Source organism: Peromyscus maniculatus, chromosome 6, assembly GCF_049852395.1.
Source record: "Peromyscus maniculatus bairdii isolate BWxNUB_F1_BW_parent chromosome 6, HU_Pman_BW_mat_3.1, whole genome shotgun sequence".
Taxonomy (NCBI): Eukaryota; Metazoa; Chordata; class Mammalia; order Rodentia; family Cricetidae; genus Peromyscus; species Peromyscus maniculatus.
Window position 1 is genome coordinate 60,302,323 of NC_134857.1, and position 72,089 is coordinate 60,374,411.

The following is a 72,089-nucleotide window of genomic DNA, read 5'->3' on the forward strand; positions in this document are numbered from 1 at the left end:
TCTTATTTTGTAATTTTCTACTTACTGTTTCCTACACTGGGAAATAGGTGGTGGTGGGGCACCCGAAATGATTCTGTCTGTCTCCTTTTTGAAGCTCTTCTAAGTTTTTCTAAATGGACAACCTGAGTCCCAACAACAGACCCTGTCCAGAGGAGTTAGCAGTCTTGCACTGTGCTGCTGTAGCAGCAAGCATGCCTCAGCCAGCTCCTCTGGAGAGGCTGCAGCTGCCTGGTCATTCCTTTCATGGCCAGAAAGTGTGTTTTCACCTTCAAAACATCTGGCTTTGCAATAACTTTGCATGCAAATGATGGACATGTGGCATGCTGATGATGCAAATTTGAGAGCCTTAAAGGAAAGTTTATATTACTTGAGTCTCTTAAATTAAAAAAAGCTTCAAAACCATGACTCAATTGCCTGCCAGCCTAAATTGGCTCAAGGGTGAAATCAGGCTTTGCCTTTTCCTAGGGCTAGAGGAGTGGTTCTCAACCTTCCTAATGCTGCAGCCTGACCCTTTAATACCGCTCCTCATGCTGCAGTGAGCCCCCCTCCCCAACCATAGAATTATTTCCGTTGCTACTTCATACTGTAGCTTTGCTAGTATGAATTGTAGTGTGAATATTTTTGGAGACAGAGGTCTGTCAAAGGGCTTGAGACCCACAGGTTGAGAACTGCTGAGCTGGAAGGATGGGTTTCAGTTTAAAAAAAAAAAAAAACCTCAAAACTACCATGCTATTGTTACTGACTTAAATATTGCTCTTTACTTTTCCTTTATTCTCAGTGACTACTCTCGATATGCAAATTATAGTAAAGATTAAAGTGACTGGGTGTTTTCAGGAGGGAAAAAAAACCCAGAAGGTTTATGGAAGTTGTGAGGATCCGAGAAAGTGGTTTAAGGCATGGGAAAAATGAGACTTAAAATGATACATACTGTGTTAAGACTTCAAAGTTCAAAGTTTAATGTCAATCAGCGGAGTTATGATAAGTTGTTAATCTAGGCTTGACAGGTAGAAGCACTGGCTACTAATGCTTTTAAAAAATAAAATTATTATAGTCATAGGCTTAAAAAAATAAATTTCCTTTGGCTGTTTTCTAAATATAGACTTAAAAAATGCCTCGTGCTGAAAACACCTCTGTCCAATCTCCGTCTATCCAGTCCTCTGTCCAAGAGGAACGAGTGTTTGTGCTTCTACCCCAGAACCATCCTTTGGGTCCTCCAGCTCTTCTTCCCACTTGTTCTCTTTCCTGTCAGGACATTTCTCTTACTACAGATGAATGTTCATGCTTCTATCACATTGATAACATTCAGGCCTAATTTTTGCTACAGTCAAAGGTATGAGTCCACTTGAGCTGTCTGTAGACTTATTAACTGCTTTCTCTATAATAAGAATGTCAGTGCAGACTACAAACAGTGGTCCTGCTAACATATCGAAAACTTCGGCCTCTTTTTGTCAACTTAAAATTAATTCATGTAAGGTTTAGGGAGTTGTGACTTGGATCCATCTGTCACCGCTCAAATGGGCTCCAGATCCCTTGCCTGAGAAAGGCCTGGAGATTTCAGGCATATGCCTGTGAAAAAGATCCTCCCAAACCCTTAACTGTACTTTCTGCCCAGAGTCTATATCTGTCCCAGTAGATTTCCACTCAGCTGACAGACACCATGCAAGGAAAAACTTCAGCCCCTGCAGTTACTCATCTCCCTAGCCCCAGGTGGACCTGCAAAACTGGTCAACCCTCAGCTTGCTGACAGCCCAAAAGCTTCCTCCAGGAGAGAATTAGTGAAATAACCCGGCTATGGTCAGTAAACCCGATGCTTCTGATGGAATTTCCTAAGGACTCCTACCATCATCTGCTTACTTGAGCCTCTGCTGTGGACCAGCATTCCAGATTTCCCTCTTCTCAAGCCCCCAGTCAACAGGAAATAGCCAGAGAACTAGCATTCACCCCTTATCATCAACAAAAGGCTGGAATGTTAGGACCAAAGTGGTCCCCAAACTGGCAGTGCTGATGACAGGGTCCTAAGCAGAAGGACTTTGGCCGGATAAACAGAATTATGATTGGGTATCTTTTTACTGGGAACCTCCCTTAAATCACAGGAACCTCTTTTAATCTGCCCCAAAGGTCAGATATTTTGAGCAAGGGCATCTGGTTCCTGGTCAATCCAAACAGCGTTCCTACCCTGTTGACTGTCACATAAAATATACTTTCTTTCCCACCATTTTGTTCTTCTCTCTCTGCACCCTCCCTTGCTCCAGAGATAGCCTTGGCAGTTTGATCCCCAGCACACTTTTCTTTCTATCCAGGGAACAGCCCAGTTTGGGGTTTTCCTGCACCCTAGATTACAATATCAATGTAAGAAGAAACCAAGAGAACCAGTCAATAGCTCTTCATTGAATATAAAGTGTGCACAATGACCTGTGAAAGATTCTATAGTTAAAAACTAAAATAAACATGAATAAATAATCCAATTGGTGTTCTCATAAGATAAAGATATATCCTAGCAGATTTGGCCAAACCATGCTTCTACCACAACAATAATTCTTGGTATGTGACCACCTCCCCAGAGCTCCTGCCACCAAAACTTCCTGGCCATAACAGACTTAACTGAGCTCTGGAACTGAGGCAAAGGAGGACCTTCTTTCCCAAGGTTGCTGTCTTCAAGTGTTTTTCTTACGACCATGAGACAAAAAATGCATAAATTGTGCAGCAGCTTTTCATGTCAAGTTGGTTTATATCCCTTGCAATCAAAAGAGACATCGCTAAGAGGTGAGCTGTGCCAAAGTGAAGCTAAGCAGAAGTTACCAGCTGGCCCGCATCACCAATGCTCTTGCCTCTGCAGATGCCCGAAGTAGAATACAGTAGAAAAGTCCAATGATTGGCTATTGACTTATTTAGTGGTTCACTTAAAGCTCTGTTTATCCCGCCTGTCTGCCAAGCATGACTTCACTTGCTACCTGGAACAGAATGACCTGGAGGAATAGCTGAAACATGGGTTGTTTCCCTTAACAACCCGCTGACTGCTACTTCTGCTTCTATAAAATCCTGCTTGCTTGCCCACCCTACCTTGTGGCTTTAGAGTATAAAATGAGAATGCAAACTGGACCCAGCATTGAAACCTTTCAGGAGATGTCCTGGCTTCAGTCCACCAGTGACATCTCCTCTCTTCCATTCTCATTGAATGCTTATTCCAGAAAGATTCCTGAAACATACTCAAGAGCCTGCATCTGCCCCTTTGGAAAGGTGGGCCAGTCCTGTGTCACTCAATTTTATATAATTCAAGTTCCCATAAAGCATGAACTCTACAGTCTGATGGGTTTGAACAGAGAGACTGTTAGTTTATTGGTGCATTCCATACGTGTGTGTGTGTGTGTGTGTGTGTGTGTGTGTGTGTGTGTGTTTAAGTTCAAGATAAGATGAGGGAATTGGATCAGAGGATGGCCCCAGGGAAGGCTCCACATGGTAACTTATCACAAATCCCCAAGCTACTTATTTTAAGGAAAATCAAAACAGAACAAAAACAAAACAGAATGTTTAGAGCAAATTCCCCTTTCAACAGGAGACTGATTTTTCTGATTTCATAGTTTTTCTATCTCAAGAAGGGTCTCATACTGCTTGCCACACAGCGTTAACTGATCATCCTTGGGCGAAGAATGAGAATTAGGTGGGACAGCAGGGGGACACCTGGTGATGCAGTGGGGCCTGCTGTTTGCTGTAGAGGAGCAAAGAGGTGTGGACATGTGAGTAGAGTCAGAGCAGAATGACAACCAGATAAAGAGTGAGGAGTTATATGCTTTCTCCTTGAGCCATGTCGTTTCCTCGGCAGCAGAGGGGGGAGGTCTGTTGTCTCTGAAGAAATAAGACAAGATGAAAAGAGACAACTCAATGGGGCGGGAACACGTAGTCACACTAGAAAATGATTCTGGAAGAGATGACCAAAACTAAAACTGAATTTCTAACCTCAGACTCTCCCATAACAATATTTGAGCAAATTCAGACCTCGGAAAAAGAACCTGCTTCAGAACATGGAACTTATGGATGTCCACCATGTGACACTTATTTAGATATCTGAAAGCACCAATAAAAAAACAAAACACAGCAAATAATGGCAGATAAAGGTGTGTGGAGGCCCACAAAGTTTTCCTAGTGAGATCTGAGCTTGCTTTATTCAGCAGAGCTGCATTAGAGGATTGCTTGACCACGTGCGTGGGTATTAGGTGATTGGAAGGGTCTGCACTTGGCTGTGCTAGGGGGAGGTCTTTGCTTCACCCCTTGGCATTCCTATAAATAGCCCTTTAGAAGAGACACAAGGGGCCGGTGGATAATGACCCAGGCCCTCCTGAGGCTATCCTGTAGACAAATTTCTAAACAGTCTTATTAAATAAGAAACACAAAGCCAAATACAGGGGCAATAGCCGAAGAGATAAGAGAAATAGTGAATAGCCACCAACAAAACCTTAGCTTACCACCACGTTGTAGGTTCCCAAGGGTATTTCTGGAGGGTTTCTCTCCAGGTTCCACCAAGCCCCGCAGTCCCACAATCCATGTATAAAATAATCACTCAGATGCTTATATTACTTATAAACTGTATGGCTGTGGCAGGCTTCTTGTTAATTGTTCTTATATCTTAAATTAACCCATTTCTATAAATCTATACCTTGCCACATGGCTGGTGGCTTACCGGCATCTTTACATGCTGCTTGCCCTGGCAGTGGCTGCAGTGTCTCTCCCTCCTTCTTCCTGTTTCCCCAATTCTCCTCTCTCCTTGTCCCACCTATACTTCCTGTCTGGTCACTGGCCATCAGTGTTTTATTTATATAGAATGATATAGTTACAACTTAGTATATATAATATCTTAGATAGAACATATTAAGTATTAGATTCAGGTTCTTTAGGATAGGACACCTTTTGGAATGATCTTTATAACATGCCATTTACCTATGCTCTATACTTCTCTGGATTTTAGTATGTGTTTCTTGCTTGATATTGTTTGCATTGGTTGTAGTTCCATCTTATCTAGGTCATTATCCCTCATTATTCCTAGACAATATTTGATAACCATTCCTTTGTATATAGTCTTGTACTAGTTTAGAACCTTCTTATTTAGACAAAAAAGGGGAGATGTAGTGGGTAGCCATTCCAGCTTGGATCTGGAAGTTCCAACCCCCATTGAAACTCTGGCAACTGTCATGCCTACGAGGCGGGGCCAAGGGAGGCGTCTGGAGACCTGAGACCTGAATGGGCGAGTGCTCTCTCTGTTCCTGGACCCTAGACGGTGGAGGTTGACTGAGCAGAGCTCCAGAGAACACCGCTGGACTGCGATACACGTTCCCCAGACCCCCCGCAATCTACCTATTCCTTCATTTGTAAGTCACCCACTAAATAAATCTTCCTTTTAACTACGTGGAGTGGCCTTAATAATTTCACCAATACAAGGGAGAGCTTCTTCCTGTCTAAACTGCACTTTTATTGCCTTCCTGTTCTGCCTTCTCATTGGCTCTAAGCCCAGCCACAATTCTTCCTCATCACTGCCTGTCTATACAGATCTCCAGGTCTCTATGGTTAGTACTGGGATTAAAAGCTCGTGTCATCACACTTGGCTGTGTCCTTGACCACACAGAGACTCTGCCTGCCATGCGATTGGATTAAAGGCGTGTGTTACCACCTCCTGACTTCTGTTTATGGCTCGCTATGTGACCTCTGATCTCCAGGCAAACTTTATTAACACACAAATAAAATCACATTTCAGCACAATTAAAATATCACCACACTATCCTGTGTTTCTGTTTCTCTCCCCTCTGTTCTTCTATCTAAATCTCTTATCCCTCTCTCCTCAAGAGCACCCTGTCATAAAAAAATGAGAGCTGGTCTCCCACAAAGGTGGAAGAGTAAAATGGTTGTTTCCAGAAAACAAGAAAATGTGACAATTCTTAGTCTTAGGAATCACGTCTAAGTGAAAGGAACGAATCTTTTGAAAACAGGAACCGATTCCAAGCTTGAGTGAGAGAAAGTGCAAGGTGCATTGTCTCACACAGCATAGGCGTGTGTAAAGACTGACAGAAGCACTGAGGAGCTCCTGCTGGCCGCACTGCAGAAACTCACTCCCAAGTCCATAGAAAACGAGGGGGCAGAAAAGTTATTCTGTAGAAGAATAAAGGGTAACGATATATAATTAATGACATAATCATATAAACTCCCTTTTGCCACTATTGATGTAATTAATTGTTTATTTGAGCCAAGTCCCCAGTGAGTGCTAAGGTCATTAGGTGAAAGTTGTTGAACTGTATCGCGGTTAAGACAATAAAAACCACTGTAAATCTGATGGAAAGGGCCTTAATCCCATCATCAAACTTGGCACTGCCAACAATGGGGCCAACCAGGATTCCGTGGTGTTCGATGCATGGTAACCATCAAACAAAATAAAAAATAAACATTTGCCGGTGAACACAGATTACACTGTAGACCAAGGGATTATTCTTACAAATTGTAGGTCTACATTCCGGAACTCCCTAGAATCAATTATTGAGAGATATAAATATGAAGAAAGTTCCAGAAAAGGAAGAAGAGGGACTGAACTCGAGGAAAGTATGGTTGATATGTGCTCACAGGTGCAAAGATCCCTGCACGTGACACATACCAGTTACTCTTGTCACATTGGGAAATCATGGAAAAATCATTTGGGCAAGAAAATATAAGGCAATGTTAGCAGGGATGAAATTTATTTAATTTTTTCCTTTTTTTTTAATTAAGAGATTTTCTATTCATTTTACATACCAATCACAGATTCCCCTGTCCTCCCTCCTCCTGTCCCCCCAGCCTTCCCCCACAACCCACCCTGCATTCCCACCTCCTCCAAGGCAAGGTCTCCCCTGGGGAGTCAGCAGAGCCTGGTACATTCACTTGAGGCAGGTCCAAGCCCCTCCTCCCTGCACCAAGGCTGTGCAAAGTGTCTTACCATAGACACTAGGCTCCAAAAAGCCGGCTCATGCACTAAGGACAGATCCCAGTCCCACTGCCTAGGGGCCCCCTATACAGTTCAAGCTCAACAACTGTCTTGTTTATCCAGAGGGCCTAGTCCAGTACCATGGGGGCTCCTCAGCTCAGAAAATTGGGAATCAATCTTCCTTAAGACCCAACTAGCTATACCACTCTTGTGTATATACCCAAGGAATGCTTAATCATACCATAAGGACACATGCTTAACTATGTTCATAGCAGCATTGTTTGTAATAGCTAGAATTTGGAAACAACCTAGATGTCCTTCTACTGAAGAATGGATAAAGAAAATGTGGTACATATACCCAATGGAGTACTACTCACCAGAGAAAAACAATGACATCATGAAATTTTCAGGCAGATTGATGCAACTAGAAAATATCATCCTGAGTGAGGTAACTCAGACCCAGAAGGACAAACATGGTATGTACTCACTCATAAGTGGATACTAGATATAAAGCAAAGGATAACCAGACTGCAACACACAGCTCCAGGGAGGCTAGTTAGTAAGAAGGACCCTAGGAAGGGCTGCATGGATTGCCCAGTGATGGAGAAATGGATGAGGTCTACATGAACAAACTAGGCGTGAGTGGGGTAATGGAGGGCAAGGGCAAGGGACGGGGGATGAGAGCTTAGAAGAGTGGGAGGTTTGAGCTGGAATGGGAACAGAGTGGGAGAGCAAGGAAAGAGACATCATGATAAATGAAGACACCATGGGAATAGGGAGAAACAGAGTGTTAGGGAGGCTCCCAGGAATCCACAAGGATGACTCCACCATAGACTACTGGCAATAGTTGAGAGGGTGCCTGAGCTGACCTACTCTGGTGATTGGATGGCTGAATACCCTGTCATCATAGAACCCTCATCCAGTGACTGATGGAAGCAGATGCAGAGATCCATAGCCACGTCCCAGGTGGAGCTCCAGGAGTCCGATCAATAAGAGAGAAGAGGGATTCCATGAGCAAGGGATATCAAGACCATGATTGGAAAAAGTACAGAGACAACTAGCCAAACTAGTGGAAACACATGAACTGTGGACCAATAGCTGAGAGATGAAATTTAATTCAACTTTTCATAGAATGTTTTGAGGGCATCAATCAAAACATTAAATGTGTACCTACTTCATGATGTCTAGCAATGTATTGTAAACATTCACATCAAGTATGTAAGATAAACACACAGAGTATTAATGATGTCCTTTAATTTCAGCAGCGAGACACTGGAAACAGTCTCTAAGACTGAATGAGGAAATAGAAAGTGAGCAATGGGGAGAGGATGAAAAGTGGTGCCCAATTTTCAGTTGGTATCTTCGCCATTGTTTTGCAGACAAATTTGTTTGTTGAAATAACAAGTGAATATAATTTAATAAAGTTGATGTCTATTCCAGATAGAACTGATAGATGCCATAGAATCTTTCAGAAAGGGGGCAGACTCTCATCCTCCTGAAAGGTTTTCTTCTTTTGAGCCCCAACCCATACGTAGAACAGTTTTTGTTGGTGTGCTCTTGTAGACAAGGAATTTGCCCAGGAATGGGGCACTATGTCCCTGATGGGCTTCTTAACATCTGTTCTAGAAAGCTGGCTTGGATGAACGGAGTTAGGGAGCTAAACAATAGGGCCAGGGAAGCCTGCACACAACCTGAAGAAATTACATTTTCTTCTTGGGCTTTGTAGTCATGAAACATCTTTTGAGGCAGAAAAATTCATCTCATTCAGTATTAAAGTGACTCCTAGGTGACTGCACATCTACAATTTTTGCAACAGCCATTGAAAAGGGATACATTTAGAAGAACTAGTGTGGCGTGTGTTGTTGTCTGCTGCCTACAGAAAGTCCTTCAGGTATACAAGTATCCAATATTATACTTCTCTGTGTTTCCCATCTTCCTGTCAAGATGCACACAGACCTATCAGAACGTAGTGTGAGATTGATTTTTATGTTCCCTCACCTCATACTTAGGAAATACGCTCCTTTCTTATGTTGAATTGAACAGATTTATTGCCAAGATGGCATATATGGAATATTACTTTAAGTCTCAGAAGCACTAGAGAATAAAGTGACCTAAATGCGGGGTAGGATTCTAAGGCTGCAAATGAGGCAATTCTGCACAGCATCTTGGCTTATGATTTGAGATTTCAGACATATCCAACTTCCTGTCTCCAGTAGAATTTGTGTTGTGATTTTCCACTAGGTGTTTCAGAACTGAAATAAACATAGTCTCATGCCCGAACATCACCTTTCCCCAGTATAATTCCATACCCAGGAGAAAGGGTCAGCCAACATACCTTCCTAACCCGGTCTGCCAGGGAGAGTTGTCTGTAAGATTCCACATTCACTGGACATGTAGTTACAGCAAGTGCTTGACTTAATGAGTCCACTGGGAAAACATTTCAGCCTCTTATTGGAAAAAGGCCTTCAAAAATAACAGGGCAAATAGTTCCAGGTCTCTGTGACCTGGAGCGTCTAATTAAGCTAAAGAATTACTAGTGCATCTTTGAGAAAACCGAGGCCATGTAGCCTGATGAGTCAGTGAGGATGCTTTGTCAGGCGGTCAGAGAACAGTGTGGCTTAGCTGTGTCCCTGGTGTTGGTGGCAGTCACTGTGGAAATTCTTGTGTCCTGGATACTCTAGGACAAGGGCACACTCTGCACTTAAATACTTCTAAATCAAACTTATTTGTGATGTCTTCACCCTTTAGGAAACTAAATGATGAAGTCCAAATATCAAGAAAAGGATTATGAAAGCAATCACTGAGAGACATATGCCACGTGGAGAGTTTGAGGAATAGAGAAGATATAAATGGTACACTAGTGACTTAAACGTCTGTATGCTCTTGGTACAGTCATTTAGAGGTGAGATACGTGAAGGAGAGTAGGCGGAGGAGGGAGGGGGCGGGCCGAGGGGTGTTCAGTTTGTGAGAGGATCCCAAATTATCAATCAAACATACACTGTCCTCTGGTGGTCAAGTGTGAAACTGCACTGTCCAGGTGATTAATAATGGTTAAAAACTAAAAGCAACCAGGTACCTCACATGAGGGGGAATAAGTCACTTTAACCATTTGATTGAATGTTCCGCTGTCATTAAAGCTGAATGGCTCATCTGAGAGACTTCCCAGTTTTATACACGGTTCCATCTTTGGCAGTGGTTGCAAATGGCACTGCATCAGGCTGAGACCCATGCTGTCCCTCTGAGGATTGGAACATCTTGTCAGCAGATGATGCCCATTTTATCCTCAAGAAAGCGACCCACACAGCAGTTAGTGAGTAGTCAGTTACAGTTAAATAGGAAACCTTGACTTAGGCTGACTTCACTTTGAACTTGCATCAAGGCCCAAGGATTCTTATTTTTTTTAAAGATCGATTTAGTTACGGATTTTATGTATATGGGCGCTTTGTCTGCATGTATGTCTGCACACCAGAAGAGGGCGCTGAGCTGCAGGAGACTAGAGGTACAGACAGTTGTGAGCCACCATGTGGGTGCTGGGACTTGAACTCAGGACCTCTGGAAGAGCAGCCAGTGCTGAGTTGTCTCTGCAGCTCCCCAGGGACATCTTGTAGTTTACACAAAGGAATGATGCTCAGCCTTGTAAATACTGGACTTTTTCTCCTCTCTGCTTAATGGTTTTCAAGATCAAATCCTTCATTGCACGTGCTGGTGCCTTTTCCTTTGTTTTAAATAAGTATCCCATCATGGTTCATAAGCATGTCAGAAATGACTTATCTTTTCTCTTGTTTATGGTCATGAACGTGTGTCCAGTCCTCAGCTGCACACTTCTTATGGTTGCACGCATTCTCTTGTGGGAGTTTGTTCTCTCTTTCTACCACGTGAGTCTGCAGAATCAGACTCAGCCTTGGCATGCTGGCAGGCTTGGCAGCGAGCACCTTACTTGCCCTCTCCATCTTGCTGACCCCCTTTTGACTAAAGAGGATTGAAGTTTGCCATTCTAATAGATTTCAGACACTGTATTAATGGGGCGTAAGCTATTGTGATCAGACTGTTACACCGTGAAAATTTCAACCCTCTTGCTTTCTTAATGACTTATTGATTATATACCTTAGTGAGGGGGAATTACAAGAAATGTTTGGTGAAATCAGGATGCTCACGTCCCCAGGCAGGGCTAGGAAGAGTCTGAAGACCTCTAGAAGCCTGTGATGCTGGAGGTGGAGCAGTTCCCTTATCTGCAACCCAGTGCTGATGTAGAGGAGGATGGCAAATGCATTCACACATTTGCAATACTTGAAAGCGTGGGAGGCGGGGTCTGGGTGGAGTGTGAGCTCGGGTGGAGCAGGAAGGCCCGCAGGAACACAGGAACAGACACAGGAAAGTGTGCATTCTGAGTGTGGCGTGTTGTTAAATAGGAGGTTTTTCTAGTGCTTCTGACAAAGGGCTATAAGTGCCCATGCATTAGTTTACAAAGAGATGTGCTGGAGCATGTAGTGAGAGTGCAAATGGGCTGACCTGTTCACACCTGCCCTCAGTCACTGTAGGGTCTGTGAGTGTGCAAAGTAACATTGCATATGACTCACTTATCCAGGATGGGTTTTTTTCTTTGTCCACATTCGCTTATTTCCAATCCAAAGACTCAACTCTATGCTCTATGTCCAAGGGAGTCCCGTGTCCTCCAGCTCCAGTTTTTTTCAGTCTTTGACATATGGAGGTAAAATTTACAAAGGGAAAAAAATACATGATTGTGTCATAAAATAAAAAAGTGTCATAAATAATAACCAAACGTTAAGTACGTTCACATGATTGCATAATACAAACAGCTTTTCACTCCCTCCAGGATGACATGTGATCTCCCTCTCTGCTCTAAAAACAATCTCTATGAGACTGAAACAGCATTTTAAAAAATATTTTATGTAAATATCCACATGGGTCTCTGATCAGTAGCAATTTTCTTTGAGGGTATAATGCTATACACGCAGTTGTACAACTTACTTTTTTCAGTTCAATGACTTTTAGCACTGAAAGATGTGCTAAAAGTATAAATTCATACTAAATGACATTAAAGAGGAATAAAGATGGATTAGTAGCTCAAAGGAAATTCTATTTCGCTAACCCCAAGATTCCTTATTTTATGTTCTACAGGTCCCCAGATCTGAAGATCAGCTTTTTGGGCGGCTCCTTTCACTTTATGCAGTTTCCTCTCTGGACACGAGATGGCAGGAGCTCTTTGGTATAGACATAGTGGTCACTTCCACTAAGGTGCAATGAAGAGCAGGACTAGAAAAGCTCAAAGCAGCAGCATCCTGCTGTTCTAGACAAGGGAAAGAGAATCCTCACCTCTAAGGGGGAGTGAACAAAATGGAGATTCCACAATTGCTCCTTTAGGTTTACTGGAAGGGAGCAGAGACAGAAACCAACCAACCAACACCAAACCTACACCAGGGTGAACATACAGAAGCCAGGGCCGAGAACATCGGAGGTCCTTCCCGACTAGGCTGCATACGATATGTGAAGCTGCAAGAAACGGGTGCTATGCCCATGATTAGGAAGAGTCCTCTGGCTCTGGCCAGTGCTGTCTGAGCTTTCTCCTCAGCTCACCAGCCCCCTCCAAAGGGAGTGAGTGCTTCCCTTTCCTGATGACCACACATCCCTGTTCCAAAAGACACAGAACCTGGCAGATGCCAGCGGGCGCCTGAGGACTCAGATCTGCCCCTATAACACAACCCACGGACAATAAATTGTTTGGTAACCATTTTGGAAATGCTTCTTCCCCCCACAATCCTTTTGTTAACTTTGCAGGCATTGCTTGGTGGTGGAGTCAGGACCCTGCTGCAGTAGAATATTATTTTAAGGTGTGTTACTTTTGTTTATGTTGCATTTGTCCAGAGCCACATAACTCAGACGGAGCATTGATGAGCTTTAAGCCAAGGAGGTTGCAGGCTGCTCTTCTGTTTCTCTTGCACAGCAAAGTACTGCGATATTAGGAGGGAATGGGTAAGAGGCACAGCCCAGCATGGTTACTGTCTTAAGGGTGCAGACACCATGGTGATGAGCAGTCAGCTTGTGGGACTGGTTGTTTCCTCAAAGAATCAAATCAATACATGTGCTATGTTCTTTTGTCTCCTGGACATCAGTTAAAATAGGATCAAAACAGAACGCTTCCAATTAAAATGATTTTAAGTAACTGTATTTTAGAAACAAAAATACAGCTGTGCAGTCCAACAAGTATGCTCCCTTTTATTGAACCACATAAACTAAAACCTTTATTTTTAGCAACTCTCAAATGTTCTCCAAATCTGGAACCATGCGTACACACATGTGCTTGTAAATGTATACATTTATATCACACACATATACCATGATGATGGTGTCTTGCTCTCAGGGGAAGGATTTTTATCTGGAATAATTATCAAAATATTTTGAGCTAAGTAGGGCAGGCAATGTTCAGAGCTGAGCAATATTAAAGCAAAATAAAATTTTGGCTAAAAACAATGAGCTGGCCTTTTAAACATTCAGTTAGCAACTGTGACATTTACTTTCTCTAGCTAAGGAGGCCGTTATCTTTGAACTTGAATTCCATTAAGGTGAGTATTTATTTCTACTCCTCTTCATTAGTAGGTTATAAATTTGGGTGGTAATTTCCTTTGTACAAACTCCATCCTGTTTTCTGGATTATAACACTAAGTAGACACAGAAGAAACCAGTACCCCCAGACAGCATGACCCAAGAAGGCAGCATGTCTTCAGCTACCCAGCACAGCCCTGCTGTCGCGAACAGCCCGTGGGAAGGGCTTTTCACAGTCTCTCTTCATTCTCGTGTGTGGGGAGTAAACAGTCATGTATCCATTCCCAGAGTGGCAGAGATTCATTGCTAGACAGACAGTTCAGCAGCCGGCAGTAGTCCCGGTGCGGGAGTGGTGTTCTTCTAGCGACTGCTGCCATCTGCTGGTCTCGCTGGGAATACTTAGGTTTTAGAAAAAGCGGTGCACAGGGCCCCAGTCAAGATGATGCAGAAGGCAAGCATCATCAGTAAGTAGTTTCGGAGACCCTGAGTAATAAGAAAAGAATGGATGCGTTGAATAAAACTGAAATCAAATTTAAATTTACAATATGTATATTTTAAAAAGACTGTCATGGACCTTTACTGACTCATCTGCTCTGGCTACCAGTGTGCTGGCCCAACTCTGACACTGTCTCTCATTCTCTCTCTCCTCTCTCTCTCTCAGTCTCTCTCTCTCTCTCTCTCTCTCTCTCTCTCTCTCTCTCTCTCTCTCTCTCTCTCTCTCCCTGCTCCCTGTCCCCCTCCCTTCCTATTCCTTTCTGTCCTTTCCTAGCGATCAACAATTCTCCTAGGAAAACCAGAGTTCATCCACTGAGTAACACATGTGAGCACCCTCAGTGCCTGCCCTGAGAGAAAGTGAGGGCTTTTAACGGACAACCACCAAGTTGTTTGTGCATGTGTTCCTGGACTCTGCATAGAGCTGGTTTGGTGAGTAGAGTTGGGCCTCTTACCCTGAAGTGTTGTAGCCCAAGAAAATGGGGAGCAGCAAGTGGAGATGCCCGGAGGGGAGAATTCATGTGCAAAGGCCCTTGTTATTAGGAAGCAGGGCTGTTTCCAGGGCAGTTTCAGTAAGGCTGGGGCAAGGACAGACAAGAGCAGGGTGGTGAGGATGTGGTTGAATGGCCAGCGGAGAGTTTGGGAGTCCATGGGCTTTACTGTGCTTTGGGATCCCACTTTTCCTGGCAATGAGAAGACATTAAAGGAACAGGAAGCTATACATGCTGAAAATATTAGATTTGCATTCTGGAAAGTCTACACTCTATTAGAGGATGGGAAACAGATTGGAGGAGTCAGAATGAATGTAAGGAGACCAAGGAGGTAACCCTGGTCCGTGAGAAAGATGATGGAATGCAGATGGAGTGGTAGAGATGGATCTTAAGAATCAGAAAGAGAGGTGTAAGGAGCGAGGATTAACTTGTCCTCCTATGATGGGCACTAGTGTAAAAGATGGAAGACATGGACAAGCTCATCCCGATGCAGCTCAGTATTTAAAATGTTTTAAAAATTTAGACTTTCTGGACAATGAGACAGGTCTGGTCCTGGCAGCACCGATTTACTTCAGAGAGGAGGATGGGCATCGAAGATACTCCATATGCAGTTTATCTTCTTCTTGGCAAAAATAGCCATTTGGGCAAGAAACTGGTCTTGCCTGGACTGCTTAAAAAATGTATCGACTGGACATGCAGGACCCATAGGAAGGTGACCACTGAACTTTGCTTGGTGAAATGGTCCTTCAGGTTCCTGCTTTGCAGAGGAAACTGCCAGACATTCTACAGGACACAGAGAAAAATGACCGAGAGACTCTAGGCCTGTGGGCTGAAGACAGATGCTCCAACTTTGCAAAGGAACATTAGGTGACTGTCCAGGCTGCCAGCTGTCTCTGTCTACCCTGCAAGACTCCCAAAAGTTGCTTACATCCTTTTCCTGTTTCTCAGGTAATAGTATATCCTTCTGGGGTCTTTGATGTATTTGAAGACTAGAGTTATAATTTCCTCAGTTATGAAAAAAGATAAGTTAGATATAAAACCTTAGACTCACAAATATAAGATAGACAGGATATCTTCTTTAATATAGTAACTGTAATTCTTGCTTGATAATTTTGTTATGTAATTTTACTATGTTAAAGTTAAAGCCTTCCTTTTTGAAAAAAAAGAAAAAGGGCAAGTGCTGTGGATGACTGATTGATAAATAAAACACTGATTGGCCAGTAGCCAGGCAGGGAGTATAGGCGGGACTAACAGAGAGGAGAAGTGAGAGAACAGGAGGGCAGAGAAGGAGACGCTGCTGCCAGCCGCCGCCATGACAAGTGAGATGTAAAAATACTGGTAAGCCACAAGCCATGTGGCAACTTATAGATTAATAGAAATGGGTTAATTTAAGATATAAGAACAGTTAGCAAGAAGCCTGCCATGGCCATACAGTTTGTAATCAATATAAATCTCTGTGTGTTTACTTGGTTGGGTCTGAGCGGCCGTGGGACTGGACAGTGAGAGAGATTTGTCCTGACTGTGGGCCAGGCAGAAAAACTCTAGCTACACTCAGTCATCTTTTGAGCCACAAATAAAATATTTCCCTGAGGTAAACAGAAATATTTCATTTCCATAAGATCTATTTTTAGGGGTACACATAGATCGATTTCAATATCTCCTTCCTGAGATTAAACCTGCAAATACCGGGAAACAACAATCTTCTCTCCCTGAGCATCTTATCCTGGTCAATATCTTAGCACCTTCAGCCATTTTTCACATACAGTGGTTTCTAGCACCCTCTTTGTCTTGACTGTTCCTTCTGAATGATGGCCAGTGGGTGTCCACCTCTCTGTACAGATAGACGCTGTATGCTGTAAGGCAAGATCTGAACATTCTAAAGAAAAACCGGAATAATGTCTCATGCACTTTAGATACATAGTCATTTAGTGGTCTTGGTCACCTAGGCTGGCCTGAGGAGCTAGAGAGTCCCAGGGACCCTCCTTTGATTGCCTTTCCAGTGCTGGGATTAGAAGTGGACACCACCACACCTGGACTTTTATTTTTGTCTGGATTCTGGGATCGAGCCTGGGTCTTCATGCTTCAAGTTAAGCATTTTACCAACAGAACTAGTCTCCCTTGCCAGGTTTTAGATCATCTAATAGGGAAATCATAGAATGCTACTGTGGGCCCTTAGAAGTGACAACGATTTAATTCTAGTCATGTAGTGGACACACAGGGATTCTGAGAGCACCGTGGTGGTGGGGGAGATACGGACGTAGGAACACAACCTGCTCCGTATCTGCAGGGAAAGTGCAGGTGACCTTCCTCTAACCATAACGCTGACTCCTGGGCTTGGCCAGGCATATGGCCTAAAGTTATGAGGGCACAGACTTGGAGGAAGACTGGAAATGGGGTGCTGTGTCTCTGGAGAGAGTCGACTGACTTATTATGGGAAGTGAGTTTGTGAAGGCTGGGTGCTGCTCGTGGGTGACCCTCAGAGCTGAGAGCTGCATTTCTGAGCACCTCCCCCAGGAATGCCTGGCCATGAAATCCATGGAACACATATGAAAACCCGGCCATGGATCACATAGGGAGACCTGTTTGAGGTTGGAAAGATGCGAAGTTGGAGGAATGGCTTCATCTTCCCTGCCCTTTGGCCAGATCTACTTCGAGGGAAGACTAGGAAAGAGTACCCTCGTGTGGCTACCCCATGAGTCAGAGTCCAGCAGAAAAGGGCAAATAAACAATTGTCCAGGACACTGGCTCTCCTAACCTTAACACAGCAAGACCCACTGCAAACTGAATTCTCCTGGTCTCATTCGCCGTCTTTCCCTGACACTTCCTTAGGGGTACTGGACTTCAGTTCTGATAAATTCAGAGAGCAGAAGTAAATTTGTGCAGTGAACCCAGACGCAGCAGCAACAGTACCCAGAATGGAGAGGTGTGGGCACTGCTAAGATAGCCGTGCTTTCAAACTTATAGCTCTTATCAAGATTAATCACACTTGGGGATGGAGAGGTGGCTCAGTGGTTAAGAGGTCTTGCTGCTCTTCCAGAGGACTCGAGTTCAGTTCCCAGCGCCCACACGGGGCAGCTTACCACTGCCTGGACTCTAGCTCCAGGGGATCCAGCACCCTCTTATGGCCTCTGCAAGTACCTGCACTCACATGCACACATACATACATACACACACACACACACACACACACACACACACACACACACACACGCGCGCGCATAAATAAATTGAAAAAGTAAATTAAAAACTGTTTCTAAAGAAGAGTAATGATCCTTACCATGTAATTCAAAGACCAAAATTATACATACATACTCTTTGAAATTTAATAAAGAATCAGGCTAGAGTACATTAATTAATTTGCCTTTGATCAGAGCTTTGTAAGTTTGGTTTAGACTAGGTAAGCTGTCTGACTTGCTGGGAGCCTCAGTACTAGATACTGATTTTAATTCTCTATATGTGAAGTTTGGCACCCCAGAGCTGCCAGATGGGGTCAGCTTCTGTAACACACACACACACACACACACACACACACACACACACACACACACTCTCCCATGTTTGTGAATCTCACACTAACAATTTAAGTCTCCTAAAATCTTTGTCTTAGTGTTCAGAAGTCATCAACCTTAACTGAGCTACTCGTACTAGTTCCGAATAGGCACTCTGTAACTATGTTTAAACAATGGATATATTCAAAGGCTCTCGAGATGTACTTGGTGAATTAGAAAAGAAGCTGTGAGTTGATGCAGTTAAGTTCAGAAACTGAGGCTTCAGTTATAAGTGCCGTGTGCCCAACTGTTAGAGCCCCATGTTATCTCACAGCAGAAGAATGATGTTGTCAGGGTGTCCATTTAAATTTAAGAATCTACCCAAAGTTCCCGGTTTCCTAGAGGAGACCTACATTTGAGGATAGCGATCATTTCCTTATCCTTATCCTTACCTGTATTTCCTTGAAAATGAAGATACCCCACAGTGCAGCGATAAGTCCAGGACCCTTAAATAAAAGAAGTTTAATTTTATTAGCTATTTTTATATAACTGTACCCTAGAAAAATGTAGTAAGCTACAGGCAATGTAAAATATTTTCAGGGGGAAAGAACTATATTCTAAACCTTAACTCCACACTGATCCAAAACTCATTAAACATCATTAAATAATATCATTAAATAAGAAAGATTTTTTTTGCTGTTTTTGTCTCCATGGTCATGATTGCTATTATTTTGATCATACTATAATATTTTATGGCACTGAATGCTTTTTTTTTGATGTGACATATTTATGACAAACTATTTTACCCAGGCCTAGTGGTGGGAGTCTGTAGTAATGGATACTCAGGAAACTATGGCAGGAAGATTGGAAATTGAAGGCCTGCCTGCCAGGGCTAAAGACCGAGTTCAAAGTCAGCCTGGCTATCTTAGCAAAGCTGTCTTAAAAAATAGAGTAAAATTTGAAGGGGGGCTCTAAAGTGGTACAGTGCCTCCTTCATATGTGGGAAATTCTGGGTTTAAACCTAAATATAACACACACACACACACACACACACACACACACAAATCCCAAACAAAAAAACCCTTTCTTGTTTTCAAGAACAAAAAATCCCAAGCAAACAAAGACAGAAAAGAAACAAATAACCTTCCTCTTTTTAAATAAGCAAAGAGCTTATTTTTCTCCTGACTTACTTATTAGGCACACATAAGGGGATTGATAAACTAAAGTATACAAATACACTTTAAGTTTTCTCAGCATTAGGTACATGCTCTGATCTCCTAACTTTGCCTGGTAGACAGTGGAAAGATGGCAGTACCAGGTCCCCACGCAAACCAAGCAACTTTGTCTAACGCTAAACACAAATAAACACTGAAGGTAGCGATATAGAAAAATCAAACCATGTAAGCAAGCAACGGGAGTCACTGGAGGCAAGGACAAGAATGAAAAGATACAGAAAATAGGAAATGAGAAGAGACAAGAGAAAAGGCATCTTTCTATCATTGGAAATGTGAAGCTGTTGAGATCTGGCGTTCATGTTTTTCACCAGCAAGGGAAACGGTGGGTGAGTTGGCTTAGCTGTGATTTTGGTGAAAAAGATGTTACGAGACCAGAATTTTAATGACTCCTCTTCAAGCCCTGCAGGGACTCTGGAAGAGCTTCAGTAAACAGCTCCACAGTGTTCTCTCTCCCAGGACTGCTCTCACCCTCGACAGGGCTGGCCCAACAAAGTTTGATTCCGCTGCCGCCAGCGTGTGCGGGAAGCAGTAAAAATGCTTTGCTCTGCTTTTGTCCGTCTCTGAGAAGTCAGCCTCAAAGGGGCCAGAGAAATAGGTCAAAGGCACTGCCTTACATCAGTGATGTGAAGTGCTCATCCTCAGAATCCAAATCAAATGGGGAGCACGTGCTTTGAAGCAGTGGGAGGAAACAGAAGAGGGATGGCATACTGATACCTACGTTAGTTACACTGGTTACTCAGGAATCTTCATCCTCTTAATTCTGAAGGCCCATTTCCCTCCAGAAAGGCAGGACCACAGGACCACAGGTGCCACTGACCTCTCTAGCTTCCCACCTGATGATTTTCTAATTATCCCTTCAGGCATGTGCCGAGCAGTGCGTGAGGATGTTTGTGGCTTCAGGAGGTGACACTGTGCTCAGGTAATTACTGCACACCCCAGGCAAAGGCGAGCCCAAGAGAAAAGCACATTTGACAGCAGGTGAAACCCCTTGGGACGCTGGAGCTGTGGAACTGTGGGTTTTCCTTTTGGGAAATAAATCAGGTTACATCTAAGTCAGCCTTTGAAGGTGGGTTTGGTACTGTCTTAGAAGCCAGACCTAAGGTGCTTAGCATGATGCTTGGCACATAGGTACTCAATCAAATATAGATGATAATAATAATAATAACAATAATAATAATAATAATAATAATAATGAAACCGAGCCTTCTGGATGAATTGGTTAGTTTTAGAATTGCCAGAGAAGGAGGGGAACAGAGAGTGAGTGGGTCCTGAGCAGGGAAATGGGGTCCCTCTTCTCCCTCGCCATTTTCCTTTTACAAGGACTTTGGATCTGATAAAAAAATGTATTGAGACTAGCACAGTTAGGCATTTCTTTTTTATGCCAACATACAGTTTCACTTTCAGCGAGGAAAATAGCTTAGATTATTTGAATTTAGTTGTGTTAGAAAGTTATCTGGTGAATATAGAACGATCAAAAGCACACTGTGGGAGCCAGGCTTTGTGATTGCTAACATTTTGGAGGCTGCGGCAGGGGGATTTCACACAAGTCCAGCCAGCCTGGGTTACAAAGACACCATCTTAGAAGCAGACAACAAAATTCAATGTCACACCCATATCTCTTATCAAGCCTTTATGAAATCTCTTTTAGACTACTCAATTGCTAAGGTTTTTAGTTTTGCGCATGTCTGAAAAAATGTGTGTGATGATTGTTTAGGAATCAGGAGAACAACTGGTCAGAAGAGCATAAAAATAGGGCGGCTCAACTGTGAAGAGCCCTATTGCTCTTGCAGAGGACCGGCGTTCCGTTCCCAACACCCATGTTGCATGGCTTGCCAGCTGTCTGTAACTCCAACTCCAGGGGATCTGCACTCAGGTACACATGCCCACACACAGCACACATGAATACACACAATTAAAAATAATATTGATAAATGTTTAAGGGAAACGCCTGTGTTTATATACAACAGGCTGGAGACTGTTCAAGGTGATGATGAGCTGGCTGAATTGATTCAGCCAACCCTCTTTCCTCATCCTGAAAATGGGGATGGTCGTAGCATCCCTTATGCTATGTCAAAATAAGCACTGTGGTTTTTGCTGTTAGCTCTGTTTCACACACCTAAGCCTTAAAAACCCACTGAAGCAGACAGCAGTTCCCACAATTAGTGGCATCATCTTTTCTGGAAACTTCCTTAACCGAGGGACACAGCCTGTCAAGGAGTCTGAAGTACTGCTAGTGCCACATCATATTTATACACCGTTATACAAACAAGACTGAAAGAGTCATGAATAGAAAACCACGGTGTATCCCAGAAGACAGTGGGTAAACGTGACCAAAGGAAAAATTGCAGGGACATACAAAGATGTGGCATTGGCAAACCTGCTAAAAAGAGGTTATAAAGAGGTTCACTCCACCGCAATCAAGAGCATGGAGACCGGAGAGTGGCCGCTTGTCCAGTTTTACTGTGAAAACAACCCAGGAGGCCGGCCACTTACAGCAGTGATGACTGGGAAGCTGATCACGGCGCTCAGTGAGTGGTTGGCTATGAACCAGCAGCAGGTGGCGATGGCCCACAGCACCCCTGACAGGAAGCCTGGAACACAAGAGTGTACATGGGAGGGGGGCGGTCCTCCGCTGAGCATCATGCCTTCCACACGGTGGAAGGTGTAAGCGCACCGACAAAAGCATTCTTGTTAACGATGTTGGCCCCTATGGTTGTTTGAGCTGTGCTTTGTGGTCACTTTGGAAACCCGAGGATTCCTCTGCTCGTGTGTCTGTGAGGGTGAGGACCAGTCATTCCCTTTACTGAATGAAGGGGGAGCTTCATTCCATAGGGACAGGGTAGGGGAGAGGGGGCCTAGCAACTACTGGATCTGGCACATCTGCAGATTGAAGTTGAGAATGGTACTGGAGGTGGGGGAAGAGAGAATCCCGATCTTTAAGAAGAAAACCCCAGCTACATAACTCACAACGCTTTAGCCGAGTGTTTAATAAATACCCTACACCGTTGCCTATCAATTCGACATTCAAAATAATCAAGTCACGCATGTTTTATTTTATGTAAAAATGTTTACTTGGCTATATGTTCCAAATTGAATTATGCCGAACTCTTCAGTGAGAAACTATTATCTCAACAATGACTAAAGGGTGATGACCCCAAATACACTTTCTATAGCCCTCCAGGCACCTTCCCCGACCCTGCCCTGTAACTTTTGGATAAACTATTTTTTTTCTAAGTGACTGCAGACTCTTATCTGTTGATATATATATTTTAAAATAGAGGCAGGGGGTTCTGAGTTGTTATATAAATCTTGAAATGGTAGAAAAAAAAATAGTGAAGACTGATGACCCTGACAGAAAGAGCTTTTAACACAGGAAACATCAAAATTCATTGTTTGGCAGTGTTAGGTTCTATATTAATGATCAACATTTTGGATACAGTTTCTTGGTGTTTTTTAATACTTCATATTTTACGGTGGACTGGACCTAAGCACTTAAGAGAACACTCTCCTCTCTCTCTCTGTCTCTGTCTGTCTGTCTCTCTATCTCTGTCTCTCTCCATCCCTCCCTCCCTTTCCTTCCCTCCTCTCTATCCCCTCCCTCCGTCTTTCCCCTTCCTCCCCCCTCTCTCTTTTTCTCTCCCCCTCTAATGATTATTCAAGTTCATGAGTGGAGGCTGGCACTTTCAAAGCATAATAAGATTTTGTGTAGTTAATATTCTTTCTTACCTGGTAAGACTGCCTCTGGATATAGCCTTGGCTTATTTTTCATGGCTACACAATAGGCCACAAAGTAGACTGTACTTGTAAGAAAGATGCCACTGGAGTACGCAAACACATAGTCTAAATCTGAAAACACACAGATGACGAAATGCAAACATCATTCCAGCCACCTCAACAGACCTTAATTTCTGTAACATAAAACATACAGCAACTAACCTTAAGTGCACAGGACCATTAATTATATTTAATCATCCTCATTCTCCATATGCTGTTTGTACAGAATTTTAATAAAGAGATTTAAAATCTAGAAATACTGAATAAGTTAACTACAGTGAAATCTATCAGGCTAGTTTTCATAGTAGCCCTGGAAATCTCAGGAAGAAACGGTGACTATTGTCTGACTATGATGTGAAGTTGCCCTGTAAGAAGGAATATGCAGTCAGCCCTATCTCTACTATGGACTGTAGCAACTGTAGCAAATCTTGGTGTATACTGGAGGGGAGAATGTGAATAAAAATGGGCACTTGCATGTGGCCAAACTACATGGTCTGCTGATCCACCCAGAGATCAGCAGCTCTGTTGCAGGTGACAGCTGCACAGGAGGTCATAAAGCTTTGGAAGTTATTCCAAAGGCAGCTTTGTCTAACCATTTACAACAAACTAGCTCCAAGGCGGAGATGGATAATGACACATGATGGTGGCCCATCTTGGGAAACCCTAATATCACCGACAGCCTGAGCAGATGGCACCGAGCCACACAGATGGGTGCACTGCAGGAGCTTGGCTAGGAAGTCTACCTTGGAGTCAATGCTTCTATCATCTGTAGTTTTGACAAGGATGGGTGGTGTGGGTTTTTGGATGAAAACCTGAACTGCAAGTCTGTCTCTTCTCCTAAACCTGAAATCATATCGTAGATCGTAGAAATGAAATCCATCCATCTATCCGCAAAAAAAAGGTGAGGGCTATCCAATTACTATCTGCAAAAGTCTTTATAAAAGAGCACATGATACATACGTGTTGTTAAATAAAATACAGTAATGCCCACTGAGGATTATTTTTTAACAAACTGGAATAGAGTATGCTCCTGTGAGACTGCATCTATACAGCCAGAGTGGTAAGAATACCTAAAAACTCATTGTCTATTTATATAAAGAGACAGTTGAGGACATTGTTCATTATGTCCCGGGACCAGGAGGGGCTTTATTCCTGAACAGCCAATTGTTTTTAATCTGTGCTCACTGACTTCTGGGGCTGAACTGACTTCCCCTGTGGCTAAGAGAATTCCGAGAGCCAAATTCATGCTTATCATAAGCAAGTATACAAGTGTTCTACAATGATGTCAAACTCCCTCTGGCTCTGTTTATTTATTTCTTCTCCTTCCTGTGGTTAAGTTTTACTTCAGTTATTACCTTTTGAAAAGAAAAAAAGAGGAAATCTAAAACAAGAATTTATGTAAAACTTTGAAATAAAGGAGGTCAGTAGAGGGTACCACACATGGAGCTAAGTACAAAAAGAATGAAATGGGTCACGACAGCCCGGAGATTGTCAGTCAAGTTCAGCCCTCAGCAACAACCCAAGTTCTCCCTGTGGGGACTCAACTGGCCTTCAGCGTGTGGCTTCCCTGCCTCATCTGCTTCTTAGGAGTTGTGTGTTTCAAACTTCTCCCTTATCTGGCTAAAATTCCCACTGATTTTCCACATCACGTAACCCGGAGTTTTATTTTATTCATCTGGCTTCCTTATGTATGTTGTACTTCCATGGAGTTCCAAGACCCCTACAGTAGATCCTTGTTTATCTCCCATGCAGCTTTTCCAGGGTTGTTGCATAGAATGTGGTTTCTGAGATGCTAGTTTTAGGACTGGAGGCATTATGTTGATTCTTTCAATGGACCACTTTGTGCTTGAAAAAGAATATCCTCTGACAAAATAGGCTTATGCTTTGACATTTACTTGGTTTAAGAATGCTGTGTACTATACTTCAGCTTTTTTAAAGCATAGAGTACATATTTTCCCAGAGGTCATGATATTGGACATAAAGGACTCTTCACAGTCTCTGAATCTTAGTGGAAAGCTGGGAACCCCGTGCTGAGATCCAGGCAGTGAACCCCGACTGCAGTTGATTTCATTTGTTATGTTACGGAGCCCAGGAAAACATTCCGGTGTCCATTGCCACCTTGATTCCCAGTGCCTTCTAATTCACCACTTACAAATGAAAAGACAAGCGCACCCAGCGTGACTGACTTGATCGTAGCTCTTTTCCTATCTTTGCTTACCGTACTGACTGGCGCCTGCGTACTCGCTGTCGTTTCTTTTGCCGTGGTCCTTGATGTAAATGATTGGCACAAATGTAGATCCATAGAGTATTCCGGATATCACGGCAAGGCTGCAGCCCCTGACAAAACCAAAAGAAAGCCCCGTGAATCTAGGCGAGAGGCAACGTTTTCAACACACGACTGGAACCGCAAGGACGGCTTTCTTCCATGTGAGGGTTTTAAGCAGTTTTGCAGGGGCTGGCCCTCCGTCTGGAGCCCTGTGACTGGCAGAGTTGAGAAGACAGGAGTGGCGCCTCAGCTGTTTACAGGGTCTTGGTGGAAGAACATGACAGACAGGCAGAGGGAGGAGGAACTATTACTACAAATGTCATTACACACGAGCTGAGAGTGTTGCTGCTACTGGGTCCGATGTCATTCAAATAAAACTAAAGTAGGAGGTATTTGTGGATAGACATTAGGGTTCTCAAGTTTCTCTCAAAGACATGCTCCAGGATCCATCATGGAGCCATGACAGACTAAGAACAAGTGCATTTTTGTTTAGAATGATTACAGAGAGAGACTCGATGATGGCTTTGTCAAGAAGTGTTAATGGAGCCTAAGAATCTGAATATTTTTGGTAAAAAAAAAATTCTGTTAGGAGAAGAAAAAAAATGTTTCATTTCTATCAATGCCAACTCCTTGGCCTTGAACACTGCATGCATGGGATGGGAATGGACATTTCCAGGGATCTGGACGTAAGGGAGAGGATGGATATTCTAGGACAGTCTATCTTCACACAAATAATGACTTAAAAGAGGGAGGCAGTTTTAGGCAAGACCCCTGCCTTCAAGGCATGATGGCACAACCCTGTAATCTCAGAGAGAGAGAGAAAAAAAAATTGGAGCAAGTACAGAATACATAGCAAGATGCTGTTTCAAAAACAAACAAGCAAAACCCAAAATAATTAAATAAATAAAAACTCCCCTAAGCTTAAACACAAATTCGTTGACAATTTTAGTAAGGACATGAGAGTCTAGAACTCTCTGTACATGTTGGCAATACATTCCACATATACTGATGATCCCTGACTTGAATGAGGACAAGACTCTGTGGCTCCAGAGTGGCCCAAAACATAACTGTAGCTAGAGTTTTCCTGGTCCTGCCTGACCCACGGTCAGGACAAATCTCTCTTACCGGCCAGTTCTGCAGTCGCTCAGACCCAACCAAGTAAACACAGAGATTTATATTGCTTACAAACTGTATGGCCATGGCAGGCTTCTTGCTAAATGTTCTTATATCTTAAATTTACCTGTTTTTATTAATCTATAAGTTGCCACATGGATTGTGGCTTACCGGTATCTTAATATCTTCTCATGGTGGCGGCTGGCAGTGTCTCTCTGCCTCAGCCTTCCACTTCCCAGAATTCTCTTCTTCTCCTTGTTCCACCTATACTTCTTGCCTGGCTACTGACCAGTCAGCACTTTATTTATCAATCAATCATCCACAGCACATAACTAGATAAAAGATAGTTAGAATTTCTTTTTAGGTGGTGCTTGGGATGGATCCCGGGGCCTCTTACATACTAGCCGAGTGCTTTATGCTACACCCTTTGAGCTACAACCCCAGCCCTAAACATCTTCACTTTTACAAATATTCCCCTAATTGAAGACATGCTTTGTGGAGAAAATCCATGAAAATATTTTAGAAAATATTTTTAGGAAACAATTTCCTAAAAGATGAAAACAAAAACAAACAACAAAAAAAAGGGCTGGACAGTGGTGGTACACACCTTTAATCCCAGCACTCGGGAGGCAGAGGCAGGTAGATCTCTGTGAGTTTGAGGTCAGCCTGGTCTCCAAATCGAGTTCCAGGAAAGGCACAAAGCTACACAGAGAAACCCTGTCTTGAAAAACAAACAAACAAACAAACAAACAAACAAACAAACAAACAAAAAAGAGAAACAATTTCCTTCTGAATGTAAAAATGGCAATATATTTTTCTTTCACAGCTTAATTAATTTTTATTTTTTCATTCATTTAATTTAGTCCAACATTACTCCATGGCTCTTTCGCTCTTTCATATCTGCTGCCTTTAGGTTGGGATTGTACAGCTCAGTGATAGAGTGTTTGGCTAGCATGCACAAAACAAAGCAAGTAACCCCTTCATGGTCCTGGGTCCACAAAGTTCAAACAGCCATGATTTGTAAAAGGAAAACTGCATACTGCAACATGTTCTCAATAATTCAGCCCTCCCAGAAAAAAACAAATGAAAAAACCAAACCACTATAACCCCATACCCTAAAGTGAGACAGGCTGCTGTTAAGGCACCCCTGGAAGTGCTTGTGAGGGAGACACGGGCACAGAATATGCTATTATATTTGATAATGGACACCTGGGATCATCAAAATGCCACACATGAAAGGAGGGTGGCAGTCCTGGGCTGATCACAGGAAATGGAGCACACTGCTTGATTAGCTTGTGATTCGTGGTTATTATGCAACCTCTTCACTTTCAGTGCTTAAGTCCTACGGAATTAGGTTGCTGCTGTCCCTGGCTAACTGGTCAGATACACTCCAGTGGTTTGGTATTTCTCAAGGCAGCTGAGCTCAATGACCAACTTCTACACCTAAGACTCAGTGTAAAGAGCAACCCCTGCCCCCAGGAGGTAGACCTGAGTTTTTGTCCTTTTGTTCCTGGGATCAGATGAGTTTCACCACATCTCTCTGGACCCTCTGTTTTAGTCAAATGTGAAACGCAACAATAGAGAGAGAAGCTGTCTCGCCTTACACAATGCGGTGGTACGTGGTGGAAAGTCTATCGACCCAGGGGGAATCGGCACAGGGGTCTTCGGCTGTGTTGATCACCTGTGGAAGGCATAAGAAAGACTCGTATACAAAGATCCTTCGGCAGACAATTTCAGTGCCACACAAGGATGTCCAGGCTTTCCTCCCCCTCTCAAACACACCTTAACACAAGTCACCCATGAGTTCTGGAGGTTCAAAGCTGCTCTTCTGACTCCACCCCTCCAGTTTTCCACTTAAAATTTTCATAGATTAATGTGTAGCTATTTGATAAACTTAGCTCTCATGGTTCATTAGTGTATTTTAATAAACTGTAAAGAAATCAGAACCAAGAAGAACTCAGACTTTCTACAGTAGAATGCATACAATCAATAAGCATTTTATGTCTCTTTTCCACTCAATAACACTATTTTAATTTTGCGTTTTACTGAATTAAAATACTTCCAGGCATGTTTCAAGTTTAGGCTAATACTTAACTTGAGGAAAACCTGTGAGCAGATTTGAAGAAAATGTATCATGTCTATTTTTGACTGTAATCTCCTGTGCCCTCCAGCAGACGTGTCTTTGGTGCAGATAGCTATATTTGAATTCACTGTCCTGGCTGAGTCAGGTTTTCCTCAGTTGGTGCCATGGAGCTCAGGGTTGCCCTCACATTGTCATCCATCCTGAAACTTGCATAGCTTTAATCTCGGCTGTTTGTACCCCTTGACCTAACCTAGAAGATCTAGTAGGTCTACCATGTGTCTCTTCTCAAGTTGTGTTTCCTTTTTTTTTTTTTTTTTTTACTTTGTTCCATCGTTCAAAGCATGGTTAGCTGGGAGTCGTCTAGATCCCTGGATCAGGTGAGGAACACAGGAGCATCCTCTCGGGGCCAACTCATCTTTACTTGGAGCACACAGTGCTTAAAGATGCCCGGGAGTTAACATCCTCGTCTCTGTTTTTAGGTCAATGTAATGAAGGCATCAGCCATCTTGGTAGATAGAGGTTTGGGTAGGAGTAGAGGGCAAGGGTAGGGGAGAAGTCCCAGCACAGAGGTGAAGCTGCCAGGGAGGCAAAGCCTGTAGGCTGTGGGTGTGGGCTCAGCGGGTGGCCAGCAGCCAGGCTCCAGAGCAGATGCAGAGGATGGCTCAAACTGAATGGCTGGCCCTGGCTCCCTGGCAACATGGACGATGCCTCATGCAAACTTTAGAGTAGGACCCGGGACATCTGGGCCATGTCACATCTCTCTAAGGTTGGCCCTGTTTAACACTGACTGGCTATTCCAGACCAGCTTGTATTCTTCATGGTCAAGACAGTGCCTCCTTGTGTATTTTCTGTCATTGCGGTTAAGCAAAACATGATAAAGATAAAACCAGACAGGGAAAGAAAATCAAGTCCATTTCCTACCGGCACATGACCTCACTGACCATCATCATCTCCCTCTGCCCATTCCTTCCTTCTCTCTACTCCTCAGCCTCCTGCTTCCTTTCTCCAAGTTACTCTCTCATCTCTCCACAGGGCTGTACAAACCTTGAATGCATCATCAACGAAAAGTTGCATTCATACACCTTGTAGGGATCTGTTGTCAAAAAAGTCAGCCTCATGCTTAGGAAGAAGTGTCACCATGGAAACCTGACCCATTTCTGATAAATACGTTGAACTATTTTTATAGCCGTGAGGGATATCACCTTCTCACATGTATGTCAGAGTTATGTTTTGTCCTTATATCCTGTGGTGGTTTGAATGAAAATGCCCCCCATAGGCTCATAGGGAGTGGCGCTATTAGGAGGTGTGGCCTTGTAGGGGGAAGTGTGTCACTGGGGGTTGGGCTTTGAGGTTTCAGGCCCAGTCTCTCTCTCTCTCTCTCTCTCTCTCTCTCTCTCTCTCTCTCTCTCTCTCTCTCTCTCTCTTTCTGCTGCCTGCTGATCTGGATGTAGAGCTCCTAGCTACCTTTCTGTTACCATGTCTGCCTGTGTGCTGCCAAGCTTCTCACCACGATAACAGACTAAGCCTCTGAACTGTAAGCCAGCTCCAGTTAAATGTCTTCCCTATGAGAGTTGCTGTGGTCACGGAGTCACTTCATAGCAATCGAGACCCTAGCTAAGACACATCCAAATCTTAGGTTTCAAATCCAATCGTCCCACACAATACTCACAGGTTCTATTATCAGTGGCGTGTTGTCCACGTTGCATGGGTTATTCGGAAGTTCACTTTTGATGAACAAAAATGTGAGAGCACTGAAGGAAAATACATTCCAGTGAGATTTACCAGGATGCGCACGCACAAGCACGTACACACACACACACACACACACACACACACACACACACACACACACACCACTTGCATCAAGCTGACTGATTCTTAAGAGAAAACAAAACTTCAGTTGAGTCCTGATAATAGAATTACTTCTGCACACACCCTGTAGAGGGTCTTGCTGTCTCTTCAGAGCCCCGTTTTCTTTGGTGTCCTCTACTTAACAGGGTAGAGAACAAACACATGAGATTTCCCCTAAATTGGATCTTTGTCCTGATTTCCCTGTTTTAGTCAGTGGTCTCATCTTTTTTAATGATTCTAGCTTAACTTTGATATCACACTATGTGAAATTAAAAGTGAACGTGACCCTGATATATTCATCATCTATTATAATGATACACTCCAAAGAAAATGGAACAATATCCTCAGTTGGACAACTGTAAGGGATAGCCACTTCTACATGACAGTGACACTGTGGTGAAGTGCACTCTTTCTGGACTATCATCTAAACCATAAGTACTTTACTTTTCCTCACAAGTACTGACCCCAGCTCCCCAAAATAGGAGCAACAACACTCAGGTGATGTCACACGGAAAGCTGAATGATGTAGCTACAGCAAGGATGGTTTCAAAGTTCTGATATGGAAAGAACCCCAGGACGTAGTTTTAAGAGATAAAAACATGATACAGGCCCGGCGGCGGACCGCAGAGGTAGACAGGCCCGGCGACGGAGACAAGCAGATGCAGCATGGAACAGGGACGTGCCTAACCCCAACACCTGGGGAAGAAGCTATTTCCGTGGGACGGAACCAGAACGAATCTGAACACCCCATCTGAGGACAACCCAGGGCCCAGCTGCTGATCCTGCGAAACCCAACAACTTGTAGGTGTTGGTGAGACTACCCGCTCAGCTGAAACCCATCTGGGAGAGGATTCAGATGCCTACAGTTGGAAGTCTGAAGAAACAAGATCAGCTGAGGAGTTGATGAATGAACAAATCGTGACCTGGGAACACAGAAGAAGGCGCTGCCCAGCCACCAAACCAGATCACCAGAATCATAAGTATATACTTCACTGACTGAGATCAGCTGCCCCTGAAGAAATAGCCCAATAGCACCAATTTAACCAAGAACTCCTACTATACCAAGACTAAAAATTAGAACAAGAGAGGCACTCTCAGACACAGACACTACCTGTACCGCACAGAGGAAGAGATGAGTAGACGCCAGTGCAAAATACAGGCAACAACATAAAGACCTATATGGCAACATCAGAACCTAGTGATTCTACACCTGAAAGACCTAAACATACCATGACAGAAGAAACAGAAGAAATCAACCCTAAAAATGACTTTAAGAAGATGATAGAGGCCCTTAAAGAAGAAATAAAACATTCCCTCAAAGAGGAAATAAAAACTTTCCTTAAAGAGGAAATGAAAAACTCCCTTAAAGAGGAAATAAAAACTTCCCTTAAAGAGGAAATGAAAAACTCCCTTAAAGAAATGGAAGAAAATACGAACAAAAAATGGGAAGAAATCAAAGAAAGCCAAGAAAAACCAATTAAACAGATGAAAGAAACATTCCAAGATCTGAAAAATGAATTTGAGACAATAAAGAAAACACTTGCTGAGGGAATTCTGGAAATAGAAATCCTGACTAAATGAACAGGAACTACAGAAACAAGCATAACCAACCAACGCTCTTTGTTCCTACATACTATTTGAGTCTGAGGTCTTCCTTCAGCATTTTCTGGGACCCTACAAGCCAAGGACCAGTATCTGAGGTTGTCCTCTGACCTCCATCTATATGCCATGACACCTGTGCACCCAAATTCATACATGAATATGTGTGTGGGCACATACACACAGGGACACCCCCCCACAGAGAATGCCCCCCCACACACATACAGGCAGCACACAGATACACACAGGCACATATATCCACACAGACAGATAGACACACATGCATACATACACACACACAGAAAACAAAGCCACATCTGTAATCAATAGAACCATATTTCATTTTTTTCACGCTACCAAGAGCTCTAAATTCATTCATCAATGCCCTTGAAAATGAACCAATTAAAGCTATTCAGTTAAACTAATTAAATAAAATATTCCTGCAGTTCCACCCAGGAGAGCAATACAGATTGGGGTCTGACTGCCTGATAGGAAGAGATCCCTGCATTCCTTGGCTGCAGATCCAGTTCTTAACAGAGCTGCAAAATTCCTTCAGTGCACCACCTAATTTAACATTGATTGAGCCACCAACGAATGTCCCAAGGGGCAACTATGTGTGAATGTAATAGTACAGGCATTTGGGTCCTAAGTGTCCCCAAAAGGCTGTGCTAAAGGTTTTTGGTGACTGATCTACTTGCTATGGGGAAGCAATGAGCCTTTAAGAGGCGGGGCTTAATCAGAAGTTGGGTGGTTAGAGGCATGCCTTTAATGGGGCTCTCTGTCTTTCTCTTTTGTTCCCTGAGGTAGATGGCTTTGCTCCTCCACACTCTTTGGTTACCCTGTGCAGCTTCCGCAAAGCCCCAAATCCATAGGGCTGATTTATCATAGTCTTTCCATGTGGAGCCTAAACCATGTGTTTAGATATACAAAGCTTTTCAAACATTTATTTTTCAAATTATCTTCAAGATTGCCACTGGTATTACCCTCTCTTTCCAGATAAAGAAACCAAGGACTTGGAGAAAATATCTGTCCAAGGTCATATGGGTAGAAACGCCAGCATGTGAGGAACTGATGTGTAATTTTAGAGAAAATTTTGTTTTTCTAAAGAAGAAATTTGGAGTGTGCTTAATGTACTAGATAGACCAACCTTAAATTATTACCATTAAGTTAAAACTAGACTTGCTAAATTAGAATTTTACAATGTGCAGAAATTATCTTAGAACTACTGTAAGCTAGAATTCCATGTGAACCGTATAAGACCCATAAAACTGCCTCTAGCCAAATGTGTCAAGAATTTACAGTTTTAGAATAAGCTTTGCTATTCGCCCCCAATTGCCTAGGGACTACCCTCTAAGGCAACATTTCAATGACAAAGAGATTGTTCCGGAATGTGGCTGGGGAAAAACACCATTACTAGAGGAAGGGAAATATACTGTTCTTTCCCTGAAGACTAAAAAAGTACTAAAATCTTTGTAGGCGATGCTATTTGTTATGTGCAGCACTGACAGTGGATATAAATGGAATCCAGAGAGAATAGGTGACTGAATTTAAGGTGACCTAATTCTTGCTTGAGTTTTACTGGCGACACGCCACTGTGTAGAGATTCAAAGTCATTTTCATCCCCATTGATATAGTACATACAAGTAGAGGGACAGACACGGGCACCTAGGTATTCAAAAGAGAATGTGAGAGGTGAGAAATTGGTGACTGGGTTAGAAAGAATGAATGGGAGAACAGGACGATGGAAGCTGGAATGAGTGCTCTGCAAAGCTCTCCTTATCTGTCGTCAGCCATGACATGCTAAACTCAAGGTATATACATTCCTACTTTGTAACCTGTTCACTGCCCTTCACAGCATGACGCTGTCTCCTCCTCTGAGGCCAGAGGCATGCATTAGCATCCCTGTACCAAATTAGCCACCCTAAAGAAGGACCCAGCACTTAGCCCTTTCCCGTCCCCTTCCTCAAATCCACTGTAGTGATTTGCAGTCCTGGATTCAGCTAACCTGGACATGAAACACAAGAGTGGTGAAGCAACCTGGCAGATCTGATACGCCGAAGAGGACCCATTAAGTGTCGTCTTCCAGTGAAAAGGTGGACGTTCTCAGCTTTAAAAGAAAAAAACAAAAAACAAAAAACAACTGCACTGAAGGTTCTAAGATCTATAATAACAAAGCTAACTCATAAAGTTGTAAGGAAAAGATATTTCTGCTACCTTTCCTGTCATGCTGAAACTATAGAAGTACAGCCTTGGTGCTTAGTTAAAAAGGAAAAAGCGTGATGTCATAATGTTTGATACTCCCTGCGTTTCAGGCATGCTCTGAGGGTAGCGCATCCCCCCTCCCCTTGGATGAGGAGTACTGTACTAAATAGACTCAGCGACCATTTCAGAGGCATAGAGGGAACCAGCAGAGTATTGACTTGGATAGTATGCTTTTGTAAGCAAAATAATTTAATACATTCTGGTTCACCTTCATGAGCAATGTACTGTGATTCTCTATCTAGCACAGATATTGGAGTTGAACTTCAGAGCAGTTAGGTGATGTTTCCCAGTTTCTCAGAGCTTCTGAGAATTAAAACTGGAGTTCCTGACCCCCTGATTTGATAATTCTTGTTCTGGAAATGAGCCCCTGTTGTTGAAAATGAAGAATCAGGAAACTTACATAAATTTTATGAAATGTAGGTTTGAAAAAATGCAAGGACATCTAAAGCTTTAGGACACAGGGCTTGAGAGGTGGCTCAGTGGCTAAGAGCACTGGTTGCTCTTCCAGAGGACCCGGGTTTGACTCCCAGCATCCACATGTCAGCTCACAATCATCTGTGACTGTAGTTTTAGGAAATCTGACACTTTTTTTCTGATTTACTCAGGCACCAGGCACACACATGATGCACATACATGAAGGCAGAACATTCATACACATAAATAAAATAAATATAAAACAAGTCTTTAGAAAGCAGTCTGAATGCCCCGAAGAACTGGTGTCTAGCAATGGCTGCAGACCTTATTACTGACAGCCCAGCTCCAAAGGAATTCAGCATGGGGTGTGGCACTTCTTCTGCATCCATTCCAAACCAGCCAAACCTGGGAATTCAGAAGAATATCAAATCAGATACTGATAAAATGTTTTTGAGTAATGCTTAAGAGAATAGACAAATCTTGGCTCTTTCATGCACTGTCTAGCTTTGGATAAGTTACTTTTCGACACTGTGCCTCCAGTTTCCATATTAAAGTGGAAAAAAATAGTGGCTGAGGCATGGTGGTACATTCCTGTAACCCCCAGAGGTAAGACAATAACTCAAGGCCAGTCGGCTACAGCACTCAGGAGGCAGAAACAGTCAGATCTCTGAGTTTTGAGGCCAGCCTGGTTTACACATTGATTTCCAAACAAGCCAGAGCTACACAGTGAGAAAACTATGTGAAAAAAAAAACAAAACAAAACAAAACAACAAAAACCAAGCAAATTAAAACCAAACCAAAGCAAAAATATACCACAGGAAAGTGTGTGTGCTGGCACGTGCGCGAGAATGCTTGTGTGTATGTGCCTGTGCACACACATGAATCTTAATGCTGGGAGTCAAACCCAAGGCCCTGCGCATGCTAGACAGTGCTCTAACTCTAAGCTACATCTCAAGCCCTTCTGTAATATTTGAGGTATTTAAAATGACTTCTTGGTGAAAAACTCCTGTTCTTTGACATCAACTTACACTCTTGTCATCATGGTTTGTGACTTTCTCACAATCATTAGCATTCATTGTGAACAGCCATCCATGGGGAAGAGAGTGAGGCAACCAGAAAAAGCATTGTATTGAAACAAATAAAACTCCGGGGTGGGGGTGGGAGACAAAAGAAGGATGCATATACTGTAAGTTAGTGATTGGCCTTGCTGTTTTGGGGTAGTTACAATGTTTTTGGGTACAGGAGGGGCCTTAAAGTGAGGCAAGAATAATGTTCTCTGTTCTCATTTCCCCTCATGTGAGAAGCACATGTGCTACTAACCATGAGCATCACATGCTGTTCATGTAATGTCCATGATAGTATCGTGTTCCCATCCAGGCCACTGTGTGAAGCGGGAGAGCCTCTGCAAATGTAGCTAGTACCACTGGGACACACAAGGTTCAAATTTGTCTTTTTAGTTAGCTTAAGTTTCCATACAAAGGCCGCCTGAGGCTCGTGACACACCCTTTGGACAGCACAACTTTCTAGCTAGGGTTGAAAAAGTTCTCCTCATAGAGCCAGAGTATTTTAGGTGTGGCTGTCTCCCTTCTCTCCACCACTGTACTGCAAAAGCAGTCACAGACAACAATACTTAAATGATTGGATGTGGCTACATCTCAATAAATCTTTACAAAATGCTGGGGAGATGGAGCCATAGATTGTTGCTCTATTCTGAGGAAGAACGCCTACTTTAGAACTGGTCCCTGGCTAGAACCTGACCTTCAGCATTTCAGCCTCTTTGGGTGTCAGCTCTCTTACTGTGCTTACCTCATACAATTGTTTTTTTTTTTTTTTTTTTTTTTTTTTTTTTTTTTTTTGGTTTTTCGAGACAGGGTTTCTCTGTGTAGCTTTGCGCCTTTCCTGGAACTCACTTGGTAGCCCAGGCTGGCCTCGAACTCACAAAGATCCGCCTGCCTCTGCCTCCCAAGTGCTGGGATTAAAGGCGTGCGCCACCACCGCCCAACCTCATACAATTGTAAAAGTCAGGTGAGAATGATACACATTAACATGTCTATCAAACCATCCTGCAGTAGAGAGGGAAAGCAGGCATCAGCTGACTTCCTCTCTGCTTGTGTCCCAGATACAGCTCCTTACTTTTTGTTTCGATATCCTTTGCTCTATGTCTTCATCAAATATCTAGGTCATTTACAAAGAGCTTCAACACAATAGTTAGACATGGCTATGTGTACCAGCTATAATCTGAGACTAAGAATCAAGTTGTTTCTCCTGGTATGGCTAAACCCCAGTTTAGACTGAATGCAGGGTGCAGGAATCTCAGCTGAGATCATTTGAATTGTGTTACCTTGAGCTTGCCCAGCCAGTTAAGGTATTAAATGATCCCCAGATGAGGATTCCAAGACCTAAACCGATGGTTTTGATAATTGGGACGACAGCAATGTTCCCTGTAGATACAATACATAGGGAAAACATGGGTTAGTTCTAGTACAACAGATACATTTCTAAGTTAAATTAGTGTTTTGTTTTTTTTTTCCCCTAACTTCAACTTCTGCCCCAACTGAACTTCAGGATGTGGTCTGCACTCACTGGCTGTCTTTCCAGAGTCTCACCACCATTACCTTATGCTCTTGAGGGTCACTCAGGGCCAATCCATTACAGTGTTGAATGTTGTCATTAGCATGGTTGCTACAGAGACAAGGTCTTGCCATGTTGCAGAGGCTAGCTCCCACTCTTGGCTCAGGAGATCCTGCTCTTCCCCGGTAGCTGGGACTGTGGCTGCTGCACCATACCCAGCCCATTGCTGCCCTTTATAAAACAGACTACCTTCTCTGCATCCTGACTCCATCCTGCAGCTTCCTCTCGAAGGTTTCTTCTTTAGATCTTGAGTCCCCTTTGTCCCTGCTCTCAGCTGTTGATCAGGGACCCGTGCGCTCTGTGACGCAGCTGTAGTCTAGTGCAACTTGAGTTTGAGAGTTATCCTACGAACTGCTGAAGCGATTCTGCATGTAGGTGTCCTTCACTGTGGGAGTGTTAGAGGCTTTCAAGTCACATGGTACCCTGCTCCACTTATTTTCCCATTTGGAAAGTTCTCCTGGTCTCAAGGTGTTGATGTCTCCTTTCTAACCTTATATCTCCCTCCTCTCTCTCCTCTGTGCCCTAGACCAGCTGCTTGTTACAAACTTTCTCAAGTTTGCCTGCCTGCTTCTTTGCCTTGACCATAGTGGAACCTGCTTGAGGGACAAATGTCCGGTGTCTATAATGATCTGCACAATGGGCCTGGTGTGGTGGCACATGCCTTTAATCCCAGGACCTTTATGAGTTAGAGGCCAGCCTGATCTACCATGATACCCCTTCTCAAAAATATAAATGCATACCTTTTTAAAAATTATTTAATTAAAATAAAATTTCAAAAATTAAAAAATGCTCATATTGGCAGTGCACACATTAAAATTGGAGTGATACACCTAAGATTATCATGGACCCTGCATAAGGAGGGCATACAAATTCAAGAAGCATTCCATATTTTACACAAGCCTTGACCCCCCCCCCCAAAAAAAAAAAATCTGCAGGTTTACAAAAGAGAGATGTGTCTCATCTGCAATTCCACTCGGAACAGAGGCAGAAGGACTCAGAGTCCTAGGCCACCCTGGGCTGCATATAGTGAAACTCTGCCTCCAAAAGCCTAGAGGGAATGAGTGAACGCTGTTCATTCTCCCAATTTCACATAGTAAACAATCACAGAGGCATATACATGTGAGGTATGGTAATGTAAATTCTAGTGGAAATGTAAAGTTATACTTACTTTGATCTTAGCATAATAAATCTTATTAAAATCTCATAGGGGGTGGCACTATTAGGAAGTGTGGCCTTGTTGGAGGAAGGGTATCACTGTGGGGGTGGACTTTGAGGTTTCCTATGTTCAGGCTACCTCCCAATGTCTCAGTCAATTTCCTGTTGCCTGCAAGATGTAGGACTCTCAGCGATTCCTCCAGTACCATGTCTGCCTGCATGCCGCCATGCTCCCCATCATGATGATACTGGACTGAACCTCTGAAACTGTAAGCGAGCCACCGCAATTATAGGTTTTCTTTATAAGAGTTGCCATGGTCATGGTGTCCCTTCACACTAATAAAAACTCTAAGACAGTCCTTCAAAAACTCAAATGGGTAACCAGTAGGATTTTAACATTTTCAATTTTATTTGCTTCTAACAAATTTATCTCTTAAAAATTTTTAGTAATTTTATTTATTAAAATACAAAAAGATGAACTTTCCAGAGGGAGTTCATGTAGAAAAGAAAACTGTTTCTGATTGGTTAACTGGAAATATAAATTCTACTATAGACTTCAGGGAATTGATAAAGCAACAAGGACATTTTTTTGTTTTCTGTTTTCTTTGTTAAATGTTACTCAGAATGATTACATGCCTCTACTTGTCATCTTTTAAGGATGAGGTTTAAGAATTACTCTTTATTAAAACATGTTCTGATAAACATGCCTTAGAAAAGTCAAATGCATAAGATCGCATCTAAGTTATACTTTAAAAGGATCAAATGTCTTTACTATAATAGTTTTCTAGCAGGAACTTATGCCGTGGGATAATGCTTTTGTACACTGGTTTAATAAAACACTCATTGGCCAGTAGCCAGGCAGTAAGTATAGGCAGGATAAGCAGACAAGGAGAATTCTGGGAAGAGGAAGGCTGAGTCAGGAGACACCAGCCTGCTGTCCAGGGAGCAGCATGTAATGGCACACAGGTAAAGCCACGGAACATGTGGCAACATATAGATTAACAGAAATGGACTGAGTTTAAATGTAAGAGCTAGTCAGTAGTTAGCCTGAGCTAATGGCTGAGCAGTTTTAATTAATATAAGCCTCCGTGTGTTTACTTGGGACTGGCGGGTGAGAGAGATTTGTCCTGACTGCGGGCCATGCAGGACACAAGAAAACTCTTACTATAAACTTAAAACATTTAAAGGGAAAAAAAATCAGGAAATTTCCAGGAATATCTGAAAGGAAAACAATACACAGCCCATGTTATCTGCATTTAATGACTGAGTCACTGTGCCTTTTCTCCTGGTTGTGAGTATGACCACTGTATTAGGTGAATACACATATTACCTGTTGCCCAAATGAAGCCACCGAGCATCGCAAAAGGCCAGAATTTAGGGCAGCGTAGTACCAAGTTGACCACTAAGGCGACCAGCCAAATGGCAGCACAGAGCACCCACTGAAGGAACATCCCTGGAAATAAGACAACCTGGCATTACTTGGCAGAACGATTTGAGTATATGTATGTTTAAGAATATCTGTAAGATGCTGGGTGGTGGTGGCGGCGGCGGCGGCGGCGGCGGCGGCGGCGGCGGCGGCGGCGGCGGCGGCGGCACACGCCTTTAATCCCAGCACTCGGGAGGCAGAGCCAGGCGGATCTCTGTGAGTTCGAGGCCAGCCTGGGCTACCAAGTGAGCTCCAGGAAAGGCACAAAGCTACGCAGAGAAACCCTGTCTCGAAAAACCAAAAAAAAAAAAAAAAAGAACAGCCACAAATTAGGAAATGTCCCCACAGTGGGCATGTGGCACATTTATTCTTACAACTACTCTATGTCATAATTGACCCCATCTCAGATACCAAGAAAGCAAATTTGAGCTTAAGTAACTTGGCCCCAAAGCTGGTAAGGACATTTTTAACTGGATTCTAAACCCTAGATGCTTGACTCCAAAAGTCCACAGTGTGTTCCTGCTTAACATCCTATTTCACCTGTAGACAAATCAAGAAATTTCTGTCAAGGAATTCTGAGAAGATGGAGGCTGTATTTTCACTCTGATGCCGGTGTCACGGCCACTGTCAAAACATGCATTGAGATCTTCCAAACAGTGCAGCAGTAACTTAAATCTTGGGATACAAGTGGCCATTTGTGGCTCACCCTGCTGGAGTTTAATTTCTGTGATGAGACAGATTTTTACAAGCCTGAGATTCAGCCTCCCAGGCCAGGGCTCCTCTGCTTCTTATAATATAAGATGCTGCTGGCCACTTACCCGAGGATGAACATGGCAGTGGCCATTCAAGGCTCCCATACCATCAAGGCTTAGGGACTGAAAAGATCAAGGCTTAGGGGTTCAAAACCCACACCGAATGAAGTGCCAAGGCAGCTGCAACACCACACTGCCACTTTTGGTTCCAACTTGTACGACTTTTGTCTTTTGCTGTTCATTCTTACAACAGAGTAGAGGTGAAAAAAAAAAATGTCTACTAACCTCCAAAACAACAAAACAGTATTGGAGAGGAAGAAAATCTTTATGCTGCAGGTGTGAAATTGGAAACAAAAAGCTGGTGAAACTTGCTTGGTTGGGGGAAACTGAGACCAGAGCACTCGAAATATGTGCAGAGGCCTTGGGTTCAGTTTTCAGAAACACACACACACACACACACACACACACACACACACACACACACACACACACCACACGGGACACTTGTTCAGGATCACAAACCCCGCAGCTAGGCCAGCTGCCCCTTCTGGTTATTTTTCTATTAGTTTCTATGCTTGTCAAGCTCCAGCCAAGGAGGAAAGATTTGTAACCCTGCCGTCTAAGGAGTATGAAGACTAAGGAACCAGGGAGATTTAACTATAACGGGGTTAGCGTGGTGGTATACACCTTTAATCCCAGCATTCAGGAGGCAGATCTGTGAGTTCGAGGCCAGCCTTGTCTACAAAGAGAGTTCCAGGACAGCCAGGGCTATGTAGAGAAACCCAATCTCCAAAAACCAAAACAAACAAACAACAAACAAAAATAACTGGGAAGTTACCTCCCAAGAGGTGCTCACTGAGTAAGTTCACTGAGAAGTCCCTTCTGACTTCCAAAGGGAGGTCAGAGAAAAAAGGTCTTCCAAAGGCAAAAGCAACTCTTGCTTCCTTTCACTAACCATCAGCTTGTACTGTTTGTTGCACGGTGACACACGCGTTTCTAGAAATTACAGCGCTGTGCAAAACCACGCATTCAAAACCTCAAAACAGAACCAAACCCGGTTTGGGGGATGACACGGAAAGACTGCACCAGCAATGTATTAAAAAAGTTTGAACTAATGAGGTGGCTAAGTACAGTAACAACGCACTCCACACAGCCCCTTAATTTAGAAGGACTGGGGGGTTTGTGAGGAAGGAGCACCGTGAAGAACGAAGCCCGAGGACCGCTGCAGGGCTGCCGGAATGGGGGTCTGACATCAGATGTGCACAGTTTTGTGGCAAAGGATGTGTGTCTGTGTGTGCACAGGTGGTAACTGAGGTGCCCAGCTTTGTGTCGAGGAGTGTGTAGGTTTTGGCACTGCCCCGTGTCTTTCTTTAATGGGGAGAAGCTTTCTGTGTTCGCCTTTCATGGTTAGTTAGAGAAGAACTTGTTCACCAGTCAACAGGTGTGCGTGATGTTCAGCTTGGTCTCTCATGTATCAACTGTGTTTTTGAATGAATGCTGAGAGCAGAACTGGCCATAATGTACCTATTTTATAAACACAGAGCCACGGGCAAGAAGCTTTTCCAGTGGTACCCGCCTTGCTTTATCACGGAGTACAATCTGGCCTCCCTGTCCTGACTCACTCTTGGTGTACTACAATGGGCACTGGGAGATGATTTATGCGAGTTCTATTACTATAATCAATAACACAGTTTTTTTAGCTGTTATTTTTAAAAGATAAAACAAAAACAAACAAGTAGCCAAGATGCTTAAAAGCAAGTTTGGGTTAAAAAAAAAAACAAAACAATTACCATCACCGGTGTCATATTTTTTAAGTGGTACAAAGTTGGAGCCAAACAAGACAATCGCTACAGCAGAGGAGAGGTAGCCCGTGGTGAAATCTGTTCCATTATTGCTCATGGTTGCAGGGGTGGCAGACAGCGGACGGTCCCACTTTCAGTCCGTGTTTTTCAAGAGTTTCTGAAACAAAAGAAATAAAATGAAGGCGAGAAGCTGTGAACCTGTGAACCAGTTGTGATCAGGACACGAAGTCCATTGATCAAAAGCAGCTAAGGCTCCTTTTTTGCAGTTAGTCAGGTCATGATGCAAAAATCTATCATTTATACATAATGCTCACAGTTCATGTGTTTCATTTGTTCTACCAATAATTTTTTATTGCTAACTTATAATAAAATAGACCAAGTGTTCTTTTTTTTTCCTTCAGAGTTTGAAAATCTAACGTTTTACAAGATCTGGATCCATTTTTTCCTATATTACAAAGATGATTTCTCTGTAAAGCAGACAGGCATGGTGAACAAATTTCTGGGCTTGGACTCTATTTAACTGGTTGTTGTGTCAATCAAATTCAAAAGCACCTGAGAAGACTTTCAGAACAATGAAGTGCTTAATAAGCAAAAGCGTTTGCTGTGTTCCAGACCCAAGCCTAAGGGCACATGCAGGTTGTATGGCCGTCACAAATTCAGAATCTTGTCTTTTCATTAGTATACCTATAGTAAGCAGTAAGTCCGTAGCCAAAGAGTCTTGTCTGAGGTGCAGCTCAGTGGTAGAACATGTGCTTAAATATGCACTGGGACCTGGGTTCAGTCCTTAGCACAGTGCACACACACATGCATGCTGTATACATGTATAAAGAAACAAATAATCTAACTATTAATATTTTTAAGCCAAGGTAGAAGAAAATGCTTCATGAATCTTGTGGAGTCTGAGCAGCAATGAGCTGTATAAGAGCAGCCTGCAGAACAGCAGCTGGTTAGGCATCCCAGCTATACAGTCTGGGGGCACCAAGCCACATACAGGTAACCAGGCTTTTAATAAAATTAATCAGCTCAGGAAAAGGAAAAAAAAATTCAGGTCTTCAGCCAAATTATGTTTCAAGTACTTAGTCACCACCTTTGTCTAGCAGCCACCAATCTGGATACTGCAGATTCTAGAGTTTTCCACCACTGCAAAAATTTCTATCAGATACTATTGCTACATACAAGTGCTGGTTCCCCAGTGAAGAGAAGTAGCAGATGGCCGTGGAGGTGGCTCAGTGGGTAAGGGGCTTGTGACATGAGTTCAGATCCTCAGCACCCACTTAAAAGCTGGAAAAAAGCATGTGACTGCAACTTCATGGCTGGGTGGGGAGGGAGCAGAGACAGCAGGGTCACACGGGCTCAGTGGCCAGCCAGTCTAGCTTAAATGCTCAGTTTCAGATTCTGTGAGAGACCCTGTCTCAAAAAGTGAAGTGGAAGGACTGGAAAGATGGCCAGGCAGTCAAAAATCGATTGCTACTCTTGCGGACACCTAAGCTTTTGGTTCCCAGTACCAAAGTTGGATGACTCAACCATCTGTAACTCCAGCTCCAGAGGACCCAACTCCCTCATTTGGCCTCTACAGGCACCTGCACACATGTATACACACAGGCACAAACAAACATCCATAAATAAAAACAAAAATAAATCTCTAAAAACATACTGCTTGCAAGCTACACAGGGAAACCCTGTCTTGAAAAACAAAAACAAACAAACAAAAATACTGCTTGCTTTGGCATCACACATACTAAAGTTAAAAAAAAATATACAGGAAGGGGGCTGGAGAGATGACTCAGTGGTTAAGAGCACATGCTGTCCTTTCAGAGGACCCAGGTTCGATTCCCAGCACCCACATGGCAGCTCACAACTGTCTATCACTCCAGTTCCAGGGGACCTGACAGCCTCACATAAACATATATGCAGGCAAAACACCAATGCATATAAAATAAAAATAAATAAAAAAAAAGATACAGGGAAAATTAGACTGATCCCTGCAACAAGGATGACAGACAAGTTTCGTGGAGCTTTTCATATTTTATAGAGTTTTCTAATTTTCTCAGTTAAGCAGTAACAATAAAGTAGAGAACGCTAAAGGGAGAGACTCATGTCTTCCTCTGACTGCCACCTGTGCACTCATGCATGCACCCACACATACATCACGCGCATGCACAAGAAGAAAAGGATCAAGCCCACCAGTAACCAAAAGTCAGATATTTCTTGGTGGTAGTATTTGGAAAAGCCTGCTGAACATGAGTCACTTTGGAAAGCTGCCAGGGACTGAAAATACAGGTTTAGTAACTAAGAAATCATTTCTTTTCCGTTTTAATTAAAACAGGCAAAGCAAGTACATGGAAAAGAGGACAGTGCCTAACCACTGAAGGAGGCAGATTATTGGACAGAAAAGAGGGTTCCACTAACGAATATTGACGGGCAGCCCCAGGTATCAGCCCGGATTGAAAGGATAATTAGTAGTGCAGATCAGAGCATATGACCTCATTTGACTGCTGGGTCAGCTTCGGTCCGTTATTGCCTTAGATACACGATGTTCGCTCACAGCACACAGCTCCCACACGGTTCAGAAAGCATGTGATCTAATTCCGTGTGTACTGACAATCCCAGGTAACCCCGAGGAAGGCTGCATGCACCTTGTTCTAAACCGGTGACATTTCTTTGATAAAGAGAAGCATCATAACTCTACCAAGCATTTATCCCCAATTCCCTTGGAGCACAAACCTATCTCAAACCACTCCTTTGAAAATCTTATTTTTGGCTCAGGTTGGTAGCAAACTAAAACCCAGCACTCAGGAGGCAGAAGCAGTCAGATCTCTGTGTTCAGTTCCTGCCTGGTTTACATAGTTAGTTCCAAGCCGGCCAGGACTATGATAATGAGACCCCGATTTTCATTATCATTATTATTATTTATTGATTTCTTGAGTTAAACTCGCAGCATGCTAGTTGAGCGCTCTGCTCAGCTGAAACCCCCCAGCCCTTATTTTCACTTTTTTTTTTTTGAGACAAGTCTCACAGGCTTTTCTAGGCAGGCTTAAAACTTGTGATTTATTCCCCACATTCATTAAAAAAATTTTTTTTTCAGGACAATAGAACCATAAACATCACGTGGTTCAGATAGCATGTGACCTGCCCATACACGTTTACCTTAGGCCATGACCTGCCCATACACGTTTACCTTAGGCCGGGTGTCAATCAGGCAGCAGCCATCTCAATAGTTCAGCATTTCCCCGGGGTGGGGGTGGGGGGTAAAAACTTTCAACATTCTCCAGTTGAACAGTCTCAAGACCAAGTATCTTAAGGTTTACTTGTTCAGTGACCACTGATATTTTATTACACCACGTTAATTCTTCCTCTTCATTACTGGTATGTCTGCTTTTTTCCCCCTACTAGTTTAAAGTTTTAATCAGCCCTTCCCCTCCCTCCAAGATAGTACGGGCTGCTCAGATCAATACTGCCTGCTCTAGTTCAAAGATTTCATTTCTGGTTTCCTTTAGTTTCCTCCAATCTAAGGGCAACTTCGGCTGTCTCTGGGCTGACGTCAGCGGTGCTGGCACGAAGAACTTGCTCTGAGAGTTTTTCCCAGAAGCGAGTCACAGGGCAGTCCTCAGACCCCGGCGATCTGGTGGGTACTCACTGGGCAGGCTGCGGAGGCCAGCCGGGCTCTTCCTAGGACTTCCTGCCGGCGTCTGAGAAGGAGACCAGAGTCCCCTCCCAGGCAGAGGCTCGGGACACCCTCCCAGTGGAGGGCTGGAGCTCAGTCAGGTGACTAAGGAGTCGGCAAGCTCTCTGTCAATCAGCAAGTTAACCAGAGAGGTTCTTTGCTCTTAAAGAAGAGAGAGGTCAGGGGTCAGGGAGTAGCAAGTCACCTACTCTTGAACATCACACCTTTATCTGTGTGGTTTGTGGATAAGCCAAAAACAGAGGCATTATAAAAAAAAAAAATGACCAAGTTACCCCAATCTGTTCTTCCTTGTTAGGCAAATGCTCTACCAGTTGTACCCTCCTCCCTCTTTTTTTCTTTTTAAACTCTGAGACAGCTTCTCACAAGGTTGCCTAGACTGGCTTGCACTTACTCCATAGCCCAAGTGGACTTTAAGATTGTGATCCTCCAGACTCAGCCTCCCGTGGAGCTGGGATCATGGGCCTGGACAAAGGCATCTAAACCACTAATGTGTGTGTGTGTGCAAATGTAGTGAGTACTAAGTGGCCTGTAGGGCTGTCACCTCTGCGGCTTGCTGGCACATTGCAATGGCCGAGGAACGTGGCTTTATACAAAACCACACGCTGGAGTAGCTAAAGTAATGCTTGGCCCAGGAGTCAATTTCTTTGAAAGTGTCCTCCAGGAAACTTGAGTGGGAAAGCAGGCTGTGAGTCATATTCTAGATTGAGACTTGTCCCACCTCATCAGCTATAGGAATCATCAGGGCAATGAGCTGGAGTGCAGGCTCCTGACACCCGATAGAGATTCTGAGAAAAAAAAAAAAAGCAGCCTCTGGTGTACAATGTAGATTTGCTTGCATTGGACCCTCTTCAACAGCTGAGAATATGTATGTGTATATGTGTGTGTGTGTGTGTGTGTGTGTGTGTGTGTGTGTGTGAGAGAGAGAGAGAGAGAGAGAGAGAGAGAGAGAGAGAGAGAGAGAGAGAGAGAGAGAGAGAACTCTCCTACACAGCAGTGCTGGTACTGGTGCAGCAGAGGACACAGACATGGACTTGAAGATGAGGAAGTGCTAGGTTCCGCCCTAGTCTAAGTTTAAAGCAGGCCTCTTGGGGTAGCATTGAGCTGACGCCATCCACTAACGGATCATGTGAGGTTCACAGGAAAGAGAAGCAAAGTAGAGACGTTAAAGATAAGGTTTCTAGAAAGGAAGCCTTGCTCCCAATGTGGCATGCATCAGACATCCACACTGGGAGGCAGAACATTAATGAATGAAAGAAGCTAAGCATCTTAAGTGAAATGATTAATTTAGCAACTGAGAATATTGAGAAACAACTCTCTGTTTATTGGTATACAGACTGTAGGCAGAGATTGCTTATTGAGTTCAGTTTTATGTACTTTACTATTAATTAATTTCTTTAAGTTTTCGCATTAAATTGAGGGGTTTTAGCCACCTTACATCAAGCAAGTCTATCAGCATCATTGTTTCCCAAAAGTATACACTCACTACATGTATGTTACAGTTTGGTAAACCCACATGTGAGTTCAGTGGTTTGCATTGTTATTATCATAGCTGCATAACATGTCACTTTTCTGTTTTTGGGTACCATAAACTCCCACCAAGGAAGACAAAGCTTTCTCCTCCTAGTGTTAGAGATGGAACCCAGGACCCTAGCACATACTAAGCAAATGCTTCTCACCGAGCTATGTCTCCAGTCCTTTGCCATCTTTATGTATTCTGGATATGAACTTTTGGATAAAAACTTGGTAAATGTCATCTCTGGTTTTGTAGGTTGTCTACACCCTGTTGTTCTTTGCTGTGCAGAACTTCTTAATTTGATAAAATATTATCTGTCAGTTCTTGCTATCCTTTCCTGAGTTTGGGTGTACCTATTCAGAAAATCACTGCCTGCAACCAGTGTTTGGAAATGTTGTCCCTATAATATTTTTCTAGTGATTTCAGGGTATGAGGTTTTACATTTAGGTATTTGGTCCATTTAATGTTTACATGTTTATTATCTATCAATCATCTATCATCTCTCTGTGTGCATGTGTGTGTGCATGTGCATACGAGTTATGAACAACTATTGGCAAGTTGATGTGGCAAAAGAAACTCTTCCAAGCTGTTGGTGGGAATGTAAACTAGTTCTCCTCTGTGTACAACAGTATGGAGGGTCAGAAAAAAAAGACAACATAAAAAACAGGACTCTGATCTTACTCACTGGTACAGAGCTTACCTAGCATGCTCAAGTTCCCGGGATACATCATGAGCACCAAGGAACAAGGTAATAACAACAAAAACTGAATCGGACCAAGCAACCCCACTTCTGGGTACAAATCCAAAGAAAATGAGGTGAGCACACTGAAGACAAGCCTGTGTGCTCGAGTTTATTGCAGGACTCAAAGTGAAAATGAAAGTGAGGTGTATACACGCATAGACTCGTTGGTAAAAAAGAATGAAGTCCTGCTGTTTGCAGCACAATGGATGAAGCTGGAGGATATTCCATTAACTGAAATAAGCTAGACAAGCACTGAATGCTCTTGCTCACATGGAGACTGAGAAGTGTTGACTCTCTAGTACAACGGTGATTTTAGGGACTGGGAAAGGTACGGGGGATGGTGGATTTGATTGGTGCATACTGTGTGCATGTATAGACATAGGTGGAACCTCCTAAAGAGGTTCAATCAATACATGTTAATACATGTATTAATGCAGGTACAATCAATACATGTTAACGAAAACAAACACAGGAAATGCTACTCTAGTCAATGAACCAGTGACACAATGAAAGAGCCTTACTGCTAACACAGAGAAATTTTAGCTATTTAGATATACAATCAAGGTGGCCACAACATTCCCTCACAGTGAAGTCTGCTTCAGAGAGAACCTCCAGCTCTCTTCAATTAAGGAAGACCTTGAGAAGATGATGAAAGGAAACATTTTATGGTAGCCAAGGTTGGTGCATAAAATGAAGACGTGGTTTCCTTAGCAACAAGCAAGACAAAGCGGCAGGTGCTGATGCCAAAGCTGCAGTAAGTTACCCAGAAGGCCTTGCAAAGATAAACAAGGGTCTCTGTGCCACACAACGGATTTTCAGTGGAGAGGAAGCAATCTTCTCTTGGAGGAAGATGCCATCTAGGGTTGTTACAGTCAACACCTGGCTTCAAAGGTCTAGGGAAGAGGCTGGCTAATGCTGCTGGTGATTTTAGTGAAACCAATATCCATATTAGGAAGGGAGCTAAATCTATCTGGCCTGTGCCCCAAGAATGGAACAACAAAGTCTGGGTGTTGGCAATCGGTTTGCCATATGATTTACTGAATATTCTAAGCTCTTAGTAGTGATAGGGAAGAAAAAAAACTACACTTAAAATACCCAGGCACCCTTTTGGAAATGAATAAGATACCTGCTAACACAGCATCTATACTGTGGTCAAGGAATAATGTTGAGTTTTAGGTCTCATTACTTAAGGAACAGATTTCATAGTGCTGTAGTTGCCGTAGGTAGTATTTTTTTGTATGCAATATAAGTTGAAAAACTTAGAAAGCCTTCACTATTCTGGTTGATACGAAGGCCAGTTGTGATTTGTGGGGAAATGTCAAAATATCAACATGAACAGAAATTTGAAAGAAATTGATTCCAGCCTTTGGGGAGAACAGTTAGGGTCTTGGGACTTTGGTGGAAGAGGGAAATGCATGGGACAGAAGCAGTAAGAGAATTATAATAGAGGTGGGGCCTGAAGATGCTGCCAGGGGGAGGGGAATGGAGAATCTTTCGTGGGGGACTCAACCGGGAGACTCAGAGGAAGTCAGATGTACAATACTGAGGAGAGGTAACCAAATACATGACAGAGTGTAGATTAGTATAAATGGGTTAATTTAAGTTTTAAGAGCTAGTTGGGAACAAGTCTAAGCTAAGGCCAAGCTTTCATACTTAATAAGAAGTCTCCATGTCATTATTAGGGAGCTGGCAGTCTAAAGTCTGACTACAGGGGATGCTACAGAAGTCTTTATTGGGGCTCTGCTGAGTCTCAAAGGGAACATATTTCAATGGACTTGGTAGAGACCTAACATTCCAAGATACCCAAAACCTGAGAGTTAATCCAGCTGGGCCAGTCAGTCACCAGACTCAAAGACAACACCCAAGAAAGGCTGATTTACTTTAAGGAATGTTAAAGAGATGGGAAGAATAATTATTGCTTTATTGAGACAATGTGCCTTTCTCAAACCTCTGGTGTGGTCTTTATAGAGTGGCCCTCCATGAGGCTTAGTTACCTGTTTGCCTTTTTGAATCTGGTCTCAGAAAGCTGTAACTTTTCCTTTCTATTCTTTCCTGTCTCTTTCTTTAGGATTTAGACAGAGAATACATATGCTTTCCCTCGTATTTTGGGCTTTTTCCCTCTATTTCTCAGAAGCCACCCTCCATCATCCACAATGTGACTGCCTTCAAATGGCTGGGTTTCCTCTGCTCCACCTTCCTCCTCTGGGTCCACTTTGCAGCTTGCTTGTCCCAGGCCTTTTCTTTTAAACCCTTTCTTCAAGAGTGTTCTTCTGAGTCGATGAGTAAAATATTTTATTGATAAGCCTGAGAACCCAAAAGAGTGACCCACAAATTCCTTGTTAACACATGGCACACTGGTGAGACACTTTAGAATTTTCATTTACACCCTCAAACCTCCTTACCAGTAAGGAGCAATAGTCCTGCGCTCTCTCTCTCTCCCCTTCTCTCCCTCCTACTCTGACTCCCCCCTCGCTCTCTCCCCCTCTGTCTGTCTGTCTCTCTTTCTTATATGCACACATACTTTTAGACTCTGCATATGAAAGAAGATGCTTGAATGTTCTTTGTTTTCCTATGACCCTCTCTTGTTCTCTCTTCTCCCACTCTCTTAAACCTCATCCTCATCCCACATCCTTCCTCTTGCTTTCATGGACATGTACATTCCTCTTTAAATCTGGATTCTGTACATCAGAGAAAACAGGGTCTTTCTGAGTCTGCATTATATCATTTTACATTATGGTCTCCAGTTCATCCATTTCCTTGTAAATAAAATTAGAAAAGTCATTTAATCTTAAGCATTGGCTTTTCTTCATCTTTTTACGTGGTCAAAGTTACAAACTGTATAAAACACTAGGATTTGTAGTTTTTGTGTTTGCTGTACCACTCAAAGGGCTTGGTATTCTCTTCATTTATGACAAGAAAAATATGGCGCAAACTGAAAACCAACGCTCTTCTTTAGAGAAGAGAATTGAGATCATAGCTTGGACTTCTTGCCTGACAGCTGAGAAGCTCAGTAAATACCCAGAATCACATCTTTCCAGGGGAGGAAGAGTCTTTAGAGCCAGTGACAGGCTGGGGGAGTGAATGATGAATCTCTAGCAAATTGGTACAAGGGTCCACTGACTACACGTGGGAACTCTGGGTGAGTGGAATAGTGCTAGGGGGCACCCGCGGGTGGGTGAGTTTTACCTTTTAAAACATTATTGGGTTTTCAAGGTGAGGATTGGAGATATTTATTTATTTTTTCTTTCTTTTTTATCGAAGAAATGAAGATTTTCCTAAGACAAACAAAACCTTTAAAACTTTTAGTAGATCAGTGTTGGAAGAAATATTAAAATTCTCCAGAGAGAAGAAATATGATATAGATCAGAAACTCAGACTTCCATGAAGGAAAAGCTTCAGAAAGGGCATAAAGGTGCAACTAAACCTTTTAATTTCAATAATGATGGTTATTTATGAATGGCAGACTCTAAGGGACAGGAGGGAACATTGGAAATTGTCTATAAGACAGAGCTTGACCTGCCTAATAGGTTGCTTTTTAATTTTCTTTTTATAATTCTGAATTGAACTCGTGGCCTTATTGAGCTTCATCCCAGCCCTAAATTCTCACCATATAGCTCATGTTGGTGTCATAATCCTAATCATCCTCTGGCGGTCTCCTGAGTGCTGGCACTGTGGGTGTGTGTCACCACACAGGGCACTGTGCTACAGCAGAAAACACTCTGCTGATTCCATTAGATTATGTAGTCACAGTGTTATTTAATAGTAGACTAAAAGTAGTTGAAAACATCTACTGGGAGATTAAAAAAAACCACCCAAATAATTAGAGCAATCCCTACAAAATTTTCCAAAAGATGTGTATTGATATAGTAAGAAAAGGGAGAAAATAGAATCTTACAAGTATAGAATTAAAACTAGAGAAGACAGAAAAAAGAGGGATCAATGAGAAGCAAAGAGTAACAAAGACTAAAATTCAGGACCTAAGTTTACGTTGTTGATGAGAAACCCACCTTAATTTTATTAATAAGTATACCGATTTAGAAAGACGGACAAAGATCCAGAGGTATCTGGAGTACCAACTTTATCTTCAAAGGAGAGCAGACCAGGGGATCACCAGAGATAAAGAGGAGCATTGTGTAATGTTGAAGAAGCCATTTTTATAGTAAAACATAAGGAGCCTGCCTATGTGCCTCACAGCAGTGTCCAAGCATGTGAAGCAAACAGGAGTAAATCGAAGTGAGGGAGAATAATTAGGTCTTCACCACTCTAATGGAATAGACAGATATAGATAAGACTCCAGGAAGGGCACAGCTAAACTGGACCCAGTTGAATAGTTACATGATATTTCATCCAAAACCAACAGAATCTTTTTGCTTCCCAAGCTCACTTGGACCGGCAAGTTAAATTGGCTATATCTTGTACAACATGCAACATAAAGATTAACTCTAAGGTACAATTTATGCTTTTATTTCTTCAGAATAATGTATCAGTGCTGCATAACTTTTAACACATTTGGTACACAGAGGCACAATGCTAAGGCAGCTAGAAGAGGGCTGAATGGGAACTTTGCGCTATCTGCTCAGTTTTCCAAGTGGACTCTCCAAATGCTTGTTTGCCGTCAGGACCTCTTGCAGCATGGGAGTGTGGGAGATTTTTGTTGTTGTTGTTGTTTTGTTTTTGTTTTTATTTTTAAATCTCAGCTATTTACTTATGTCCTCTATTTTCTGAATGATTTCAAACTGAGTGATTCTGCTTTCCGCTTGGAGGATTTCCATATATAATGAGAAATTAAGAATGGTGTGGAGGCAGAGCCAAATCTGCTGATCTCGTTGCATTATGTAACCATGCTTTTTCGTGCTTTAAAAGAAGTTAAATCCTTAGCTTGTTTTCTTTCGTCCCTCCCTCTTCTTTCCTTCCCTCCTCCCACCAGCCTCAACAGCATCCTGTCAAATTTTTTCCTGAAAGACTTAAAAGAAGAGAGAGAAGGCTGTAGCCACTGACTTCTAAAGCAGCTGAAGCCATGATCCACACTCCACCATTCAAGCTCATTTCCCTCCACTAGGCTCTCTGGAGTGGACAATTTTCTTTTTCCTCCCTCCCTCTCTCCCTCCCTCCCTCCCTCCCTCCCTCCCTCCCTCCCTCCCTTCCTTCCTTCCTTCCTTCCTTCCTTCCTTTTTGATTTTTTGAGACAGGGTTTCTCTGTGTAGCCCTGGCTGTCCTGGAACTCTCACTTCATAGACCAGGCTGGCCTTGAACTCACAGAGATCTGCCTGCCTCTGCCTCCCGAGTGCTGAGATAAAAGGCATGCATCACCACTGCCTGGCCTGAGTGAATGATTTCCAGGCTGAAGTTGCTATCTGGGTTCCAGAGGCAGAGTTTACTGTCTTTGAAACCAAAGAAACCTGTGGTTCTTCTGGGCAGCAAGCATAATCACCCCACAACAATGACTACTTGCTTTCCCCGGATGTCTGGCTAATCAGTAGATCTTCTCTGAAAGGCTTCACCCCCTTTCTTTTTCTTTACACAGGGATCAGAGGTCACTCTTGCCCTTATCACATGATGGCTGATGGCACATGTGTGTTAGATCTTGCACTCAGGTACAACATTTCTTCTTGAAGGATATAGAGCACTTCCCCACATTGTATTTGACCTGCATTTGGATCCTTGTTGGTCCAGAGGCCGTGAGAAGGTGACACCTTGATATTCGGAAGAACTGAGAAACCTGCCTTAGGCCAGGTGTCCAAATGCACCTAAGTGAAGGGAGCGGGCAGAGGCACATCTGCATTCCTTGAAGGGTCAGAGTGTCGGGCATGTGTGGGGGTTTTCTGAGTGTCCCCTGAATCGTTCCATGTCGGTAACTTGAACAGGAAAACTGAACAGGGAGATGTGCCAGGTCTCTGCATGTGGCTCTGCCACCACCCACCTACCCAGGCCTGGCTTTCTTATTATCCGCCTTCCAGATGGGGCAAGGAGCTGCTCCCTACCACCACCACTGAGGTCTTTATTCCTCACTGTGAATTGATAGTTTGCTAATACAACCTTGTCACCTTATTGGCATGTCTGGAATGGGTTATTTCTTTTTTTTTTTTTTTTTTTTTTTTTTTTTTTTTTTTTTTTTGGTTTTTCGAGACAGGGTTTCTCTGCGTAGCTTTGCACCTTTCCTGGAACTCACTTGGTAGCCCAGGCTGGCCTCGAACTCACAGAGATCCGCCTGGCTCTGCCTCCCGAGTGCTGGGATTAAAGGCGTGCGCCACCACCGCCCGGCTTGGAATGGGTTATTTCAAGCCACTAATCAAAAATCAATTAATTCTATCATCTTCAATATACTCTTTTCAAGAAGAGTTTATCATAAAATTGAAGCAATTAACATTTTCAAGAACAATGTATGTCAGGAAGAATATGATTGAAAATTGATGGTGCTGTGTTGAAATAAATGTTTCTGCCCTTCCTGGGGCATATTTTCCATATGAAATGTTTTACAATAAAGGTTACCTCAATAAAGAATAAAACTATTACCTTTACTAACTTTTCAAAACAGTGTCCACCAGGAATTAAAGCTATATCCCTCACAATGTTAACAGTTCTAGGAATAAACCAAGTATACTTTTAATCACTTTGAGTTTAAAAAAGTATTAATACTACTTACTTACTTACTTATACATGTTTCTAAACTTTTTTCTTTTGTAAAATTTAAATTATGTGTGTGTGTGTGATGGTGGTGGTGGTGGGGTGGTTATTTATATATCAGTACAGGTGCCCACTGAGGCCTGAGGAGTGGAGCTTCCAGAGCTGGGGTTACAGGCAGCTGTGTGATGAGTGTGGATCACTTTAGGGATAGAACCCAGGGCCTTGGGCATGCTAGGCAAACATCTGCCATTGAGCTATTCCTACCATTCCTACCCCTTGTTCATTATTTTTGTCTGAAGCTTACGCTGGTCCCACACTCATGATCCTTTCGCCTCAGCTTTCAAAGTAGTAAGATCATAGGCTGTGGATCTATGTGTACCTGGGGGCTCCTGTGTTCTAAATACGTATTCATTTGAGAAATTTCTGTGAAGGAAGTGCTATAAACCAGGCATCGTTCAAGACATTGGGAATAAATTAAACAAACAAACCAACAAACCAACAACAACAACAACAACTCTGTATCAGTTTAGCTTACAATCAGATAAGAGACACCACATAATGAATAATATCTATGGTATATTAACCAGCGATAAGCGGAAAAAGAGAGAGGGGAGGAGTGGCCTATAAAGAGGCCCAGAGGCCACCTGAGGAATGGCAGGGTGTGGCTGCAGCTGAAGCTGCCGTAGTCATGAGGAGAGAAGAGTTGTGGAAGACAAGGCCAGAAAGGCCGAGGGGCTGGGCAGGGTGAGGGGCCTGCTGGACCACTGAAAAGACCGGCTAGTCTGAGAAAAATGGAGTGCTTAGCGTATTTCAATCACAGGACATATGAAAGTCATCTTTGACAGACACCCCAAGTGTATAACATTAAAAAAAATATAAAAGCTTTGCTATCTTCCGCAGTCTTTGGGGGTCTAGATGTTGGGGTTCGGGCATAAGTCCCCGAGGTGTGGTGGGGATTGGAGATGGTGGCTTACTTGTATCACCATGGGCTGCTCTACTGCTGGCTGGAGACCTCAGTTCCTCCTCACATGGGCTGCTCTACTGCTGGCTGGAGACCTCAGTTCCTCCTCACATGGGCTGCTGGAGTATTCTGACACGGCGCTGGCTCTGCACAGAGTGACAGGTGGAGGGAATTGAGCGTGTCCATTGTCCTTTGTGACCTAGCCTCTGAAGTCACACGCTGTCACTCTTCAGTGCTTTCTTGTTCGTCACACTGTTTATCTCCAATTCAGAGCAGTCGGGACAGACCACAGGATGGCGGGGACACTGAGAGGACAGCACCACCGAGGGCAGTTTGGAGGCTGGCACCCAGGAGGAAGAAGGAGGAGACTTATGGGACCCGTGTTCCTACCCAGACACACATGGAAGTAACCCAGTACAGAAGTCTAGGAAACAGCGTTGTCAGGGACCCCGATGCACTGGTAACAACGCACAGTGCAGTGATGGGAAGGCAGGAAGATGCGGTGGAAGAGCTTGTACACACATTCTCCAGGCCTTTCCTGCTTCTCAGTGAAGCAGGAAACATGGTTGTAGATCAAAAGTCAGGACCGATAAGGAGATGGGGGGGGGGGGGGCTTTACACGTGTTTTAAACATCCCAGTGTCTTGCAGGTGACTCAGTGCTTATTGTCACTAATCTTGCTTAGTTACATTTTTTTTTTTTTTTTTTTGAGTATAGCTTTGGAATTTTTCCTGGAACTCACTCTGTAGACCAGGCTGGCCTCGAATTCACAGAGATCCACCTGCCTCTGCCTCCCAAGTGCTGGGATTAAAGGAGTGTGCCATCACCACCTGGTGCTTCGTTACATCTTAAAGGAGAGAAAATTGAACCATCATCTTTTGGACTACTGTTCTAAGAGGCACAGCCCGAGTTTTTGTAAAGTGAAAGAAAATGTGTGTGTGTGTGTGTGTGCGCGCACTATGATAAAGTATTTATATTATGATAAACAGTTATTTTTCTGGTTTCATGGCCTTGCTATATGATGGTATGGAAACTTCTAGACCATTCTTTGGTTTGCAGTTAGATTATTATTTCTGCATATGGAAAAGAACGAGATGAAGATAATTACGTGTGCTCAAAAGAAGCAATTAAAAACAGATCAGGCTGTGCAATGGCTTGGTAGGATAAGCACTCACTGAGCAAGTGTGAGGACCAGGGTTCAGATCCTTAGCATTCATGTAGACGTCTGCTGTGGTGGCTGCCTGCACCTGGGAAGCAGAGACAGGGATCCCGGGCAAGCCGGTCCAAATTGGCAAGCTCAGTGAGAGATCCTCCATAAACAAGGTGGAGAATGACCTGGAATGACTCTGCCATCAACTTGGCGCTTCCCCAAGTGGCAGGCACACAAGTACATGCCCACCTGTACAAACACACACACCCACCCACCCACCCACCCACAGACATGTAAATACACACACACACACACACACACACAAACACACACCACACACCCCAAACCAAGTCTTGTCCTTGCCTAATCAACCCAAGACTAGCCAGAACACAAGCATTGAGCGACTGAGTTAGGTTAACTGACTCACCGCAGTGTGAGGGAAGGGGGCAGGGACCGCTGTCAGAGGAACCGTTGGGTGTCTCTCTGGAGAAAAAGGCCAGGGGAGACCACTGAAGTGAGTGGAAGAAGTCAACGTCATTTCTGGATAGTGAAGCAGACCTGTTTCCTTGGAAAGTATGATGTCAAATGTGTGTTCACACACCACACCCTCATCTGAAGCTCCCAGGTGGAGTAACAAATCAATGCTCTTCACTGTGTGGGGATTTCTCTCTTCTGCACAAGAGCCGGACATTTCATTATTCCTGGAATAGTTCCATCAGCAACGTTCCTGATCGTCCATGATGTTAGAGAATGAAGCTGCTCAGTAGGAAAGCTGTCATTCCAAGAACTGGATAGTTACATCCTAGCGGTTTAATGGCTGTAGTGTGCACTGGGAAGAAATGATACTTTCTGAGAAGTTTGTTTGTGGCATTCGTTGCTTGGTCCAAGAAATGTTTTGCCGTTTGGAACAATGTTACTGGCTTACTAGAACCTACTAGTGTTCAACATGTCATTCGTAAGTCACTGTCCTCTCCTGGGTCATCCAAGCCTGAGAGAAACACAGTGTCCTGTTTTTTGCTGTATGCTAGCCAAAGGTGGGAACAAGGCCTTTGTATGCAGAATGAGAGCATTTTGATACTAGCATCCCGATTAGAACACCTCCGGAAGCATGTTTAAAAATTTTCACATCCAAGGTGTGCAGTCAGGGGGTCCTTTGTGGCGAGTTGGTGCCCTTCCTAGTTCTGCAGTTGTCTGGCGACCTACTGTTGCTGTAACGGGAATCTCCCACGAGAGGGTGCTCTTCCCACGTGTTTGTGGATGCAACTCCTGACCTGAGCCGCCAGCCTTGGGGATTCTGTTAGAACTAGGACGTTGTTTTCCTGCAGCCGTTTGTTCACACTCTTAGAAATATGGCCCCATCTTCTGTGCCTTCTCTCTGGCAAGCAGTACTCAAAACTTACCAACAAAACCAAGTGACACACAGGGGGAAAAAAGACATTAACAACAACAACAACAACAACAAAAACAAAAACAAAAAAAAACCCACAACTGACTGGAAAAAAAAAAGGTGAGAAAACAGAAAAGAGGTGAAAATTCTCAGAGGTCTGGCTTGTTTTTGTTTCAGAGGAAGATCAAATGACGCTTAACCTCAGCCTGCAGGTCTTTTGTCAGGAGTCAAACCTGCCTTAAATGTGAATAAAGAACTCTGTGATTTTCTAAGGTGAGAACAGCCTTGTTTAGTTAATACCGGATCTCGAGACTAGAAACGGCCAACTGCTCGTGTTCAAAAACGTAAAACGATGGAATTCAACCTAAAACGGGAACATAACACTGCAGAAAGCAGCTTCAGAATCCCCCAGTGACCTCACTTGCTGGCCTGTCCCTGTGTCCCCCAGAGCCAGTGTGTGTGTGTGGGTCAGGATGTGAGAGGGTGCATCCTTAATATGATGCCACAGGGGATCTGAGAGGGGTTGGCACAGTGAGAGGGAGGAAAGGTATCAGTGGAAACGCCCAGGAACAAAGTCGTCATTGCCCGTACTAACCAGGGATCAAAATGACGGAGCATCTTCTCCCCGCAAAGACTTTCTCCCGTGTTATCTTGTCCAGTTCCTAGACTGCTAGTTACACAGCCTGTGACTGACCTTATGGATGAGGGGCCTCAGCTCAAGGAGTAATTTACTCTATACTGCTAGTTCTTTTTTTTTTTTTAATATCAAAATACATAATGATATCACTTCATCCAGAGTTCCACAATAATAAACATTTTTTAGGCCTTAATTATATTTAAACTAAAAATACCTTGGTGATTGACATGCCTTGTTTCCTTAGTATTATTATTTTTTGGTTTATCTTTATAAAGCTTTTGAAATTATAGGATAATTACAACATTTCTTCCTTTTCTTTCTTACCTCCAAATCCTTTCAATACCCCTCCTCACTCTCCTTCAAATTCAGGACCTTTCTTTAGTGTTATTGCAGGCATGTGTATGTGTGTGCGTGTGTGTAGTGTGTGTGTGGTGTGTGTGTGTGTGTGTATGCGTGTGCGTATGCGTATACATATACATTACTTCTAACTGTAACATGTTCAGTCTGTATGTTAGTGTCAGTTCTTAAGCTTTTAGTTAAGTTCTTAGTTCTGATTCTGGTGACTGTGTTAGTGACTCAACACATTTTTCAAAGTGTTTTGTGAGATTATGTGCCTCCTTTGGACCCTTACCTTGATACAACACATGCAGTGGAGTAAGGATTTGAAGGAGTGGACGTTCAGAAGTTCCCCTCGCCACTGCTGATCAACTGTGCCCTGTGGATTTGAATTTCTGAATTCCAAGTCTTCTCATTCGGTTCTGTCCCTCCTGTCTCTCTAGTAAATGTCCCGTTTCGTGCTGAACACATTGATGTCTCTCTTTAGGCTCTCACCTGGGAGCTATTCTATTTCACAAACCCGTAACACCAGTAGGAAACAGTTTTAGAGTTGGCAAATAACTGGGGGTGGGGGTGGGGGTGGAGCGAGCAAGCAGATACACCTGAGAAACCACTGGCTGTGCTTATTAGTGAAAACTAAAATTCACCCAGATGACAAATCCAACGTGAAAATAAAACGCATTTCCTTTGTCTAGAGTTCTTTCTCTCCATCTGTTGGCAAGAAGGGCAATTGCACACTTAGATTGAAAGCTTTTTCTGATCTGTTGGCGTTCAAGGCTCAATCACCAAGCCGTGGGACTCGCCTTTCGCACCCATCACTCCATGGAACCTGTCGAACCACCGGTGGGAGCTGTGTTTCCAGAGCCAGTAATAAGTTCTCTGTGCCCCTTCAGCAGTGTGTGCTGCCATTGATTTCTCCCTCTCTTTGCAGCTTTTCATTCACATGCGCAAAGATCACCACATGCTCTGCATTTCCCTTCAGTGCTCTGAAAGCTCCTTTAACAAGCGTCTGGGATGTTTTTGCCTGTTATTCCTGACCTCTTAATCACGGGGTGTCCAGATTGCTTTTCTGAAATCCAGCCCATAGTTTTAATGGATATCTCAAATTTACCCATACCCATCCTACATACAATCTGATATAATTTTCAAGTGTATCGTGTCTTTGTCTCTTGTGTAGCGTAGAGAACATTGATCAGGAAGGTTGGCTTCTAAGGTCCTGTTTCCATGATTCTCAGCACTCCTCCATGGTCTCTGCATCAGCTCCCGCGTCCAGGTTCCAGCCCTGTTTCAGTTCCTGTCCTGACTTCCTTTGATGATGAAGAGTGATAGGGAAGTGTAAGCTAAATAAATCCGCTCCCCGCCCCCCCCCCCCCCAAGTTGCTTTTGGTCATGTTGTTTCATTACAGCAATAGTAACTGTAACTAAGACAGTTGTCGAGACAACCTGTTTCATCAAAATCAAATGCACGCATTGTCTTTTATGGACTTGGACAATAATTTCAATGGGTCACATTTCCTTTGATCCTGCACAGTATCTCAAATTCAGTATCTTTAAATACACCATCTTTTGGTAGCATGTCTTGCTGTGTTCACCCATCTTCTAGGAACATAGCATGGATAATTCTTAGCACTATTCTTAACGTGTGACTGAGTATTGTCACTTCTTACAGAAGCCCATGTCACTGGTCCCGTGTGATTGGTTTGAGGATATCAACTTGGCCCAAGCTGAGCTAATTATTTAAAAAATGTAGTTAAAGTGATCTATTTATTATGTTGTGCCAAGTGGGTCAATTACAGTCTTTCCTTAGGCTGAACAGAATAAAGATAGTTAGTCTTTTCTTTTCTTTTTTCTTTTTTTTTAATTTATTTATTTTTATTATGTATACTGTGTTCTGCCTGCATGTGTCCCTGCAGGCCAGAAGAGGGTGCCAGATCTCATTACAGGTGGTTGTGAGCCACTATGTGGGTGCTGGGAATTGAACTCAAGACCTCTGGAGGAGCAGCCTTAACCTCTGAGTGCTCCTAACCTCTGAGCCATCTCTCCAGCTCAGTTAGTTCTTTTCTGATAAAAGATGAGAAACTAAGGAGTGAAACTAAGGAGCTCTCTGCAGCCTCATTTCCAGCTGGGGAGGGGAAGCCCCTTAGGAGATGGAAGCCAGAGTCACAAGTTACAAATGAAACAGAGGACCAGCTGGTGACAGCTTAGTCTCTGTGGCTAGTTTGTCCTCTGGCTACCATTCAGCAAACATCAGCTCAGAAGTTGGTACTTTCTGTTTTGGGGACCCATTGATGACAACTGTATGAGGGAAGTGAATTTACTTTCCTATGTGACTAGGAAGAAAATCAAAGTAACCTAACACAATCAGAAATGGTGGCCTTCATCCTGTCTGTACTTGGCCCCTCTTCGGAACTAGCTTCTCTTTCAATCCATCTCTCCTTTCTTTTTCCTTTTTTAAATATCCATTTATTTTTATTATATGTCTATGAGTATTTTCCCTGCATGTATGTTTGTGTACCATGTGCATGCCTGGTGCCCACAGAGGCCAGAGGAAGACACTAGATCCTCTGGAACAGACAATTGGAAGTCTCTATGTGGTTGTTGGGAACAGAACCTGGGTTCTCTGGAAGAGCAACCAGTGGGTCTTAACTATGAGCCAGCTCTCCAGCCTCTCCCTTCTCGTCTGAACTTTTGAGTTAGTTTCCACCAGCCTTTCTGGGGCTAGGCTTTGTCTGGGGGTGATGAGGAAGGTGGCAGCAAGCTGCTCCCATCCTTCCTCCTTCCCAAAGACAAAGGCTCTCGAGAGAAGTATATTAACCTTAATGGAGAAATCCAATAACAGCTCTTGATTAGTGTGCTTACATCACATGACCTCTTCCAAGCCAACTACTTTGGCCAAAAGCATGGGCTGGTCTTGCCAGACACAAATCATACGTTACTTCTCTGGCTTTGAGTTTGTCATACATAGCTGTACCCAGACAGGGGAAGTAGGGAGGTACCATTACCATAGAGGGTATTTATAGCACAACCTGAGAAGACCTACAGTGCCTATCACCATGTGGGACACCATTTTTTTTTTTTTTTTTTTTTTGGTTGTTGTTGTTGGTTGAATTCTTTCTTGGATTCTGAGCAGCAGTAAGTCATTTTCTGCCTAAGTCAGTTGTTTTCTCTCATTTCTAATCAAGAGTTCTGATGAACACACATTTTCTCTGCTGTCATTACCTTCTTAGAGTCTTGTCTCCCTAAGTGGTACTGTGGACTGAATCGCTCTAGTTAGAAATTTCTCACTTCCTCCTCATACCCTCACATGTGAGCATTGTTCTCAGTTTGGACTCTTTTTTTTTTCCCTTTCTGTGTCTAATCAGATACCTTCTGATGTCAATTTCAACTTTAAAACATCTCTATTGCTACACTCTTGGTTATGCTTTCATCAGCCTGTGCTCATATGTGTCCTTCATTAGTTTTTAATTTATTTATATTGTGTGTATGTGTGTCTGCATGTGTGGCACGTATGTGGTGTGGTGGTTTGAATAAAAATGACCCGCATAGGCCCATAGGGAGTGGTACTATTAGAAGGTGTGGCCTTGTTGGTGGAAGTGTGTCTCAGTCTCTTCCTGCTTCCTGCAGATCAAGATGCAGAACTCTCAGCTCCTTCTCCAGCACCATGTCTGCCTGCATGCCACCATGCTTTCCCTCATGATGATGATGATGGACTAAACCTCTGATCTGTAAGCCAGCCTTAATTAAATGTTTCCCTTTATAAGAGTCACCATGGTCTCTTCACAGCAATAGAAACCCTAACTAAGACACTTGGTATATATGTGGAGGTCAGTGGACAACTTACGAGAACCTATTCTTTCCATCTACTACGTGAGTCCTAAGGATTGAACCTAGGCATTCACACTTGGTGGCAAGAACATTTCAGCCATTTCCCATTATGGGCCAGGCTTAAGAGGGATGGCAAAGCTTTCCTTGGTGTCAGTGTATGAGTGTTTACTGATGCAAAGACTAGCAACTGTGGCTTCCTCTTCCTGATATTTACAGCCTGGACTGCTGGACTACAAAGACCTCCAACAGAGACAAGCTAACCTCTACTCATATGCAGCACCTAATAAAGGTGCTGAGGTTCCAGCTTGCTGGGGTAGTGGATGCCCTTCATCAGAGGTCGCATACCCCACCTGAACCCACCTTCTATTACATGTATCTGTGCGTCTGGTTTTCTTCATTCCTTTGGTGCCCCTACTCAGGGTTCCAGGAACCAAGCTTCCAGGATACAGCACATTAGGATGAGGTTAGTTTTCTCAGTGGTGGTGTGGGACTCTGAATGTTTACTGATAACACCTGGCTTGCCTCTGAGCACTCAGGTCTCAGCATCAGTTCTCATTTGTGAACCCTTATGTAGTGCTGTGTGCTTGATGTACTGTGCACCCCAATAAACTTAACTAAGGGTCAGAGATCAGCCATTGTATTAAACATAGAGGTCAGGCAGTGGTGGCACACGCCTTTAATCCTAACATACTGGAGGCAGAGATCCATCCGGATCTCTGTGAGTTCAAGGTCACACTGGGAACAGAGCCAGGCATGGTGACACATGCCTTTAATCCCAGGACTTGAGATCTCATGTCTTCCTTGGGAAAGACACATGTATTTAATCCCAGGAAATGATGGCAGGAAGCAGAAAGGTATATAAGGCGTGAGGACGAGGAACTAGAGTCTTTTAAGCTTTTAAGCTTTTAGGCTTTTAGCAGCAGTTCAGCTGAGACCCATTTGGATGAGGACTCAGAGGCTTCCAGTTTGAGGAAACAGGATCGACTGAGAAGTGGGTGAGGTGAGGTTAGCTGTAGTTTGTTCTGCTTCTCTGATCTTCCAGTGTTCACCCCAATAGCTGGCCCCGGGTTTGTTTTTATTAATAAGACCTTTTAAGATTCTTGTTACAGTGCTGTGTCATCCATCGCTATTGTGTCATTCAACTCTACCTCACACGTATGTGCGGTCTACTTATTCTTAAGATACCTTGATACCTTGTTTCCCTTTGATATTTATGCATGATACATAACTACAGATGGAGATGTAAAGAGAATCTGTTTTCTATATACACCCAGATATACATGCAGAAAACAGGTTTAAAAAGTTATTCCTCAAGAATTTGACATATGTATACAATGTATTTGGATCAAGAGCACCTCTTACTCCTCCTGGAGCATCTCTCCATGTTCCCCTTCCAACTTCATGTCCTCTTCCTCTTCCTCCTCCTCCTTCTCCTCCTCCTCCTCCTCTTCAACACATTGAGTCCAATTAGCGCTGCCGGAATGTGCATGGGTATAGAACCATCCACTGGAACATGGGCAACCTAAGACTGCCAATATATCTATAGTTAGGGGTGGGTCCTTCTAAACCCCTCCCTCATCTATAAGGGGACACTGACAGGCTTGATCATGTACCTATTAGTGCAGGTAGCCACAGCTCCTGTAAGTTCATGAGTGCAACTGCCCTGTCATGTCATGGCAGAAGACATTACATCATGGCAGTCCACCCCCACCTCTAGCTCTTACAATATATGCCCCAGTTTACAATGCTTCTAAGCCTTAGGTCGGGGGCAGGGTGTAATATAGCGGCTTCATTTAGGGTTGAACACTCTGTAGTCCCTTATTCTTTGTACTTTGACCGGTTGTGAGCCTCTGTATTAACTGATGTCCACTGCAAAAAGAAACTCTCTGATGAGGCTGAGAGCTGCACTAATCTAAGGGTATAAGGCTAAGTAATTGATAAGGTAGTCTGACACCATGTCCATTTAGAAAACAAAAGTAGTAGGCTGTCTCTTTGCATCTATAGCCTCCCCAGTAATGGGTTCTTGGCAAGCTTTACAGTAGAGATTTTCATTCCCTCCTATGGAGCAGGCCTTAACCCAATCAGCAAGTGTTTGGTTACCCCAGTAACATTCATGACACTATTACTCCAGTAAGGATGTCTTGCCAAGTTGGTCATTATTGTAGCTCTCAGGGTTACTACAGTGTAAGATTGTTGACTTTTCTCTCCTAGCAGCCTGCATAGGATCTTTCAGTAATGGGAAAGCTAGTGAACAGGAAGGAAGCTTCCAGGTCAGCATCATTTTGTTTCTCTGTGTCTGTGACCAATGTGTGCAGTGTCTTTAGTCGTAGGGTCTTACCATCAAGTTCTGGAGGGCAAGAGCCCGTATTGTTTTTTAGTAAGCCCGGAATCCTTCCGACCAACACCTGGAAGGGAACTTCCCACACCTGGCATTGGAGTTTGGTTTGAGACAGTTATTTTCATTGTCTCCCAGAGATCCTGCAGCTGGTGGCTTAGGGAAGCTATCTGACAAATGTGGTGCATGAGGGCCCTGCTGCTCCCTGATGCTGGAGACCTCTGATGCTTCTGCACGTCACAGGCTGGAAATCTTTCTCCTCCTTCTTCTGGGGCTTCGACTGATGGGCTGGCCTGTCTTTGAAATCTTGAGATTTATGACACAGTTGTTCCCACCTCTATTCTCTGTCAGAGCTGAGACTCAGGCAGCTCTCCAGCCCCTGTTAGTCCACATCCTTGAATTTAATCTGTTTATCATCTATAATGCAATCTCCAGCCCCAGTCTAAATTATTTTCATAACTACTTTGGCCACATCGACAACCGTAAATTCTCCTTCCCACTTGGCAGCCTTGAATTTCCATTGCTGGATATTTGCTGGCACTTTACAGTTATTCTAAATGCCCGATTCAGCAGCCCAGCCCAGCATGGGTGGAGAGCATGCAGCAATCCCCGCATTGAACAAATTCACATCGGTGCTTTGAAACTGGAAATAGTAAACACTATTTACACCACAGAAATCAGAAAAGACTTGGGCAAATGGCATATATTTTTTCTTTTAATCCTAGTTCTGGTGGAGGACGAAGGAAAGGGGCCCTGAATGCCAGCCTGGTACAACCCCTGCATGGTGTCTCTGTAGACTAATACTGGCTAAGAGCGGGGCTGAACCTGGCATGGTGGGTAATTACCAGTCTCCAGACTTTAAAAAGTCTAAAGCTAGGCTCCTAACACTGCTCCTAATCTCTTCCACGTCTGTGCAAGGGAACCTGACAATTTCTGTGCCTTCTCAGTTAATGGCCACAGCAAGGAACTTTGCCCAAGTCGTTAACATGACCTATGCATCTACTTCCTCATCTGTGGACTTGGGCTGTAGTGCCGGCGTGAGGGAATTGCTATTGGAATCATGCTTGGCACAATGCCAGCTTTCTGAAATACCACGTGCATGTTGAAGTAATTGTTCAGGCTAAGCTCTTTACATTTGGCCCGACCTCATCTTTCCCCCTTGACTTTCAAGCTATGTATATCAATCTGATCTTATGTTTACCCATTCTACAGTGACCTCCCTGGGACAAACGCTTATCATGTTAGTTAGTCCCAACTACTTTCCTGGCACAAGGTAGTTTATCAGATTTTACTACTGCCTTATCTACAGTTTGTTTTTGCTTGTTTGTTTGTTTTTTTCTTCTTCTTCCTCCTTCTTTCCTTCCTTCCTTCCTTCCTTCCTTCCTTCCTTCCTTCCTTCCTTTTTTTTTTTTTTTTTTTTTTTTTTTTTTTGAGACAGGGTTCCTCTGTGTTACAGCTGTCTTGGAACTTGCTTTGTAGACCAGGCTAGCCTCAAAATCACAAGAGATCCATCTTCCTCTGCCTCCTGATGTTGGGATTAAAAGTGTGTACCACTACACCTTGCCTGTTTTAGTTTGTTTTATATATATTTAGATAGAGTCTTGCTATGTAGTTCTGGGTGGCTTTTAACTCACGATCCTCCTGTCTGTGCCCCCATGAGCCTTACTGTGGTGCTATTTTCAATGATGTGTTTCTCAGGCATGCTCGTGTGGTTCTTCCAGGGCAAGGCAGAGGACTATGATATCAAGAATGGGGGAGAAAGCAGAGCAAGGCCTGGGGAAGGGTGGCATGGGCAGTGAGACAAGCTAGGAGCCAGGGTGTAGTGGGTGAGCAGTTTAGACATTTTTTCCAATACTACAATAAGTAAGAATGACATGAGCTTCCAGCCATTTGGACATGGGCCTGGGATGAATAACATGGGTAAAGAGTTCCAACAAGGGCTGTGTAGGCAACCCTGACAGCCTTGAGTCCCTAGGAGTCCAAGAAATTTGCTCTGTGGTCTGGAATTGTAGCGGTTTCCAGTGTTAGGAAGCCTGGGCTTGTTTGGACAGAAACAATGTTTCCAAACTTGGTGATTTGTGGAGATGACTCGATTAGTAACAGTGACCTGATTTTTCTCCTAGCAAATGATGGGGTGGCTTATGCCAGTCGAAAGTTTCTTGAGAATTGACGGATATGGCTAGACACAGGAGAGAGGTTGATGGGGGCGGGGAGTGGGGTGATGATGGAGTGGTGATTGGAGGCATTTTGAGACAGGTTAGTTGTCCTAGAACTCACTGTACAGTCTAGGCTGACTTGAAAATCACGACAATCCTCTGCCTCCGAAGTGCTGGGATTATGGATGTGAAACACAAGGACGGGAAGTCTCTCTTTCTCTCTCTGTCTCTCTCTGTCTCTCTGTCTCTGTCTCTGTCTCTGTCTCTCTCTCTCTGTCTCTCTCTCTCTCTCTCTCTCACTCACCTTTGATAGGGCCAGGATTGCAAACCAAACAAACAGATAATAAAAATAAAAGTTACTTTGCTTACTTGGTTTAAAATATCACACTAAGAGGAAGATAGGGAGGAAGACAGGGAGCGCGACTGTCTTCCCCAGCTCACTGCTGCCCCTTCCTGCTGTACTGATTGTTTACTGGCCCCATTCCAGCCCCTCCACGGACCTGGCTTTGTCTCATATTTTTAGCTCTTTGCTTCCTGCCCTGTTTCAGGGATTCAGTACCGCTTCCCTGGTGATTTGAGGGGCTTTTCTCATTATGGCTGTCATATAGATATGTCTTCTGCACTAAAGAGGTCAAACAATTGTACATGAAAATAGATTTTAGCTTGGAATCAGGGCCAGGTCTCTGGCGAGACCACCCATGAATCAGTTCTACACTGTACCAAATAAGCCCATCAGCATTTGGTGCTGGGTCTTTTCTTTGGACAAGTAGCTGCTGCCGTTGTCCCCACAGCTTGCCATGCAGTAGTGCCCTCTCCCCAGGTGCTAAGGGTGTGACGCTCTAGCCAGAGCGCTGTCCCTGCTCCAGATCCTCCATGGACCGGTGGGAGCTGCCTCAGCCATGGTTGCTTAGGACTCCCTCCTCTCTGGTTAGCCTATCTGGCAGAGCCTTTAGATCCCAGAGTTTTGTAGGGTGGAGCTGTGGGGAGAGACTCTTCCCCAGATCATAAGGCCTGGCTCTCCGAGGGAGGCTTCCTCTCCATTACTCTGTTGCTGAGTAACGCCAGGTAAAATTCACCTTATAAAATCCTCCAATGTTTCAGTATCCTCTACCTTGTGACTTTGCATCTTTAGTTAATTCAAGCATTAAAAATCTTTCTGAATCTCCAACCAAAGCATTAATTCCAGAAGAGAGCGCTGACACATCTTCTCCGACAGGGTGTCACCCCCGAGCACTGTCAGCTACGCCTTCCCCCAGTATGACTCGAATCTCGTTTGGTTAATAGATCTGGAGACATAAAATCCAGGTAGGATGTAGTGTCTTCCTCCCTCTCATCAAATTGCATTGATGTGAGGCTCCAGACCGAGGCACTGGATTCTGTTTCCATGGCAACTGCTTCACTGCCTAGAGGAAAAACAAGACAGCAATTGAAGTCTGTGTTAATGGCAGCCCTAAAAATAATCAGTAATGTGTTGAAATCAAACGAAAGACCCAGGAAATGATAGATAAAAATTAAAACCCTGCAATGTGGGGCTGAAACAATGAGATGCTGGGCATATTTCATTGCAACTATCATGTGCTCCTAGGTGTACAGGAACAGCGGTGATAAGTGTATTTTGGAGGAGAATTGTTCATTCTTTTATTGGATCACTTATTTAGATAACTAAGTAGACCCAAGCCTTGAGTCAGCAGTGGTTCTGATGCTGGGCTCTCGTGGCTCTATGGGGTCAATAGACAGGAAAAGCTACCATAATTATTACAGATGTCTGGTTTGCTATCCAGTAGCCATTCCAAACATTTCCACTGGGTTTGTGTGGGGTTGACCACACTCAGCCCCAGGGACAATTCAACACAATTTTTAGTGTTTTATTAGTTTAGTGAAGGCCCTGCAGCTAAGGTGGAAGCCTGCCAGGTACTCTTATCTGTGGAGACTGACTTCTGCTCAAAGCTCTGCAATGTTGTTTGGTGCTTGGAGAATGTTGATAATCTTCATTTTTTCCCTGAACATGAAGAAGGATACATTTAATATCTGTCACCCCTGGCAGCTACTTTGTGATTAAGGCAAAAGTAAGTCTGAGAATGAAAACAGCCCTTGGGCAAGGAAAATGCCAAGAGAGTTACAGAGATGGGCTGGAATGACGGATCAGTGGTTACGAGCACTGCCTGCTCTTCTGCAGGACTCAGGTTCAACTCCCAGCAACCACATGGTGACTTACAACTGTCTGCAGCTCCGGTTATGGGGCATTGACACCCTTTTCAAGAACTTGTTGGCAACAGGCAGGCACATGGTACACATACATACAATGCTGGCAAAATACTTATACACATAAAATTTTTAAAAAAATCTAAAAAAAGAAAGGAAGGAAGGAAGGAAGGAAGGAAGGAAGGAAGGAAAAAAGTAGTAGAGAAACACAATGAGATGAGATGAGCTCTGTAGTTCGGACTGACCTCACACTCACTGTGTAGTCCAACTTGGCCTTAAACTCGTGGCAATCCTCCTGTCTCAGTCTTTTGAGTCCTAGGATTATAGGGGTGAACAACAGTGCCTTGCCTAGACATGATTTCTCAGGTGGCACTACTTAAGCCACGACATACATAACAGGAATATTATACATCACGAGAAGATGGATTTGCATTGTCTCTATATCATCCTCACTCAGCTGTTCCACATTTCAGGGTCTTGGCTTGAAAAGATTTAAATTCTAAGTTCAAATCCACACCAGTCAAAAACCTTTGGGTTCCAAGCCATTTTAATTCTATTTGAAGTTATTAGGGGGCAACCCATTGGCTTAGGCTAACACAGAAAGGGCAGTAGGAACAGAGACTGAAGCTGGGTACTTCAGCATCCATCATCCCCTCATTCTAAGCTTCTTCTTTCTTTTTTTGTTTGTTTTTTGAGACTAGGTCTCTCTCTGTAGCCCCAGCTGTCCTAGACTCTCTGTAGCCCTCACAGAGGCCTCAAACTCAGAGATCCTCCTACCTTTGCCTCCTGAATGTGGGATTAAAGGTATGTGCCACCATGCCCAGGTATCCTTTTTTTCTGAATGCTGCTTCTAGATCTGTTGAGGGTAAGGCATGTGGGCATCCTCACATCCCAGGGGTTCTGTTTCCAGAATAGGAGAGGGGGGATATCAGGCCGACAAAGTTAGATGATCCCTTTCGGAGTGTGGAGCGCAGGAGGAGGTGGTGTATAGACTGCAACTGAAATAATTGCCAAGTCTAAGGGAGAGAGGAGGAGCAGTGGTTCTGTGCTCAAATGCCACAAGAGAACAGAAACACATACTCTTGCACCTAACAACCTGCTCTTGAAAGTTCAGCCACTAAAATCCAGTCCTGGGTGTGTTTGCAACGCTGCGATTTTGACCGTGTGACTCCACACTACTCTTCCTCACTTCCATTCTATCAGGTCAGCAGAAAGTACTTTAAAAATGGTTTCTCTTTGACATGACAGCATGGCCTGGTGATACTGCTGACATGACAGCAGAAGTAGACGGGAGGAAGTTTTGATCAGTGAGAAGATCACCAGGTTTGTTCCCAGGAGCTCTGACCATGCCTGTGTCCTGTCTGGCTTCTCTTGGATTATGTGTTTGCAGAACCCTCCACTTGTCTCCTCTATAAAGTCAGTGAGTTAAATTTAGTTTACCTTTCAAACTGCTTCCAGTCCCCATAAAAATTCAACTACACCTCAATTATCCAAATCTTATATTACTTCCTTTTTTTTTTAAAAAAAAAATAAAATGTATGTTTGGGTGTATTCTTCTTGGAGTTTATAAGATTTCTTGAACCTGAAAAAAAATATTGACAATTTCCTCTTCAAAGATTGTTTAGTCCCTTTCCCCGCTTTACTTTAGTTTTGTGCTTTAAATAAACGTTGCCACTGAGTTTGACAATCTGATGCGTTTGTTCATTTTCTATGTTCCAACCTCAACTTTCTGTGGGCTGGTCTGGCTAGCTTCTTTTCATCTGTACCCATTCTGGTTTTTAATCTTCTGACTGTGAACTCTTCCCTCTACAGGGAGCCTTGTCCCGAGTCAGCAATTTTTCTCCATTCCTTGGATTGGTAATTTTTATCAGTTTGAAAAATCTCTGTCTTCTTTTTGGTTGTCATTTCTGCTCATGTGTGTCTGATCACATATTGAATCTTTTACTATAGCCAATAAATCTCTGATTTTTTTTTTCCAATTTACTTTTCTGACAGTTTTCATATTTTCTACTTAACTAGATTTGGTTGTTCAAATCTCATGTTCTACCTTGTGAAATTTGTTTTTAAAACTAATAATTTTTAATTTCAAATTTAAGACATTTTGGGGTTTATTTTACTCTGAGCTCCAGTATTCTGTGTGAATTTTGTCGATTCTCATTTTTCCCATATTTTGCTGTGTTTTATTTTATACATTAAACAATGTTT

At 43.3% G+C, this 72,089-nt stretch overlaps 1 protein-coding gene and 1 non-coding gene across 6 annotated transcripts; one reads left to right on the forward strand and one right to left on the reverse strand.

Moving 5' to 3' along the window:
• Positions 1–13,146: 13,146 nt before the first annotated feature.
• On the reverse strand, positions 13,147–56,005 carry Tmem144 (transmembrane protein 144). 5 transcript variants are annotated; one of them, XM_076574282.1, is made up of 12 exons: positions 55,871–56,005; positions 42,321–42,489; positions 39,683–39,805; positions 36,908–37,007; positions 34,891–34,971; positions 30,110–30,191; positions 27,962–28,038; positions 25,197–25,315; positions 22,931–23,050; positions 21,698–21,795; positions 18,422–18,475; positions 13,147–13,981 (listed from the first exon to the last, which is right to left on the reverse strand). In XM_076574282.1, the coding sequence occupies exons 2-12, from the start codon at positions 42,427–42,429 to the stop codon at positions 13,898–13,900; spliced, it is 1,047 nt and encodes a 348-aa protein (XP_076430397.1). In that variant the 5' UTR covers positions 42,430–42,489; positions 55,871–56,005; the 3' UTR covers positions 13,147–13,897. The 5 variants fall into 5 exon arrangements, with proteins under 5 accessions (XP_076430397.1, XP_015855084.1, XP_076430398.1 ...); XM_015999598.3 differs by lacking the exon at positions 55,871–56,005 and adding an exon at positions 45,970–46,104; XM_076574283.1 differs by lacking the exon at positions 55,871–56,005 and adding an exon at positions 45,897–45,915.
• On the forward strand, positions 37,986–38,090 carry LOC121830599 (U6 spliceosomal RNA). The gene has a single exon (XR_006073815.1). It is a non-coding gene; the product is annotated as a U6 spliceosomal RNA (small nuclear RNA).
• Positions 56,006–72,089: the final 16,084 nt, after the last annotated feature.

Bases quoted from the DNA above. Each gene is read 5' to 3' on its own strand.
- Tmem144 (XM_076574282.1), bottom strand. From the start codon at position 42,429: ATGAGCAATAATGGAACAGATTTCACCACGGGCTACCTCTCCTCTGCT. The intron at 30,192-34,890 runs GTCTGCAGCCAT...ATTTTCCTTCAG, and splicing joins GCTGGGCTGTCAGTAATAAG to TGCTCTCACATTTTTGTTCA. The intron at 28,039-30,109 runs GTGAGTATTGTG...TGCCTTCCACAG, and splicing joins CGCCACTGATAATAGAACCT to GTGATCAACACAGCCGAAGA.